Source organism: Rattus rattus, chromosome 15 (assembly GCF_011064425.1).
Source record: "Rattus rattus isolate New Zealand chromosome 15, Rrattus_CSIRO_v1, whole genome shotgun sequence".
NCBI lineage: Eukaryota > Metazoa > Chordata > Mammalia > Rodentia > Muridae > Rattus > Rattus rattus.
Window position 1 is genome coordinate 40,413,768 of NC_046168.1, and position 72,089 is coordinate 40,485,856.

Here is a 72,089-nt window from a genome sequence, read left to right on the forward strand (position 1 = left end):
AAATCATACTGTAGTTTCACATCCTCACATCTAGATTCCCCTATCTATGAAATAAATATAATGCCTATCTTATAGTATACATGAAATGAGTTAATGTATGTAGACTATGTAAATAGAATTTGCATATCAGTGTATGCAATTATCGTTGACTTTGGGCTTTGTAGTCTTATTTATTATTATGGCATAGACAATGAGCTGGCCTTCAGAAATACAGAGATGGCTATATAAAGATCCTTGGTCCATTTCTACTTACCTGGAAGTTACATTCCAAATGGAGAAATTAGGCCAGGAAGTGTGATTCGGGGCTAGTGAGCAGACATTCGAGAGCCACATGGAGAATGAAAAAGTACATTTTAGGTAAAGGCTAAAAGGGTGGGGATGTGGGGTCACAAAGAGAATGGGCCTGATAGCAGCCTCTGTCTCAGGAGGCCAACTGGCTTGAAAGAGAAGGGACACTCTACCTGTCACATGACAGTTAAAGGATTCTGCCAGCTACTGCAATGAAAGTAAACTGTATTTACAGTCACCAGAAGCAGCAAATGCATTCATAATGTTTATTTATGGCTTCAGGCAGACTGCAACTCATTGAGAAGTCAGCTCTGACGGCTCTTCTTTCAGGAGGCTGGTGGGAACGCTAAGGGACAAACAATCCTCCATGCTGGGTAGGAGCAGAGTGCTGTAAATACAGTCTGGTGTCTGCTCTCCTGGAACACTGTTCCTTTTTGTGAACAGGACAGAGCAAAGATTTCTGGGAGCAAAACAAGAAATAGGATTTTCCTGCCCTGTATGGAGCAGTTGTTTAAAATTCTTGGAGATCGGCCTAGACTTCCAAACAAAGATGCCATTCAGAATTAAAGTCTGGGAGTTTCTTCATTAAGATCTTGTTCAAGATAAAGGTGACATGAGCTTGGGGCTTCGCTTGTCTTGTGGTAGGGTGGGTGGTAATGTGTTTTATATGTGGTTCAACTCACAATTCCTTCTCACCTCTGAGAATGACGTCAGCAAATGACAAACTAGTCACCGTGCCTTTGCTAATAATAAATCATTGAACAATAGATCACAAAGTGAGGCAAGTAGTGGATAATTGTTCAGAGAGACAGCAGAATTCATCACACAGTGGCTTGTGTGGAAGGGACATCTGGATATCTGAAATAATGTGCTACCGACAGAATTCCAACTAAAAAGACCAAGAAATGCTCAAACACTGTGTCTAAAGCAATGACTAATTTATCCTCCAAGCCCTTTTTCTAGCTAATCTTATTTTTTGTTTCTCTGGCTTGAAAGGACACAGAAGAATTCTCTCCCCTGCTTCAGCCGAGCTCCTTCTTCTGCTGAGTCTTATCAGCAAATGTTTTCCAAGTGATTGTGGAAGTGTTAAATTCCTGCCTAGGCCTAATCCAGTCTTTCTGTCATTGGTTGGTATTGTCCTTTAAGATTTGAGACCTTTATGTGTGATGTATAAGCCTGAGTCAAGTTTGCTCTTCAATTCTTGGAATCATTTCTGAGGCATCACCATGGAGTAGGCAAGCCTTGTGGAAGCTGAGTCTCAGCATTTATTACTCTGAATAGGTTTGACTCTCCTTGAATTTAAATACTTAAAAGAAAAATATCTCTTACCTCTAAAATAATACAAATATTTAATTAAGATAATGTGATTGCCTCATGTTGGTTTCTGTTCAGTTTGTAGTAAAGTATCCCATAGTTGTCAACTATTCATATCCTGATTTGATTGGAAGTCAGGCAAAGGGAGGGGCCATTTTTACAAGAGGTGATAGCAGAGGGATGCAGACTGGTTTCTTTAACTCACACTCTCTCAAAGACTTAATATTGGCTGTTGACCAGTTATGCTAATGGCTTTTACAGAAACAATATATCTGTTCCTCCCTTCAATGTCTAGTATTCAGTGTTTCTAGGACACATTATAGAAGGTAGAACAGTGGCTCATCAATGAGGCAACTGCCCAGGTCTGCGTAGCGTGTGAATATCTACTTTATGTGGAAAAAGGGACTTCAAAAATCTTAATATGATTCACTTTCCCTGGATTACTTGGTAAATCCCTGTTTAGCAGAATGGACCTTTAGTGGAAGAAAGAGTCAGGGCAAGATAGGAAAGAGGAAAGATTCAGTATTCTAAAGAAACTGGGATTGACCATGAAGGCAGAGGGAAGTGGCTGTGAGCCAAAAAATGCTGGCAGCCTCTGTAGTCTGTGTAAGGCCCTCAGCCAGTAACTGACAGGGAACTGGGAACCTCAGCCTAACAGCTGCATGGATCTGGAACCTGCCAACAACCTGTGTGAGCAAGGACTGTGCTCCAGAATATGATCCACAGAAGACAAAGCCTTAATTTCATTCACTCACTTTCCAAATGTTCACGAAGCAACTATAATTAGGAAGGTTCCAATCCAAGGTCACAGACAACACCCACTTTGAGCTCTCAAAGTATTTATAGAAAGATGATGGGAGAATCGGGAAAAGGGTTCAGACTCTCAAAACAACGTGTTCTTCCTTAATTCTCTGAACTACTCAACCTCTCCTCTTGCCTACTATTTCAAAACAGTTAGTCACAGTGGAGGTGTGTAATGTTTTGCCAACTCATTGGCATGGATCTAGTGCAAGCAAACTAGAGAAAGACTGTTTTCCCATTCTTGGTCTCTGTGCAGAGAGAGCTCATGGCTCTGACTCCCTTCCAGTGGGGCTTTAGTCATTTCATAAGCAACCCCCCAATTGAGTCTGCTGCTCCCCAGTAACATAGTGACATCATTTTCCCTCAGAGGTGTGCCTCAGAATTTTCTGGAAGAACAGACTACTGGACTAATCTCAGAAGGTCTGATTTAGTCGATGTGGGTTGTAGACTGAGAAGGCATTTCTTACAAAATCCCAGATAATGCCTGCAGTCCACAGCATGCACTCTGAATGTATTTGGCATATTGTTTCTGAGTTATTGATAAATAAGGCTGGTGGAGCCACGACAGTTAGAAGGAGACAGAGCTCAGAGAAAATATGCCACATGCTTAAATAATTGGTATTGCACTTTTGGATGTCTGAGCCCTGAGAGTCCTATCCTCAGATCCTGTCTATATTTAAAAAAATATTTTATGTGTTTAATTCTTTTTAATGTATGTATGTGTGTGTACCTTCATGAGTATTGACACCAAGTGCATGTAGGAGCCCATTGAGGTCTGAAGAGGCCATCAGATCTCTTGGAACTAGTGTTACAAGTAGTTCCAAACTGTCGTGTGGGTCCTAGGAACTCTTAACCGATGAACCATCTCTCCAGCCACCACCTGTGCCCGCCCCTAATGTCTTCCTTATATTCCTATGACAACCCTGAATGCCCTGCAACTTGCTACAAACGCAGGCCAGTGAGAAAGATGATATATATGGGGATTGAAAAGATGGCTCTATGATTAGAGCATTGGGTTCTCTTCCAGAAGACTTGAGTGGATTCCTAGCATCCACTTGGTGGCTCACAAACCACCTATACTCAAGCTCTAGGAGAATCAACACTCTCCTTTGGCCTCCTAAGCTCTAGACAGACACATGGTTCACAGGCAAGATACCTATATACATTAAAATAAATTTAGGAAAGAAGGAGAGAGAGGGAGAAACAGATAGACAGACAGACAGGCAGGCAGGCAGACAGACAGACAGACAGACAGACAGGATTTTGGGGCATAAGCGGTACTTCCTCAGACTCTAAGTCCAGACAGAGTGGCCTGATGTCTTTGCCATAGCGTCCTCATAGCCAAAGCACATTTTCAAAGCACTGAAATTTCTCCTTATGCAACTTGGCAGGAGCACAGAGCATGTGTCCAGCTGAGGGACAAGCAAAGGGATTACACAATGTGCTCTAGGGACACTGGGAACCTCACATGATTTTGCAGCCTCTCCCCACGCCCGGCCTCGGTCAATCTCCCTTCACCAAATTCTGTTGTCCTTTATTTCCCAGCTGCCATCCTGCTGAGGATTTAAGGTCACAAAGCATTCTGGGATTTATTAACAGACAACTGCTAAGGACTCAGTGCCCAGTCTCCAGGCACTGTCCTTTCAAGGATCTCTGATTTGAGTGACCAAAGCCAGAATTCCACACGAGTAACCTTGAACTTCTATGCCGAGTCCTTGTGAATGTTTCGTCTATGTGACTGACTATATTGACTTAAGTTTATAAGATTCAGAGAGGTAAAAATGTAATTTTGTCTATTGTTTGGAAAACTCCAGCTGAAATTCCAATGTGTTTTTCCTCCTCTGTCAGAGCTAAGGGTCCTAAGTGAAAACCCTGCTTACACCTACTTGCCAGCACATCTGTTAGAACCTACTTCTATAGAAGACCAGCGTAAACGACTTACACGTTCTGAGGTTCAGTCCATTATCATCAGGACAGGAAGCATGGCAGCATCCAGGCAGGCATGGCACAGAGAGGGATGAGAGTTCTACATCTTGTTTCAAAGGCAAACAGGAAAAGACTGACTTCCAGGAAGCTTTCTTTTGAGGAAGGTCTCAAAGCCCACCCTAACTAACACATTTCCCCCAACAAGACCACACCTACTCCAAGGCCACACCTCCTAATAGGGCCACACCCTGTGACCATCATTCAAACACATGAGTCTATGAAGGCCATTCTTTTTTAAACCATCAAACTATGATTAATAAATATCTGAAAATAAGAACAGAAATATGTTAATAATGTTTAATGTAATTAATTGAAAAGCAGACGTATCATTTTTTATTCCCATGCTGCAAAATTGGCAATAGAATAACTCATCTGTTTAGTTGAGTTGCTAATTAAACTATGTATGTATGAATATACATACTCTGTTTTGACATATCATTTTAGCATCATTCCTTTTATAGAGCCTGTAGCAAATCTTTAGCATATTAGGGAAGCTTCCTGTGGAGCTCCACAAAGCAACATCATAATGATTTTATTATATAGTATTTGAAGCCTAGAGTTGAAAAAAAGAAGAGTCAAAAAGATAATTGACAAAGCTGTTTAGTAGCAATAATATTTAAATGTAAAACATTTATGTGTATAGACACAAAAGCAACTCAAGCCTCAACTATAAATAAATAGCAAGAACTATTATTTAAGTCCAGTAACAATAATTTACAAAGTTTGAATTTTCAAGAATTAAAATATTTTGCTCAAGAAAGAATGAAGAAATCAAGACAAAACTAGTGCAGGGGTCTCTGTAACCTTCAGAGGGATGATTTCCCAGGAGACAAGAAGGAAGTTCAGCTCAACACAGCTCAGGAGCCATCATGTTGGTTCAAACTTCTGGAGTCTGACTCTGAGTGGTTTATTTTAGGCAGATTTAAGGACAGTACAATTTGTCGAAAACTATTCTGGTAACCACTCAGTCCTAATTGCACAACAAAGCATATATAAATCTCCTTGGGGGACAAAGTAAGCTAAATACAGATCAGACCTGACTACATAAAAAGTCTGTGTAAAGTCCATAAAGATGAGTTCTATAGATTGAGAGAAACAAATGTACCATAAAGGGCTAGGTCCAGTGCCAACAAAGCCTCTAGGCATGCAGCATAGGAATCAGTGTGCTCTAGCCTTCTGGCAGATAACAGGTATTCCATTTCTTTCCTTGAAGGTACAGCCCTGTATGTTTACCATGTCAGGTTCCTCCAATGCTTATCTAGGAACACAATGACCTCCGTTTGTGCCCCCCACAACCTCAAAGACCTGGAAATCTCTCCAGAAACTATCTCTTGGAGCCAGGCATGATGGATGACACAGCTTACGTGACTGTAATCTTGGCACTTGAGAGGCTGAGGCAGGAGGACTGCAGCAAGTTTGAAGTCAACCTGTGTTATTTAAGGCCAGAGAGGGCTGCCCAGAATGGACCTTGCCTCAGAAACTGAAAAAGGAAAAAGATAAAATGTGTTCTGTAAAAGTCTCCAATGACATCTTGGTTTCATTGTTTTTTAAGAGGAGGTAGATCATTCGAGCACTATTCCATTTTATATAACTTGAACATAACTATAAGCCCTTGGAGCTTTCACTAATTTTAAACCAATTTGTATTTAAACTTTAGTAATCTGAAGCCTTTGGTTACCTGGATACTTTCTAACAGATGAAAAGTTACAATACTAGAAGTTGTTCTGTCAGCTTCTAGCTGTGAACTTCACTCATACCATGGACTCTGTGGAATGGTCACCAGCCATGTTTGACCTGGAGATATACACAAATCCCTAGTACACAGTACACAGCCCCAGTCCACCTGTGTTTATGATGTCATCAAAACTACCCTAGTATAACATGAATGTCATAAAGCAAGCACAAAACAGCCAAGAGACATGTAGATGGTATTACCATCATGAGTGATATGTCTTTGCTGTCACACTTCAAATCCCCTGTTCAGTATGCTGTATATAGAAGCCATGGTGGTAAGGACATGAAGTGTCTCCAGAGGCCATGTGCAGAAGGCATAGATGCCACTGATGGAAGCACTGGGAGATGGTAGAGGCTTTAGGAAGCAGGGCTGGTTGAAGGAAGTTGGTGTCTGGAAATGTGTTCTGGAAGGCTGTCTTGTTTCTGCCCCTCCCTCCGTCTGCTTTCTGGCTGTTGTAAGGCGAGCAGCTTTGAGCCTCAAATACTCTGCTTTGTTATAGGCCCTGAATCATCAGAGTAAATTCACACCATGGACTAAAACCTCTGAAGCTGAGGCAGAAGAAATCTCTCTTCTTTTAAGTTGATTTTTTGGAGATTTTGTCACAGTAACAGAGACCTAACAGGGCAATACTAGGTTCAGTTGGTTTTGAGATTTGATTTTAATGGGACTTTTATCACAAAAGTAAAAAAATAAAAAAAAGGATTGTCTTACTCCACACAACATATAAATTTTCATGAAAACACATCCATTTAGTCCCTAGAAGTCCATCTTCTCCCCTCATACAAAACACAATAATCCTATCCTAATAACCTCAATACACTACTGCGTCACCTCTAAGAACTAAAGTGCCAAGCTGCATGTAAGTGTCACCTAAGTAAAATTGGGTGGGCTCCATGGGAGCTTGGGGGTGACAGTGGTGGTGGTGGTGGTGGTGGCCACAACCAGTGTACACATTTAATCCTAGCACTTGGGAGGCAGAGGCAGAGCCAAGGGGTTGATTTTGAGGCCAACCTAGTCTACTTAGTGAGTTCCAGGACAGCCAATGCTGTTACACAGAGAAACCCTGTCTTGAAAAATCAAATAACCAAAAAGTCTCCATGTGAAACAAAATTCCTAACAATCTGTGACCAAGTGAAACCAAGCAAGTTACACACAGTAAGACAGTGGTGGGCCTCACCCACCTTGCCTGTTACATCCAGTAGTACAGTGTCTTAGTTGGTGCTTACATTGCTGTAAAGAGTCATCATGACCAAGACAACTCTAATAAAGGGCAACATTTTAATTGGGGCTGGCTTATTGGTTCAGAGGTTCAGTCTATTATCATAATGGGAAGCATGGAGGTGTCCAGGCAAGTATAGTGCTGGAGGAGTTGAGAGTTCCACATCTTCATCCAAAGAAAGCCAGGAGCAGACTGTCTCCAGGCAGCTAGGAACAGGATCTCAAAGCCCACCCCCACAGTGACACACTTCTTCCAACAAGGCCACACCTACTCCAACAAGACCACACCTCCTAATACTTCTACTCCCTGGGCCAAGAATATTCAAACCACCACAGACAGTGACAACCTGACCTACCTTGCTTGTAATACTCCAGCTTCAAAGGCTAACATTCAAATATGGGAGCCATATGGGAGCCATACTCCCATAGTAAACACCACACTGGTGTTTACTATTCTAAACATTCTGTTTATAACTTTCAAGTATGTGAATTTGCAGTTTCAAAGTTAACTTTTTTGGCTTAAAGTGTTGATGTTTGAATGTAGTGTTTTCTCAGCCTTTGCCTCTGTCTTAGGGTTTTATTTCTGTGAACAGACTCCATGACCAAGCCAACTCTTATAAAAATAACATTTATTTGTGGCTGGCTTACAGGTTCAGAGGTTCAGTCCATTATCATCAAGGCAGGTACATGGTAGTTTCCAGGCAGACATGGTACAGGAGGAGCTGAGAGTTCTACATCTCCATCTGAAGGCTGCTAGCAGAATACTGGCTTCCAGGCATCTAGGATGAGGATCTAAAAGCCCCCACACACAGTGTCACACCTACTCCAACAGGGACACATCTTCTAATAGTGCTACTCCCTGGCCCGAGAATACACAAACCATCATAGCCTCTATCTCTGTTCTTTCTTGTACTTGCCCAAATCTGCTGGTGATGCTTTCCTCTGTTTCTAACTGATTGATTGATGTGGTTGGTCATTTCCAGAATTTAGCTTGGCTTTTTGTTGGTCTCAAGTTCCTTGTTGAATTCTCTTTCTTTTTGTTGGCTTTTTTCATCAATATTACTGATTTTTCTCATCCACTTTGTTGACGTCTCTGCCTTCTTTGTCTGGGTCATGGATTGATTTCTTTACTTGGTTCATTCAGTTGCATTTATTTGACTTCACTGATCATTTTTGCTAGTGAATTTCTCAGATCTTCAGCTGGTGTTTTACCCATCTCAATGTCTTTGAATTCTGTAACTGAGGGTTTGTGATCATTGGGACATCATTTCCGGTTTTGACAGGAAAGGTCCTCTCCATCTGGCTGGCTTACCTCACAACAGTTTGAGAGTGCAAACCCACATGGGGGAAGGCGAGAACTGATGTCTGTAGCTGGAATCATTCTGCCTGACTTTCTTCTGTTTTCATGCTTTGCCCTTCTGTTTCCCTGGACATTGCAGGTGTCCTAGCATTCCTCTTGTGGCTATCCAAAGTCTCTCTTGTCTTTCTCTCTATGCAGTGGAATCTGCTTCTTCCTATCCTCACCACTTCCTCATCAGGTCCACAGAGGCAGCTTCAGATCCATCAGCTTACCCCAATATTTGCTTTCAGATGATTTTTTTTTTTTTTTTGGTGATGGAGCCTTTCTTTGTGGTTATACTAGGGTTCTCTAGAGAAACAAAGAGAACTAGTGGAGAACACACAACACACACACACACACACACACACACACACACACAGAATTTATTAGAGTGACTTACAGGCTGTGATCTGACTATTCCAACGATGGCTATCTCTCAACATAAGGAAGAATCTAGTCCAAAGCGGAATGTCTCAGTGGTCTTCAATATAAGCTGGAATCCCAAGGAAGTAGGCTCTAATGCCAGGGAAGAAATGTACCTGCCAGAGGGAACAAGAACTTCCTTCTTCCATACCCTTTATATATGCTCCCACCAGAAGTTGAGGCACAGATTTAAGGTGGGTCTTCACACCTCAAATGATCCAGTGAAGAAAGAGTCCTCACAGGTGTAGCCAGCAACTTCAGTTCTGGGTAATTTCAGATGTAGTCAAGTTGAGAACAAAGAGTAGCCATCACAGTGGCTAAGCCATTATCTAACTTGAAGCAACAGACTGTGTGTTTGCCCTTTTGGAAACATTTGCTGTGTTGGTACAGCATTGCCAGCTAATGTGTGCTCACCAATGAGGTCAGAACATTTGTGACCATTGCTGTTTGGTCCCGTGTTTATTTGCCATAACTCTTTCCAACCAACTTGCTTTGGAGCATGATGAAATTGAGCAGAAGAGCTTTTGAGGTCATGTCTCATCCTTTCAACATGACCCATGTAATTGGGTTCTGCTCTAGGTGGCAATGCAATGGGACCTAGTGAGCACTGAAGCCAAGCTGTCCTGTGTTCTCCCTGTGTAGTCAAGGTTCTCCAAAGGGAAAAAAAACCAATAGGAGTGTGTGTGAGAGAGCAGGGGCGGTGTTAAAGAATTGGCTCACGAGGCTGAGAGTTCTGCAAGTTCAAATTCTGCAGGGCAGGGCAAGACATATCTTCAAGGAAGAGTTCAGATTACGGTGTTGAGTTTAAGGGCAGTCTAGAGATAGAATGCCTCCATTGCTGGTTCTTTTTTCTCTCTCTTAAAGCTTTGAGTTTGTTAAATGAGGCATACCTACATTATGTGGATAATTAGCCATTACACTCTCTTATTCCAGTGAGCCGTCCCTGCAGTTTTGAATGTTGTCTGAGCTGTCCAAGCACCACCTATGAGGTAAACCCAGGAGTGCCTGTGTGGGTAGTTTGATTGCACAGACCTATTCTGGTAGGGTTTCCATTGCTGTGAAGAGGCACCATAACCAGGGCACCTCTTAAAAAGTACATTTGACTGGGGATGACTTTAAGGTTCTGAGGTTCAACCCATTGTCATCATGGTGGGAAGCATGGCATCATCCAGGCAGGCATGGTGCTGCAGAACCTGAGATTTCTACATCTTGATCTATAGGCCTCTCAAGAAGACTGGCATTTTCATGCATCTAGGAGGAAGCTCTCTCAAAGCCCACTTACACAATGACACACTTCCTTCAACAAGGCCCCACCTACTCTAACAAAGGCCATACCTCCTAATGGTACCACTCCCTGGACCAAGCATATTGTTACCACACCCATGAATGGAGACATAATTCTTCTCTGAGCACTGATACTTTCCCCAAAGACTAGACAGATGTGAGACCTCACACAGCTTATGTTCCAGTAAGAGAGAGTTTAAAAGTCTACAGAACAAAATCAGCTATGTGCCACAGAAGAGGAAGAAATCACAAGGAAAGAGGGGAGCCATTAAGCCAGGCCTTTAAGAGCACACACATTATTGGCAAATTCTGACTTAATATATTTCTACTTTCAAAGAAATAATAAAAAATAATTGTTATGATTTCACTCTTTCATTCAGAGACAGTCCTGTGCTGTCTTGATTTTTCTTATTTTTCACTTTTTAGCTTGTGTGTGTGTGTGTGTGTGTGTGTGTGTGTGTCAGAGAGGGCATTAGATCCCCTGAAACTGAAGTTACAGACAGTTGCACGTTGGCACATGGGTGCTGGGAAGCAAACCTGGGTCCTCCGAAAGCACAGCAAGCATTCTTAACTGCCTTGGCAGCTCTTTAGCCCCAATTATTTAATTATTTTCTTAAAAGATACCAACAAGAATTCTTGTATAAAATGTAGTTATATGCCCTGAATTTTAATGTATCTAACAGAAGAATATAAAATTGAAAAGTCCTAGAAAATGAGAATAAGTTATTACAACATTTTCTGGTCTTGAGTTGGAAGCACAAAATTATTTCATGAATTAAAAAAACAGCAGCATTGATTCCATATGTGGGAGCTCCAAATTAACTGGAAATATAACCAAAACAATTGGCAACAGGTCCTTTTTTTTGACACTTTGAGGTTGGTTTTAATGTATACATCATGATACATATTCACAAGGTTTATGTCATACCAAACTGGGACACTACACACACGAGGTGACAAGTACCTTAATAATCCCTTTTCCCTCTCTTACACTTTAAAGACATGCTTATTTCTAGCCACTCATAGCTCCAGCCACTCTGAACAAATAAATTCTCTGATTGTTTTTAAAGATTTATTTATTTTATTTATATGAGTACACTGTAGCTGTTTTCAGACACACCAGAAGAGGGCATCGAATCCCATTACAGATGGTTGTGAGCCACCCATGTGGTTGCTGGGATTTGAACTCAGGACCTCTGGAAGAGCAACTGGTGCTCTTAACCACTGAGCCATCTCTCCAGCCCCAAATACATTCTCTCATCAATGACTTCCCTTAGAAGAATCCCACTTTTGCCTTGAAAGCATTTATTCTCTATTAGCTTATAATTAACTTGACTTCTTAAGGTTTCAAGCAGAAATTATCCGAGACAAATCAGATCTGATACAGCCAAGCCTGTAACCAGAGGCACAGTGAGTATGCAAACAAATGGCAGGTCTCAGCATGGGGAGCCCTGGACACTACGAGTTGGTAACATGGACAGTCCTGTGTGTAGCTCAGCATCTGGTTTGAGTTCTGCGGCACTTGGCTTTTAGTTAAAAATAGATGGAACACTGCCGAGTCTCTCCCTGAGAGTCTAATGTGGAGAGAGTCACTCAGATGGAGGAAACAGCGAGCAGTCTTGACACAACACCTGTTTTATTTTATTGGCACATTTAAGCATGGCGTCTAGTACTGTGGGACCTGTTAGTAGCCAAACAATATAAAATACAAGGCTCCTTTTTCTTTTCATAGGACACTAACAACTCTTGTTCCATCCTGACTTTTTTATGAAAATGACATATATGTGTTGTTCTGTTTCTAAAACAAATACTGGTCAAGGTCATATAAAGCTACAGAGGAAGTTCCAATTGCCAAATGTGAGGTGGGAAAGGCTGAGTTGTGATGATGAGTTCATCCCCTTTTCTATAAGCTCGTGTGCACCCAAAAACTTAGTCTAGGATGGCAGGAACTAGAGCTTTGGTTCTTATTACTAGAACCCTTTACTGTAGGTGGGAAATTATCTTAGCTAATTTTCCATTGCTATGATGAAATGCCACGACTGAGACAATATATAGAAGAAACTGTTTACTGGGGGCTTGCTTCTATTTTCAGATGGTGGGACCATGACTGGCAAGGTAGGGAGACTTGCAGCAGGTAAGCAAACGTGGGAGTGGAGCAGTAGCTGAGAGCATACTTATTGACACAACAACCAAAAGGTCGAGAGAGAGAGACAGAGCCAACTGGAATAGTGTTCTTTTCAAACCTCAAAATCCACTTCCAGAGACATTCCTCCTCCAATAAGGCCACACCTCCTAATCCTTCCCAAACAGTTCCACCAACTTGGGACCAAGCATTCAAATATATGAGCCCATGGGAACCAATTCTCATCCAACCACCACAGTGGTCTTCCTTTTTATCATAACTTTCCCTTGTTTCACCATGGCCTACTTCCTTGGTAGAAGTTGCCAGGAGGCTTTAAATTCCACAATATTACACTACATGGATAGGGTCAACAGACTGATTTATTCTGGTGCTGCTGTGACAAGCAGTGTAACTCTTCATCTTTCTGAACTCTTATTTCACCCTCACTACCATCTTTAAAATGCTGTCACGGGTTGCTAAAGAGGTAAGGATTAGAGTCAAGCACAATAGAGATGTTGTAAGGGTTACTTTTGTATGTCAGAATTACTAAGGAAGCTGTTAGAGATGGTGAAACACCCAAGGTCTTCCTGAGAGTGCTCCTATAAAACGTTAACATTTGGATTGGTAAACAGAATAAAGAAGTTCTCTCCTCAGTGCAGATGGGCATCATCCAGTCTGTCAAGTGCCTGAATTTTCTCTCTGCTTATGTTAACCCATCATTTTCTCTTGCCCACCAGTACTGACATTCTTTTTTCTTTTCTCTTTTTTTTTTAAGATTTATTTTTCACTTTATTTGTCACTTTCTTCAGACACACCAGAAGAGGGCATCAGATCCTGTCACAGATGGTTGGGAGCCACCATGTGGTTGCTGGGAAGTGAAGGTTCAGGACCTTTAGAAGAACAGCCAGTGCTCTTAACTGCTGAGTCATCTCTCTAGCCATACTAACATTCTTGATTCATAGGTCTTAAGTCTTAGGGAGGAAATGTCAGTTCCTCTGTTTCTCAGGCCTTTGCCTCACACTGAGTTATCCTGCACTATGGGTCTTCCTGAATCTCTAAACTGCAGCCTCCATAATCAGGTGAGCCAATCTCTGGATCAAACCCCACTCCCCTCCAAATCTGTGTGTGTGTGTGTGTGTGTGTGTGTGTGTGTGTGTGTGTGTGTGTGTGTGTGAGAGAGAGAGAGAGAGAGAGAGAGAGAGAGAGAGAGAGAGAGAGCATGAATATATCTTAATGGTCTTGTTTATCTAATACAGATTTCTTAAGCAGATAAAGGTAGAAGTCATTCTTTTTCTCTTTTCTTTTTTCCTCACCTACAATACAAACTAAATCCAAGAGGAAAAAAATCAGCAAGATGCTAGCAAGTGAAATGCCACAGTTTATCACAAGGATTATACACAATGACTAACATACATAACTCAGCAGAATTGTATGTGTATTTATACACATGATATACATGATAGATATGTATATAATAATATTTATATATTTATATATAAAACAAGAATAGTTTGAAAATAGATCACAAGTTGGAGGAGGGGAGGAGCTGAGGAGGGTAAGTGTGGATCAGAATTAGGAAACTACCATATTCACATATGAAATTCTCAAAAAAACAAACAAACCAGTAATAGAACCAGTGCTATAAATAAGATCATCTCAATAGATGAAAAAATGATAAATATTCTCTAATGATTAAAAACCCTTAATATATCAGGACTAAGAGATTGCTTTGATATATTAAGGCTCACAAGAGAAACTACAAAAACATTCAGTGGTGTTAGACTGGCATCTTTTCCACTATTTACACTTCTGTTCAGGAGAGTACTAATTAGTCTAGGCAGACTAACTAGGCCAGAAAAACAAATAAAAGGCTCTAAATTAGGAAGAGAAAAGCAGACAGTTCTTTGCACAAATGATGTGACCCTATAGATATAAGCATTAAAGATTTCCTGTAGCTAAAGTGATGATGAATTCCTTAAAGTCACAGGACACAAATAAAACCTACAAAACTCAATCACATTCTGTCTGCTGACAGTGAGTAATCTGTGATGAAATTTACAGAACAATTTCATTCATGGTAGTGTCAAAAGGAATGTGGCCTGATGTAATGATACATCTGCTGTATCTTCCAGGGCTTGGGAGGCTGAGGAAGGAAGAGTCCAAGTTTGAGACCACTGTAAGCTGCATAAGATCCTGTCTCTTACACACACACACACACACACACACACACACACACACACACACACACACACTGTGCTACCACAGAGGTTAGTTGACAACTCAGGAGAAAAATTCGTCTTTACAGCAAATAGGGTAGAGAAAACTGGATGTCTCTATAAAACTGGGCCCTTACTAAACATAATACACAAATATAATTAACTTAAAATGGATCAAAGAAAGACCTAATTTGTAAACTATTAGAAGCATACACTGGATTGGATTTGGTGATGGTTTCTTACATGTGATAGAAAGGGCACAGGAAATTTAAAAAATGGTAAAATTACACTTTTTATACATTTTAACATTTTATGCATCAAAAAATGATACTGACCAGGTAGTTTTTTAAAAGAGAAAGTCACACAATAGCATATACTTGCAAATCAGATATCTGATAGGAATTGATATTCAAAATATGTAGAGAATGCTTAGAACTCAACAACAGGAAAACAAAAGATCCAATAAAATTGGACAAAGGACTTGAACTATCAAAAGATGGACAAATAGGCAATAAAAATATAAAGATATGCTCGGTGGCTCAAAAAGTCATGTGGGGAATGTTACTTAAAATGCTAAGCTATATGTACCACACCATACCGGGTAAGGTGCCCACTATCAAAACGAACAACAACAAACTCAGCAAGTGGCATGCACTGGTGAGGAGGAGAATACTTCCAAATGTAAAGAGGTCCAGAACAGAAAACAATAGGGCCACCATAAGAGCAAGTAAGAGTATGGCAGTTCCTAAAGACAACATAGAATTACCGTATGCATTAGCAAGCTGCTTTTTGCTGTCAAAACAACTGAAGAAATTAACTTACAAGAGAAATGCTTCATTCAACATTTCTCATTATTCTGGAAGATCCAATCCAAGGTCAGGTGCTCACATTGCTTTGAGCCTCTGGTGGGTGTTTTCAATGGTGGAAAGCAAATTGTTTACCTCATAACCAGGAAATAACCAGGGAACAAAAAAGAAGAGGCAAGAGTCCCAATGGCCTAAAGATTCACCCAGGCCTTATCTCTGGAAGGACCCATCACCTACATGGTGGTTTGCATGAGAAATGCTCCCCCTCCACCAGTCTTTGGCACTGAACACTTGGTTCCCAGTGGTGCTATTTGGGGAAACCTAAGGGGTTCAGTCTTGCTGAAAGAAGAATGTCACTGGGGTCAGGCTTTGAGGTTAAAAGTCTCTAACCATTTCTAGATGACCCTTTCTGCTTTGTACCTGTGGTTTATGATGTGAGTTCGTAGCTTCCTGCCACCGTGCCCTCTGCCTGCTGCCTGCTGCCTGAATTGTAGACTCCAATCCTCTAGAACCACAAGCCAAAATAAAGTTTCTTCTATAAGTTGCCTTGGTCATAGTGTTTTATCACAGCAGCAGCAAACTAATACACCCTCTGTGATGTCTATTCCCAGTTGTCAACTTGACTATCTGGAATGAATTATAATCCAGGGACGGAGGGCATACCTGTGACCCAGACCTTGAGGCCAGAAGACATGCACTGCCTTAGTCCAGACCTTGAGCACATCTTCTGCTGGAGCCATACAGTCTGTGGAGGCCTTCATAAGGACAATGGAAGAAGGGAGGGTTCTTCACCCCCTTGCATTACTTGCCAGCACATCTATTGGGACATACTTCTTTAGGACTTCAGGTTATACGGAAGACCAGATGAACCACCCAGGCTTGTGGGACTGGTAGACTTTTGGACTTTCCATTTACAACTGGCCATTGTTGGGTTAGTTGGACTGCAGCCTGTATATTCATTCCATAAGTTCTGTGACTCTAAATAAACCTGACAGGTAAAGAACCTCTCAATAGAACTACCTTCAGAAACAAGCCTTTAACTCATGGAACTGGGAAGAACAGTTATAGAAACCATAGCACCATGTCATCTAGGGAGTCCAATTCTGGATGTAATTGAAAGGCTCAAAGAGGCTCACAAAGAGATGCTTTACTCTTGGGAGAACAACATCGCTATTCACGGTAGGTAACGGATTGACTATCCTAATCACCCATGTACAAACGACAAAACAAATCATGAAACAATCTGCAATGCAATATCATTTAGTATTAAAAGGGAAAGGTGTTCTGGTATGTTCTAAAACATATCTGAATCTTGGGACATTACAAGCCAATCACAAATAGACAAATCTGTATGATTCTGGTTATAGACAAGAGCTGAGATAGTTCACGCGAATCCCACAGTGGACTAATAGCTTCTAGGATTTATAGTGTAAATAGACAACAACACTACTAAAACATGGAAAATAGACATAAATAGACATTTCACTGGGAAGGAAGGATCTGCAAATGAAAACTAGCATGAAAAGGCATTCAGTATCACTAGCCATAATAAAAATAGAAGTTAAAATCACAGTGACGTGTCATTACATGCCTATCAGAATGGCTAGAATAAAGAATAGTAAAAAAAAAAAAATACTAAATGGATGTGGAAATTGGACCAGCTGTTGGCAGAAATATAAAATGATCCAACCACACTGAAAAATATTTTGATCATTTTCTAAAAATTTTAAATGTATGACCTAGCGGTTGGTTGTACTCTTGGGCCTTGATTCAGAAAGAATGGCAACGTGTGCTTGCAAAAAATAAGCATGCATAACATTCTTTCTTCTCAAGAGCCAGGAAACTGATGTGTGGCTAGTTAAATGAACTGTGGTGTATTTATACCAGGGAATTCTATGCATACACAAAACCACTTTGGATGATTCCATGAAATTACAGCATGAAGAAGGGCCAACCCCAAAACATTGTTCATCATGTACTTCCTTTTACATAACATTTTTAAATGACTGGGTTTTAGGAATGAAAGACAGATTAGTTATTGCCAAAGCCTGGGGATAGGAAGGGACTCAGGAGAGGAAAAATATTTTGGGGGAGGGGGAACAAAACCATCTTGTGCTTGGCTCAAGCTTTGCTCAGTACTGGGACTCCTGAAGACGTTGGGAGCTCTATGAGGTGCTGGGCAACCCCAGGGAAGCCAATGCTACCTTGGGATTAATTTCAGCACCTCCAGGGCAGAAAAGAGGTTGGGATTGTTGTTCTCTGCAGCATCTATCTTTAAAGGGTCTTTGAATTTCCAGATACTGCCAGAGAAAATGTATGAGGCTGTACTTAACAGCTCCTGTATGCAATTAGCATTCCAGTAATCACTAGCACTGGAAGGTAAGCAGAGCAACCAAATGTTCTCTACCTGATTATATCAGAAGTACCACATGAGTTTCTCCAACAACCCAGGTCAATTCCTCAGACACCACTAAAGGCCAAGCAGAGGAAAAGCAGCTTTCTGACCATCTGCCCTTCAGTGTTCTTAAGAAGCCCAGACATGATCTTCATGAGTCTAAAGATTTGCAATCTTGGTTTCAGCCTCAACACAACTGTGCTCCATTTTCCACAGTTGCCACCACTTTGAGGGTCTCTGGAGGTCGCTGCTGAGGATCTAGGAAATGCTCTTTCTGAAAGGCCACAGGCTACTTGACCCTGGACTTGTGAGTTTACAAAATCCCAAGTGTAGCTGTTAAAGCACATTGCTGCCCATTTATACATTGATGTTGTTTCATTTCTGCCCACATATATTTAACCTCTGTTCCCTTTGTAGAGAAGAAAGAATACATACACACACACACACACACACACACACACACACACACACACACACACACACACACACACAAAAACACACACACCTTGGCTTTTTGAAATTTCAATTGTTCCCACGGAGATCACAGTGGGTAAAGGCAAAGTAACTCAGGCCCTCTCATTCCCACCCACCATCTGGGGCGAGTATATGTGAGTCCTCTTTCCTCTCTAATCTGGCTTTGACTGAAACTGATGAGTGGTTGCCAGGTAATAGGGATCCTCTGTGAAAATCAGAGGAGGGGGCAATCCCTTATGCCCCTCCCTCTCCTTGATGAAAGATGCCCAGGGCTTAAGACATTAAAAAAATTTAAAGCCAAATTTAAAATTCTAAAATCAATGTCATGCTGCTGTTCTGTTCAGTTCTATTTACTCATTTATTCATCCACCTTTTTAATTTTTAAGTCTTACTAAGTAACTCTGGCTGGCCTGTTTCTATGCAATCATTAAACACTTGGTTCATGGCTTTCTTTAAAAACAAGATGCCCTAGGATAATACCCACATTTACATATACATACCATTTTGCTTCATGGTTTTAGAGAGTCTCAGACCAGCTAAATTGACTCAGCCAACCTGGGCACGGTAGCTGCTTGTTAGAATTAAAGTATTGGGTGGTCAAGAGAATAAATAGTCAACTAAATATGGAAAAAAATAAAGAAGTTTCTGTCTTGGGCTCCAAATGTCCAGGCATAACAAAAGATTTTAAAACATGGTATCCCGATGTAGAAGTAAAAGAGTAATTTCAGTTAAATACAGACTGAAATTTTTCAGAAAGTTAGAAGTCAGAAAGAGCCATATTCCAAATGCATGTAATGGGATCCCCGAGGAAAGGCACAGGCCCCACATGCTGCACGCTCACATGTATGCAATCGGGTTGCTGAGGAAAGGCACAGGGCCCAGACATGCTGTGTGCCCACAGCTGCTGCAGGAGGACCCAGAGGCAGCTAGCAAAGAGATTTTCCAGGGATGGGAAGAAGTGCAGCCAAGCTAGCATTGACTTCTAACTCTTTTCCCCACTGAAGTGGATAAGAGGTAAATAACAATAGTGTTCCCAGACATAAGAAGAAAGTGGAGTCTTGGGTTGTATGATCTGCACAAGGAAAGCTGGTGATACCCTCAAGGCAGAAATACTGTTTGGAGCACTACATCTCACTTCACAGGCAGTGAAGGAAGGGGATTAGATGCTCTTAAAGGTACATAACCAAGGGTTTTCAAATGTCAAAAAATGTTAAAATCCAAGGGAATCCTAACAGCAGAATTATCCTCCAGAATCAATGTCATGGAGCAAAGTAGAACTTAGAATAACTATTATGATTTGGGAATAATATTCAACAAGTCCTCGGGGAAATTCAAAAGCAGAAGAAAAATAAAAACAAAGAAGGTAAGTAGTTAGGAAAATATATTTTTGTAGACCAATAGAAACGAGTATTCTGAAAATATTCGTAAGTGATAACCAAAGCGAAGGAAAAATTAAGAAGAAAACAAAGACCAAAATATAATATAATTCAAAGGAGAGAAAATTAATCTAATTGAATCAATTCTTATGCATCTCTTTCCCACCTCACTACTAAAGAGTTAATGAGAAATCAGCCTATTCCAGGTAAACTAGAGAACATCAGAGCCCACATTGGGCCTCAAGGAGTCTGAGCTGTCAGCAGTGGTCTATGGTGATCACAGAGGGCTGTGAGAACAGACATGGCTCTGACCAAAAGTCACAAGCCAAAAACAAAGTACAAACTGATCTTAATTCTGTTTACCTCCAGTTATTTTTGTTAGGTCTTGCTTTTGTTTGGTGGTTGTTTTTTGTTTGGTGGTTGTTGTTGGGTTTTTTTTTTTTTGGTAGAAGAGTGAAAAGAATGAAAAAAGGCCTCATCATTTATGAGAGAGAGAGAGAGAGAGGAGATATTTTCCTAGAGATTCAGGCATCTCTCTAGCTGTTAAAGAGAGAACTTTTTAAATAATCACTATATTCCAAGCATGTGCTGGGAACTGCATTGCCCCATCAGGGATGGGCAGGGAATCAGGAGTTAAACTTTGTGCTTGATGTTATAGTGCTGGCAGACAGCAGAAATGCTCTGAAAACCTAGGTCTCCTGGACCCCAGGGTGTCACTTTTAACCTCTCTGCATTACTGTTTCAAGTTTATTGAATGCTGTGGCTCTGTGTCTACAGCAGGCAACCCTTCACACACCGCTTTGCCTTTCTGAGAAACAAGATGCTCAATGGGGAAAGCACAGGAAGATCTTTAAATGCATAGTTGTGGCTCCTTGTTCACTAACAGTTAAATAGTTTACCCCAGTAGATTAAAAAAAATCTGTAGGAGTTGGAGAGATGGCCCAGAAGTAAAAGCACTGATTGCTCTTCCAGAAACCTGGACCAGCACCTACATGAATGCTCACAATCAGATGTCATTCAGGATCCAGGGTATCTGATGCCTTCTTCTGACCTCCATAGATACCAGGACACATATGGTATACATGCACACCACACATATAAACTAATAAATAGATCTAAATATTTTTTAAATAAACACACACACACACACACACACACACACACACACACACACACTATAGTGTGTAGGCTAAACAATTGCAACATGAAGAAACTAGACTAGAAACCAAAGGAGAGCGTCTCCACCATGAGATGGATGACTTAAGTGATAAAGAATGAGCTTAAGGAATAGCTAACCTTTACCCTTAGCTCCCTTGAAATGGTCGCTAAGCCTTTGGAATGCCCCATGGCAGAAAGTCTTTGTTTACCTAGGTATCTTTGGTAGCAGTGGACAGCCATGTGGTTTCAGCTCAACTTCTGGAGGGACTGAAAATTAAAAGTCAGCCATGTAGGCCATCAACCATATCTCCACGATCAATTGACAACCACAGCTCTGAATTTGCAGGCTAAGGGCTTGCAGTGTTCAGTGCATGTTACCATACAGTTTCAGGACAGGTCAGCACACCTCCCCAGGGCAACTCACATTACATACAGCGCTTGCCTGTAATGAACACTAACCATGAGAATATGTGTCAGGATGTCTTGAGTCCCCTGAATCTCAGGGAAGTGTTTATTCTGAGTGTTTTTTCAAAGCTAATCTTACACTTGCTGTATGGTGATGTGGATTTCTCACTAAAATTCTCATAACTAATTCTGGAGAATATGACTCTCTTCAATTAATTCATAGGAAAACTGGGGACATAATCTAGCCCTCCCACAGGGCACAGCGCACGGGATGATACAACAGTGACGATGTATTTGCCGGCACTCTTGTGATCCATATATCAATAGTCTTGTTATCCTTGCTTGCATGCTACCTGTCATTAGGCATTCCGGGGAAGTTGATTATTTGTAGAAGGTAACAATTCAGTCTTGGACACTACAGACATAGCTTTGATTTCCACGCCCAGCAATTACTGAAGCTTGGGGCAGGCTATTTAATCTCTATGTTTCATGAGCCTTATCTCTTTAATAATATTTAGGTCGCATGGTTGACATAAAAATTAAATAAGACTCTGTTTAACTCACCTTGCTATTGATTCGCTGTTGCTGTCATTGATCTTTCCTATCGGTCAACTGTGTAAGCATGAAGAGAGGGTCGGGCATATTTTTCTATAAAAATCAACATTTCATTATTTCTTTTCATTTTTACTGTGGTGGAATATTAAGTAGCTACCTATATTAATAAAGTATAACTTAAAAACCCTCCACCTGATTGCCTTTAATTATGGATAGGATGGTAAATGGTGGCATTTACCTTGTTTTGTCTCTATTTCAACACATATCAAATGGTCGGTTGGTATCTGTCTGATTAAATTATTCAGTTTTTTAAAAAGTCTGACTTTTTAAAAATATTTATTATGTATACAACACAGTTTTCTGCCTGCATGTATGCATGTAGGCCAGAAGAGGGCACCAGACCCCATTATAGATGGTTGTGAGCCACCGGGTGGTTGCTGGGACTTGAACTCAGGACCCCTGGAAGAGCAGACAATGCTCTTAACCTCTGAGCCATCTCTCCAGACCAAAAGTCTGACTTTTAAATCTTTGATTTTTTTAAACTTTTTATCTAGTTTTTGTGTGTGTGGGTGTCTTGCCTGCATGTCTGTGCTCCACATGTGTGTGTGCAGAGCTCAGAGAAGCCAGAAGAGGATGCTGGATCTCCCGGGAACTGGAGTTAAAAGTTGTCTGTCAGCCAAATTGTGGGTGCTAGGAGTTGAACCCAGGTCCTCCTGAAGAGCATTCAGTGCTCTTAACCACTGAGCTATCTCTCCAGGCCCAAACCCTTAAGTCTTATAAAAAGATTTAGTACCATTTTAATCTGGTTTACAATGTTTAGTGCTGTAGTTCTGGAGAGATTTTAGTGTTTTGTCTTTTTTTTTTTAGATTTAAATAATGTATAATACTTTTATAAAATACAAAATAAGAGCTGGTGAGATGGGTAAAGGTGATTACTGACAAAATGGGTTGGATCAATGGAACCCAATGGAACACTTGATGGAAGGAGAGAACTAGTTCCTGACACCTCTGTCCTCAGATCTCCATGGGTACCTCCTTCATGAATAAAAACAAATTAAAAAGAAAATATGAAATATTTCACACTTTACAAAGAACTTATTAAAAATGTCACTCTTAATCCTAATAGTTGGTCAAGTGTTGCCAGTATTTTGGACCCCTCAAAACTTAAGATCAAAGGGCCCTCTCCTGCTTGGCCTAGCTTTTTTCCTTTTCCACCTTTCTCGATGAACAGGGTACTTTCAGCTGAAAAGTGTTTCTGACCTGGAAAAGGGAAATGGGTGTGGGCCTACAAGTAATGAACAGACATGGCCAGATCTGCTGGCCAGTGCAAACGTTGAGATGGTAATCCTGTGTTCAGGCAAAGTAACCGGGACCAGGTGACTCATCGGAGAAAACAGCCACAGTCCACAGTTACACTGAAATGCTTCCTGTGTAGACAAAGGTCACACTTACCACAGGGGAGTGGAGCGCAAGGATCTGTGTATATGTACATATCACACACGTATGTACATATCACACATATATGCACATATCACACACATATGTACACATCACACACATATGTGTACGCCTCTGAGAAAAAATGCATTCATTTCTGAGAGCCAGGATCACGTTATGGGTGGTGGAGCTGTGTTGGCAACAGAACATGGACTGATCGGACATTTTAGAGTCTTAGAGTACAGGGCTAGTGAGCAAACCCTGGACACCCCCAGGCTTTTCACAGGCAGCTAACAAAAACTATTCTCACCGAGGAGCCCAGACTGAGGGCTCTGCTTTAGGCTTTTTTTTTTTTTTTTTTTTTTTTAATAACCACCAATCAGAGGAGAGAGTCCTGTAAGTGGAAATCAAAGCATTGTACTGTGCCTTTGAGCTGTTCTCAAGTATGGGGGTTACAGAGTAAGTTTGGCCATATGTCAATAATTGTTGGACTGAGTGATAAAAATATTGTGGGGTCTCCCATGCATTCATTGTATGCCTGACAATTGTTTAATTAAAAGTGTTCCATTTGTTTGTAACAATTTTATCGACTCGTATGTAACTCAGGAGCTCTGGGCCTTTTTATCAGTCTTGATCAGCAGCTCATGTCCAGTGTCTAGAACAATCTCTCCCTGTTCCGTGACTATTTAATCCACCAGCTCGCTACACGTTTAAAGCCTTTAAACAGAGATTCTAGCTTCCTTCTGTCCAATGAACGCATGAGATTCAGTACTGAGCCCCGCTCTTGACCTAATGTAGATTGTAAGGCAAAGTGCTTATGTTGTTTGTTTTCTACTCCTCGTGACAAACCTTAGTGTAACAGTGCCCATTGGCACAGCAGTGACAAAGGGAGACAGGGTCAAGGACACTGAGGAGGAGCAGAGCACAGTAAGTACGCTTGGTTCACCCTCCCTTGTCCTCTCTCCAACCTCCTCTTCCCAGACTGCCACCACAATGTTTTGTGCACAGATCACTACCTGTATTTTTCACAAAGTATCTTGAATTTTTAAAAGAATGTTATTTTCTGGCCAGAGCCGTCTAGAACATTTGTGGTTCTCATGGATTAGGGCCCAAGTACGGCACTGAAAATTTTTCTGGAATTCATAATTATCGTCTCAAGGGAGAAAAAAATACTTCAATGCCTTCTATGCAGGTGTAAATAATATCCATTGTTCTTATTTGCTGTGTTTACTAATATGAAAAGCATGAATATAAGGCATCTCACAGCAGTCTTGGGCTGGGACCTGTCAATGAATAGAATCAGTACCCTTAAAAGAGCCAGGAAGAGGACTCTTTTGGTATCTCAAGACATGGCTAAGCAGCCTGTCTGCAAATGAAAGGCTCTCAGGAAGAATGGGCATAGCTAACACATTGGTCTTGGAATTGTAGCCTTGAGAGCCGTGAGAAATGAACTTCTGACTAACCCAGTTTGTCTCACTCTTAAGGACAGCCCAAACTGATTGAGAATAGGTAGAGATGGCTCAGGGGTTAAGAGCACTGACTGCTCTTCCAGAGGTCCTGAGTTCAATTCCCAGCAACTACATGGTGGCTCATAACCATCTGTAATGGGATCCGATGCCCTCTTCTGGTGTGTCTGAGAACAGCTACAATGTACTTATATACATGAAATAAATTAATCTTGAAAAAATAAGTTTAAAAAAATAAAATAAATAAAGGGGTTGGTGGTGGTGGGAGGAGCCAGCCAGTGGTTTTCTTCACTGACTCAGGTTCCTATTGTGAGACAATTCCACATGGCCTCTTGCCTCATGACTCTGTTCTGAACTCTCTTCAAGAACATTTGTGATAAATGGCCTTGGGTGACAAAAATCATATTCTTCCTTAAATCAAAAGACAATTTATTCTCCAGTACACAAGATAATATCTCCATCTGGAACAAAGGCCAGGTAGACCTACTTAGCCTTTTCAAAGATGTAGTTTCCCTAAACTTGGGGTTCTTTTCCTACAGCACTCTACTGCCACTCTGCAGGTATGGCTGGCTCTCTCTGTATTGTCTTACAGGAAATGAGGCCCCTGCCCCTGTGTGCTGTACATGATAAAGTTAATTGTCTCTAAGAGATCAGTAGATTGACAAACATCGCAGTTAGTCAACACAACTGACCAACACTGGACACAAGCTAGACCTACCACACTGAATGCCCCACCTAATAAGGCAACATATATTCTTAAGCACCCATGAAGATTCCTCTACTAGAAGCCATGTTTGACACCACAGAACAAACTCCAATATAGTTTCTTAATCATGGTATAATGAACTTAGAAATTAGCAGCAAAAGAGCCAGTGGTGGTGCACACCCTTAATCCAAGCACTTGGGAGGCAGAGTTTGAGGCCAGTGGGTTAACCAAGGAAACCAAGAGAACTCTTCCATATGATTAAAACGGAAGAACACATCCATGAAGGAGCCCTTTAAGGAGAATTTAGAGCTGTAAGTGCCTGTATTAAGAATGAAATCTAGGCAGGCATGGTGGTACACACCTTTAATCCTAGCACTAGGGAGGCAGAGACAGGTGGATCTCAGTAAGTTTGAGGCCAGCCTGGCCTACAGAGCAAGTCTAGGACACCCCACTCCCCAAAACGAAATCTCATTTACACAACCAAAACCTACCTCCCACCAATAGACTACTTCAAGAGATAGAAGAGAAAACTAAACCTACAACAGAAGAAATAGGAAAGGCAAGAGTGGAAATGAATCAAGAGTGGAAAATCAACAGTTCTGATTCTTTGAAAAGATGCAGAAGAAAGACTTTAATAGAAAGAGAAGGAGGGAGGAGGGGAGGGAGGGAAAGAAGAGGAGAGGAAAAGAGAGGAGAGGAGGGGAGGGGAAGGGAGGGGAGGGCAGGGGAGGAGGCTCAAATGGCTAAAACCAAGAGTGAGTCAGTGGCCATCACCTCCTAACCCTAGAGAGCACAAGAAAGGAGCAATGGAATTAGGTTGTCAGCTTTTCCATAGTGAAACCAAACACAGCCTTCCATTAGAGCCTTCACTAGGCTCTCTGAAGGACGGACTGAAAAAGCTAACAAAGGCATTACTGAAATCCCTGCACTTACTAGTCAGCTGCTGAACCTTCAGCTTGGAAACCCACCTACCCAAGCTGTTCCCATCTTCACAGGGGAAAATGGGTGCTAAGAGAATAGAGTCAGCATAAAAACAGTAACAATGCAGCAATTCTACACAACCCAGGCGCAAACATCTATAAAAGTGACATTATATTGATCAAAGTTAGCAGCAATTAAAACCATGACCCACTCGGGCTGGTGATGCCAACAGTGCTGAGAATTATGGAAATTCCTGCCGCCTGCACATAACATTTTGGGAATTTTGTAGCATTCAGCAGCAGATGTCCTTGTGTCAGACTTCAGTAAACTCCGGCAAGTGGCTAATTTTAGGGACCCTGAAGTATTTACTTAGGAAGACATGGCTATCTGATCATACCTTAGGGACCTACAGAGGCCATTAACACTTGGCAAGTCTTATTTTAAAAGTCGCCTATGGCTCATCGTTTGTTTGCTTGGGTGTATAGCACTGTCAAGAGGACCTGCTTTCTTTTCTTTTATGAGGAATGGTAAAAATCAACCTAAGTGTTATTTTTATGTCAGCTAGACACGAAACAGTTATCTGAAAGGAGGGAACATCAATCAAGAAAATGCCTCTATAAGATCTGGCTGTAGGGCATCTTAATTAGTGATTAATAGTGGAAGGCCTAGCCCACTGCAGGTGGTGCCAACCCTGGGTTGGTGGTCAGAGCACCCAATAGCATGTCATAACGAGCAAGCCAATGAGCAGCACCTCTCCATGGCCTTTGTATGAATTGCTGCCTCTGGGTTCCAGCTCTGCCTGAGTTTTTGTCCTACCTTCAATGATGGATTACAATGTGGACGTGTAAGCCAAACAAAACCCTTTCTCCCCAACTTGCTTTTGGTCATAGTGCTTCCTCACAGCAATTCCCTGCTTTCTTCCCATGATGAGATCTTCAGACAGTGCAGATGTGACAATCTCCAGTCAGTCATGTGAAGACTTGTAAGAAGGCAAAGTGGTACCAAGTGACAGGAACACTGGCATAAAGGCAATCCCTACTTGTACAATTCCTTTCTTCCCTCCTTCCCAGTCTTGGGTACTTAAACTTCTGCCCTAGTTCCAACTATGCTCCATCTTGTTGCTCTCTTGTGTGATTCTTATTCTGAGTGTCAGGTATCCTCACACCTGTTTGGAAAAACCGCCCTTGTTGCAGGGGAAGAGCCTGAGCTCTCCTAAGACATGGTACCTGACACTCTCAGATCTGTGGGGCCCAGCCTTCAACTTATGCCATGTGATACAGGATTTTTGCCTTGAAAAACACCTGTGATTGTCATGTAGGATTTAATAAGTGATGATGCTGAGTCACCTGTCATCTTTCCAGGGACAGCTATTCCCAGAAGGTGCAGCGGATGCGATTTGCATTTTTAAAAAAGTTCATTAAATATTCACTACAGATAAACCAATAAAAAGCAAGTATGGGAAAGAGGATCGGAGTAAGGATCTCTAGGTAGGATAGTGGGGGAAAAAGATAAAAACTTGAAAGTATGGGCTGGAGAGATGGCTCAATGGTTAAGAGCCCTGACTGCTCTTTGAGAGGTCCTGAGTTCAAATCCCAGCAACTACATAGTGGCTCACAACCATCTGTAATGAGATCTGATGCCCTCTTCTGGTGTCTAAAGACAGCTACAACGTACTTATAGATAATAAATCACTAAAAAACCCAAAACCTTGCAAGTGAAGAGAACAGCCCTTTTTAGGAGGAAAGACAGACGTCTCTTCCTGGGATAGAATGAAGTGTCAAAGGGACAGCTGAGATGCATATGTAAGTGATGGGGGGTGATGGTGGGGATGTGGGGGGGGGTGGTGGTGGTGGTGAAGGGGTTTGCTTGTGCAGTGACTCCCATTTGCTCAGTAAAATCAGAAACATTGCTAACCAGGGGCAGAGTTAGTGTTGTGATTGAAGGCCTTTGTTACAGGGTTTCCAAATTGTATTCGATCTTGTCTACCACATCACTCACCTTTGATCAGACAATCAGGGTAGCACAGATTGTAGGCTGTGGCTTTGTGAACATACCAGAACAGAAAGACATGACAATTAAACAAATCCATTGTGGGAGGGGTCACCAGGAGGATAAAGTGAAAGTTTAAAAAAAATCGATTAAAAAAATGTATTTAAAAAAAACTGATGCATTAAGGGGGCAATAAGGGTGCCTGGGTATTCCACACCATAAGGACACATTTGTACTTTAGGCTGTAGGCAGTTATTACATGTTATTCAGAGCTTACATGTGCACACTGTAATGGGCTGTTCTTTCTGCACTGCTCGCTGTCCCCCAGAGTCAATGGTCTTGGAGGAGGACACATGATACTAGCCAAGACCAAACTGTTTCACCAAGCGTCTCAGCCTGGAGTCCAGACACTGAGGGGAAAGAACAGGAAAGGTATGGAGGAAGGAGGCACCTTAAGGTCCTGGCTAATCACCTCATCAGAGATGCAGTCAGCTTTGAAATGATCAACTGCCTTATGTCAGCCCTCCCTGTAACATCTGCTGCCTTGGAGAAGAACTTGCAGTTCTTTTAAGGTCTTAACTCACACTTCCTTCTCCACACTGCCAGCTCTGAGTAAAATACAACTTTCAACAGTCAACTTTTAGTGTTTTCTATTGGCGTTTATGGTGATGATACAAGCCCTAGTATTTCTGTTAAACAGTGATAGAGCAATATGCCACCTAAAACGAAGTGATGAGAGAAAACTGGGAACTTCAAAGTGGCTCAGCTTTCCTCAGTTTCCCTAGCTGGCTACACGGAATGTCAAATTCCTTGAAGATCACCAATCAGATACTCTAGCCTCAGGGTTCTTCACTCCAGTGCCAGTGTTTTTCTTATTACTCTGCAAAAACAATTCATGTGGGTCATATCCTAGGATGTATTATAGTTTATATCATTTGTTTATCCCAGGCTATCCCTAAAGTAGCAGTGCTCCTAGCCTGCTCACATATTATGGTTTAAAGTTTATTTCTGAATGATAGCTTCAGTGTGCCCTTAGTCAGCAATTTTTTATTCTTGTGTAATATTTTACTCCTGATACCTCAGATTTTATCCATATCCATTTTGAGGTGCAACCTCAGGAGGCTGGAATGTGGTTTGACAGAGTTGTGGGAAAGAAAAAGAAACATTTAAATATTTCACTACAAGTCATTTTAATTCTAACACTTATGTCAACATTTACAGCATAAATCACTCATGTTATAAAAGAATCATTCCTTCATCTAGAATGTGATTGAAATTAGATATTGGTAAACAGGCAATGTAAATACCTCAGTGTTTGCCTCTGATAGTTTGCAATGACCAAGACATGATACTATAGCCTCATCAAGTGCAACTTTGTACATGTCTGATGCATATATGTTGTGTACATGTTGTGGACTAAGAGGACATCTTCAGGCACTGGTCCTCACCTCCTAACTTGAGATAATCTTGTTTGCTGTTGAATGCATCAAGCTAGCTGGCCCATGGTCAAATTTTCTTCCTGTACTAAAAATGTACAGCAGCAATGGGATAAATCTTAGTTAACAGTATATTCAGATGCACTGTGTATAGCAGTAAAAAGCTCCAGTGATGTTCCCTTTCTAAAGACACACTGTCCTTCTGGGGAGGTGGGATCTGACTCTAATCTGGCACCATGTCTAGTTCATTTTACAAAATTAACCTTTACAAAGATCTACATCAGCATCTAGAAGAGTCACCAATCAATGATCAAGAAAACTGTTATTTGCTTTTCTTTCTTTTTGACTGGGTAATTTCCTTAAGCTACATTATTATGGGCTAACTGGAAAACAAAAAATAAAAGTGAAGGTGAATACTGTTGTTTTCATGCTCAGGCACCAGTTGAAGGTATCTAGAACAAAGCCTGAGAAAGGAACTATTCTTTTAAAAGGCATCTGATGACTAATAGCAAGGTTATACTTACTTCCTAAGCAGCAAGAGTTAAACTGCAGAACCCTGATACCAGCATTACTTAAATGGGAAAATAGTTGTTTATCTTAAATCCCAGTGTCTAATTAAAAAAAAGCCTCTCATGATATACTAGAAATCATCCAGTCATTTATTTTTGTTATATACCAGAGATATAATGAACATATTAAAAAGAAAAAATGTTTTTATACCAACATGTTTTTATTGTTTCTGTTTCTAGACTCCTCCATTTAGAAAATAGGAACCACGGTTTCATTAAGCTGTGGCTCCTTTTCCTTTAACCTAAGCTTAGTTTAAGGAAAACTTCCCTCGTACAATTATGTAACTAACTTTAATCAATACATAGTAATTATCCAAGCCTCAATACAGTAGCTAACTTTTTGAAAATGACTTAACACAAACTATTAACAACTACCTTCTTTGAAAATTTCTCTATGCAAGTATCAGAACAGATTTACTTCTCTTTTAATTTTCATTTCCTATTTTTTGGGTATGCCTTAGAAAAGTAAAATTACATATAAACATTGTCAACTACTTTATTTGTAAAGTCAAGATAATGGATTATCTCCTCTAAGTATTTAATTTTTGCAATGACTAATTTTTAAAACTCAAAATTGCTACCCATAAAATTTAAAAATTGCACTGTAAGATTTTTTTTATGGATGACAACAACTTAAAGGGTAAAATGAATGTATGGAACTTCACGTAGTAAGTATAAAATGGCATGGCTCCATAAATACAAAAATAGCCATATCCTGTCTAACTTTGAGACGTCTCAAATGCAGCTGGACAATTAGAGTCTAAAGCAGGTGTGCTGGACCAGGACTTACTCCAGCCTACGGTGGTCACCCGGCAGAACTGCTGACACAAAACACTCACGTGCCAGAAATGAAGCATCACAAATGGAAAGGCAGTCTCTTAACAGTGCACACTGCTGTGCCCTAAGTTCAATTATATCCAGAAGCACAAAGTGTTAACATGTCACTTAAGATAACTCAACATCTTTGGTTTTCAAAGAAATATAATACTTCAAAAAATAAAATTCATCAATTTGCATTAACAAGTCATACACATGCCAAATGAAGTTTTACTTAACAGCTGAACGTCAAGATCCCAATTGTGTAGAGCTATCTTCAGAGAACTTGAAATGTAACATGCTTAGGTCAGGTTAGATATCATCAATGTCTTCATCATCATCTCCAATATCATCAAACTGGATTTCATCGTCATCCCCAGGACCAAATGTGTCCGTTTCATTGATTTTGGCATGTTCTGGAAGTTCTCCATATGCCTTCAGACTTCTTGCTTCATCTGCATTATACTTTAAGATTACGTCAGCCTTGTTATCTTGATAGTCTCGTAGACCAATCAATATAATGTCTGAGGTATTTATCCAAACCTTTTTTCTCAACTTCCCTCTTATGTGGCACAGCCTCCTCACACCGTCAAAGCACATGGCTTCCAACCGTCCGTTTCCCAGCATTTTGATCACCTGAGCATACTCTTGCCCATCCTCTTTAAACACTAACTCTCTTTTCTCAGATTCATTTTCATTTTTACCTCTGCGCCTGTTTTTGCCTCCTTTGCCTTTATTCTTTGGCATGATGAAGATGGCAACCACAGGGGTTGGGTGAGGAGTCCCTGATGACAGTGACTGTGACTGCTAGGATGGGTGGCAGGAAGTCTCTTAATAGTGGCAGATCTGAAGTGACTGAATAGCGACACTGTAAGTATAGAAGATCCACAAGCAGCAAACAGTGTTCCAGAGTCCTGGCTTCTAACAGCTGAAAAAATAAAAAGATTTTTAGTAAACATTAAGTGACTGTGGCGCATAAGCTGGGCCAGTCTGGGTTACACTGTGTTGTTTGGAATACTGGCTTCCAGGCTCTGCCTAGCCACAGACGGCTCTATCTACTGAAGCAACAGCCTTGACCGAGCTACTCCATTTTCATCGTAAGTGCCAAGGAAGAATGGTTCCACATCTTATTCACAAAAGTAAACACCATTATCTGCTAGCATACCAGGAGACACAAACTGGCATTTTGTGCCAATAAATAATGAAGACTGAAGAGATACTGAATCTTTTTTTTTTCTTTTTTTCGGAGCTGGGGACCGAACCAGGGCTACCGCTGAGCTAAATCCCCAACCCCAATATACTGAATCTTATGAAAATAAAAGACACATGAGCTTAGTAAGCACACAACAGAAACCCCCACCTGGGACTGTTAACAGAAGGTACACCCAGAGACCAAATGTAACAGCATACTGATTAACATACTGACTAATCTCTTGGTCATTGTCACACGCTTGCCCAGGAACACTGACACATCACACAGCGCCAGGCCTCCAGCTCCAGTAGTTTGCCCTGGCTGACACTGTGCCACTTCAAACTGCCTCTTGCTGGCCTGCCACCCAGAGCTGTATTTGATGTCTTTGCACTTGAGCAGCTGTGGTCTGCTGCCCTGCTCCTGTAGCAGCTCTCTGCCTTCAGGACGACTGCCCTTCTACACTCTTAACACAGCAGCCTCTTAACAAAGATTTTGCAACCCACTCATCAACAGTGATGTGCAGTGTGTGATCTGGAGTTAATATTAGTAATTAAGGAAGAAATAAAAGAACCTATAACTGCCAGTGATCAGCTTTCAAGCAAATCTGTATTTCTTGCCTCAAATATAACTAATGTGAACTTATTGTACAATCTATGGTTCTGACAAAACATGCTCATCAGAAAAACTCATGACAGATTTTTTTTTTTTACTAAAAAACAGAAATATAACCTAGGCAGTGATAGCATACACCTTTAATCCCAGCACTCAGGAGGCAGAGGCAGGTGGACTTCTGTGAGTTCAAGATCAGCTTGGCCTACATAGCTAGTTCCAGGACAGAGAAATGCTATCCAGAAAAGCCCCCCCCAACCATAAATATATAAAAATATAAATTTTTCACACACACACACACACACACACACACACACACACACACAAACACACACACAGAACTTTTGGTAAATGTACACTTTTGCTTCAAATTACTTGTGTGTTTGTGTGTGTGTAAGCAATACACGTAACACATGAAAATGTCCATGTGGAGGCCAGAGGTCAACACCAGGGATCTTCCTCAATCACTCCATGTTGTTTTGAGACAGGGTCTCTCACTGAACCTAAAGCTCATGGATTCAGCCAGAGCAGCTGGAGAGTCAGCCCCAGGGACCCCTTCCTGTCTTGGCCTCCTGGGCACTAGGCACCCTGGGTGGAGCCAGAGTGCTGGGCCCTTATGCTCGCAAAGCACTCTACCAACTACCCATCTCCCAGCCTCCTTCATTCAGTTCTTTAGGGGACTCTACTGGTCTTTCTATGTAGCTGAGGCTTGCCTGGAACTGGTGATCCCCCTGACTCATCCTCTTTAGTACTAGCTTATAGGAATGAGTTCAAGTTTTATTTTACTCTCCATACTGGTTTCAAACTGATCTAGCACAATTTATCCAAAAAGAACATTCGAAACATAACCCTAATAAACCACAGTGGTATTCTATTTTTAGTCTGTTTCTTGACTAGTCTGTCACCTTGTCATGATATTTGAATGCAGCTTTATGGTATACTTTGATCTATATAATCCATGTCCTCAGACTTTTTCTCCCAGCTCTGCACCACTATATGCATTTTAAAAGCAGCTTACGGATTTCCACAAACAGAAAATACACAGTAGAATACTGACTAGAATTATATACAATCCACAGGCCAATCTGATAGAATTAACATTTAATTGAGTCTTAAGATGTCATATTGATCCCTTTAAGTTGGTATATTTAAAATTTCTCATTGTGTTTTGTTTGCAGAATTTACTTCTGGATATCTGTTTTTTTTTTTTTTTCTTCTTTTTTTCGGAGCTAGGCAAGCGCTCTACCGCTGATTTTTTTTAACTACCAAAAAGTCATTTAAATATCTTAGTATTCTGATACTGACATAGAGATACAGCTGGTATTTTTGCATACTGACCTTGCCCAGTGATTTTATGAATCTCAAAATTACTATCAGTAGTGGACTTTTGGGGGGGGCAGTTTGGGTTTTATAAATATACATTTCCAAACAACTTTCTCACTGGCTTTTCAAAGTCTGAGCTTTATTTCTTCTTGCCATGCTGTCTTGGTAAATTTTCTGTCATTTGCTTTTAAAAATTCCAAGCAAGAGTGCTAAAGAGATGGCTCAGTGGTTAAGAGAACTGATTGTTCTTCCAAAGGTCCTGAATTCAATTCCCATCAACCATATGGTGACTCAAAAATCAAGTGTAATGGGATCTGGTGCCCTCTTCTGGTGTGTCTAAAGACAGCGATAAATAAAAAAGAAATAAAAATTTCCAAACAAGTTTTTCTGTTTTCTTTTAATAGTTCACTATTTTTGAAGAACAAATTGTATATTACTAATTCCCTGAAATGTATTGTCTGAGTTTATGGCCTAGTACATACTATAGTGTGTAAATAGCCTCCTATAAGCATCTGTTCTTAGAATTATCTGGTCAGTAGCTACTTTTTAGCAATCCAACTGCTTGATGGAGATGGAACCCACGTACAACTAGTGAAATGTGTGTGTGATGCCACTGGTACCTTCTCTGCTACTCCAGTCAGTATCCCACTACTCCCTTCCTTCCTTGCAGTCTAGTTAGATACTAGGCACAGTACTCAGCAATGTTGTTCTGTTCTGTTCTACTGGCAATAAAATACATTTACAACCATGGTTGTTCACATAAGTCTGCCCATTTCATGTCTCCTTTCCCCTACTTAGGATTTCTAGAGTATCATCAGGAGAGACAGTATTTTAAAAAGCATTATCATTGTAGCAATCAAGTTCCGAAGCTACTTGATTTCCTAATACCTTGTCATTCCAGGTCATCAGCAATGACAGTTGAGCAACACTGCCCATTTCCCCCTGTATTCCTCAAATATTACACAACACAGTTTAGGGTCTGATGCTATTTCAAAGATTCTGCTTTGATTTCTCGGGCAAGTTACAGTATCAAATCACTGTGCCAATCAGGGGTTCACTGGGGGAAAGATGGTGCAGTCAAGTTGGGTAATACGGAGAGGAACTATTTATAAACATGAAATATCAAAGCCCACCGTAGAGAACAGTGCAATTCTCTAGGACTATACACAACAGTTTCATAGTTAGTGAAAGAGGGAACAAGACTAAGATGCTTAGACAAGAAATTCTGACACCCTTGTTGACACTTTTGGTTTTTTTTTTTGGCACAACTGCTGTATTATGAGGCCTCACTACCAGTCTCTCAGTCAGGGCTCCCCCTCCCCGCACTCCTTGCACACCCCTGTCCCCCCCAGATGTTTGAGGCCTTTGCATACCTATATGATTTTGCATATCATTATAAGCCATTTACCATTCTACAAAGGTAACTAAATCTTGGTAGAAAATACATCTGATCCATAGCTAATGGTTTAAACTTTTTCATATTTATATACACAATATGTAGCTCTCCAGGCCCTACAAATATGAGGCTAACACTATGTTATTCGTAGTTCACTGTGACTAAATGTCTTAGTATCATGTTGTTGGAAAGGGACTACAGTAGGAAAACAACTTGTTCTTTCCCTCGGGTTTTTTCATAGATCATGCTATCTTTAATAAAAACATTTGATGGTTTAGTATTTTCTTGTACATATTCTTTTCACTTAGCAAAAGCCATGTAAATTAGGAATATGAACTTACTGTCTCTGTCATAGCACCCTGTATATTATTCCTACCATCACATGCCTGGATGCCTGCCTTTATGTTATGAAAACTTCTCTCTTCTCTTCTCCTCTCTGTCAACTGTGTGTGTGTCTTGGGGCAGAAATGTTTGTTTCTTTTTTTTTTTTTCGGAGCTGAGAACCGAACCCAGGGCCTTGCACTTATTAGGCAAGTGCTCTACCACTGAGCTAAATCCCCAACCCTGAAATGTTTGTTTCTTATGTCTCCATTTGGCAGTAGGAAGGACTCTGTGATAGTTGAATAGAGAACTGTGTTTTAACTTTGACCCTTAGTATTTGGAGCAATTGCTTGTATGTAATTTATTCCCCCAACTACTATGGAGGAACCTAAGGGACAAAGACCAGAGTCTTATTCAATTTTTGAAGCTGATAGCCCTAGCCATATTCTTCCTGGGCCCAAGAAGAGTCAAGCAAGCAAATCTTGAGAAAACAAGGGCATTATACTCTTCAGCAATATGGAGGGGTCAGTAAATAGGAAAAAATGCCCAACCTAACTCTTGATCAAAGAGACACAAGTGTATAAAGGTATTTCTTTCAACCTATACAATTAGCCTAAGTTAAGTCAGTAAGATCCAGTGTGAGTTGGGGAAACTGGTTTTTGATCATTTCTGCTGGAAATGGAATTTGGTGGGTATGAAGAAGCAAAACGTGAACATACTTGATACTACAATTCTGCATTTGGTATACATCAAGTAATGTGAGATACAGTTTTCATGAACCTCTTGTCTTCCTCTTTCATACAGATGTGCCAAGTCTGCAAGACCCTGACTGCCCTTTCCTGGGGCTTTGTTATTTTTTGAGCTGTTAAATTTGAAACTATGGTATCATCTTGCTTCAGACTGACAGCAGGCTTACTTCAAGCTTGTAGTAAAAGCAGAGGGTTATGGAAAGTCAGTGGGCAACACACCTTAGTTGCAACACAAACCTACTCTGTGCACAGCAGCCATCTAAGCCACTTTGACCCCTCTTATGGGACTTGACGGCAAGAAAACTCAACAAAAATATGCGAGCCCAACGACCCTACTACGAAAGAACAAAATAAATAAATAAATAAATAAAAAATAAAAAAAAAATAAAAATTAAATTTCAACTTTCCACAAGCACTTAAGCTGGGTCTATTGAAATTAAATCGTTAAGTAGCACAGTATACAGGCACATGTCTATAACTCCTGTACATGGGTATTACAGCAGTCCTTCAAAGATCACTCTTAACTGGGCTCTTCTGAATGGTAATGCATTATCTACTACATTTATCTTAGCTGTCCCTAACCCAGGCCCCTTTTGAGGCTAAAAGACATTGCTTATTATTCACTCTTTCCATACCAATGTTATTGGATGAATAGGACATTTCATGCAAACCACCAGTTAAGGTCAAGAACTAAGATACTTTTCAGCTGCTTCCTACCCAGAATATATACTTACAACTATCTGCAGCTGTCAATGCAGGTTGCTTTCCAAGACAGAGCACTCTAAATAAATTTATACAATTCTTATTCATTTTTCTCTAACATTCCATGACATCTCTTTAATATTATGTGTCAAATACAGGAACACGAACAAAGTTCTCTATCTTATCGAAGTGTTAGAAAATGGAGGAAGGTACCACAGTAATAACATTTAGCATGGTGTCTAGAAAATAGAGGTGATTACAGAATGATACCTTACACTTCTCCAAGAAACTGCTTTCTCCTAAAAGGATGCTGTACTCTCTTCTGTGTCCACAGCATCTTTCTGCCTCAGCTACCACTCCATTGTTCTCCTAAGCATCCCTACCTATACTCGTCACAGCTCTGCACTGACTCACAACCTCTCCCATGTCACCAGTCACCTTGCATCAGCAGACACACTGCCATCTGACACAGTATTTTTGCTGATGACCTTTTTTTTTTTTTTTACAGATTACTCTTACTCCCATATTCATATAGCTCTATCTAATCTTATTGTAGCCAGAATGTTCTTTTTAACAACAGAACTCTAATTAGGTCCTTTTGTGGTTCATTATCTTTGATGGTTCTCAACTGCCTTAGGAAAAAGCCTAAACACCCCAACACAACTCTCTAGAAGCAACTGTTAATGTTCTTTACCCATTACATAACCATACTTCATTCTCCCTTTTGTTATTCTAGTATCTTTAGCAAGTTTTGCTCCAATGTTTCAGCTGTGTTAAGTCTGCAGCTCTCGGAAGCAGAACAATGCAGCTTCTGTGCCTGGCTAGAACTCTGGTAAGTGAACAGCACCACCTAGTGGTCACAATGCTGTTGGGGCAATGAGGGTTTCTGAACTACAAAGGCAGCATGTTTCTCACTACCTTAATTTCCATCTTGTTACACAAACCTTTCAAATGTGGATTTATATCAGGCTTATAACCCTAAATCTTAACTCTGCCATCCCGAGGAACTTCTACATAGATGAGCAATGTGGTCTGACTATTACACTCTCTGATGACTTAACATGTAGTTAGTTAAGTGACTGAATGCCTGGCTTCTAGAGATTTTTTCCATAGTTTCCATCTCAACCATTACTGGTAGCTTCTGAAAACCAGTGGCTTCTGGTCTTCTGCTTTCTTCTTGAGACAAATGTGATCTGTGCAACTGAGCAATGACAGGGTTCCTTGTGACTTTGTTCGCTACACTCAGTATCAGGTAGGTTGTCACACTCACACATCAAATTTTGAACTTCAAATTTATTGTAGGAAAACTATAACCTGTAAAAGTACTCAGAGACTTAGGAATTCAGACTCCAAGTGTCTGTCTGCCTGTCTAGCTCTTGAACTAGAAAGTATGAAAAAGGGCTGGGTTGATGGCTCAGCTGACATGCATGCTGCACAAGCATGAGGATCTGAGTTCGGCGCCCCAAAACTCACAAAGGTAAGTGGCTTGTCCCTGCAATCTGAGAACTAGGGAAAGGCAGGAGGACCTGTAGGGCTTGCTAGCCAGCCTATCAAGTTGAATCTGTGAGGTCCTGGAAAACCTGTCTCAAAAAACCAAAGAGAAGAGCAATAGGAGAGGGCCCATCTATCAACTGCTATCCTCCATATTTCTGCATAGGTGATGAATATTGGGTCTATCTGACATTCACTTAAGTATGAGGTATCTGACAAATTCTTACTAAAGAACAATTCCTTAAACTCACGTAACGTGTTCATGTCATGTGTTTTATATCCTGTAACAACCACCAACTCAGTGGCTCAAATAGAAAATGTATTCTGACAGCTGAAGTGAAGGCATTGGCTCACTCTGTCTGAGGCTCTGCAGAGCTTGTCCTAGCTCTTCATGACTATGGACAAGCTTTGGTTTTCCTTGACTTCTTCATACATCTCTCCATTGCCTTTATGTTCTTCGGTGTGTCTCTAGTCTTCTCTTCTATCAAATATCTTCTATTCGTTGTATTTAGTGCTTCCTCTAAATTTAGGATAGTCTCTTCTAGAGATTAATTTAACTGCAACTGCAAAAATTCTTCCAAACTTATTAACAGGGATGGGATGGGAATGAGATCTTGGAACTGAGTCTGAAGGGATACAATTCACCCCACTATAAATAGGCAAGACATTTCAAATATAAAGTGTACATTTTTCAAATAAAAATTCAATGACAGTAAAGACACTGCTTTGTATTTTTATAAATCTAGATTCATAGAACACCCTGCATGCTCACCTCCTTCAGTCTGCTATGCTGTTTGGTTGGAATGCATCATGAAAAATCCAGCCTTCAACAACTACAACCCCCTGAAAGATTTTTCAGATGACTCTGAGAATCACAGCTTCAAAGTAAATACTCTAAAGTGTATAGAGTATGGTATAAAATCGTCAAGGTGAAACTTCCAGGCCACATATACTACATAATATACATATTACCTTCCTCTTTATTACGTTAAGCTTACCCCAAAGTGGAACATACATGTCTAGCACTGCTGTACTTTGAAATTTTGCCTGTTTGGTGATATTTAATTGTAATATTAAAAGTGATACCGCAGGCTAGAGAGATGGCTCAGTGGTTAAGAGCACTGACTGCCCTTCCAAAGGTCCTGAGTTCAATTCCCAGCAACCACCTGGTGGCTCACAACCATCTGTAATGGGATGTGATGCCCTCTTCTGGTGTGTCTGAGAACAGCTACGGTGTGTATATATATATGTATGTATGTATGTATATATAAAGTAAACAATTCTTAAAAAATAAAAAGTGATACCACACTGATTCTTTTCTTACTAGTTTTAGTTTTTTAATTTTTCCCTCCCCCCTTTCCTCCCTCCCAAACCTTCCACATTGCACTGAGATTTTAATCTTATTTCTTTATGGAGAAAGGGTGGTTCCCAAACCCCCACCCCCACCCTCCATACTCCCTTGTAGCTCTGGAGATTCAATCCTAGGACTTGGACAAGTTCTACTGGTGAGCTACAATACCAGCTCCAAGATAAGAGCAAGATCACCTGTCCAAGATGAGTCAAAAAACAAAACCTCCATTTTTCACTGCCAAATTCAGTTTTATTTTCACTCACCTACAAAATTTCTGGCCTGGCTCTCAGGAAGGTGTAGTCTTCCCAGTCTGGAAGAAATTAAAAGAATGTGACCTTAAGCCCCCTTCCCATTTGCCCCAGCAGAAGCTTTAAGTGCCTCAAGGCAGCTGAGTGAACTTCCGGCTCTCGTTTTATCCGCCCCACCCAACCCTTACTCAGGGCCTTGCCTCACTCCTACCTGCCTGCTACTTCGTTCTCACAAAAACCTCTCTACTAATCCTCGGCAATCTAGAGCCCACTTTGTCTCTTTCACTAAAAAACAAACCAAAAAGCTCCCCAACACCGCCCCCCAAAAAAAACAAAACCGGAACACCTGATTCCTGTTACGCACGTGGGAAGCGTAAAATGAATGCCTTACAAGAAACGCCATGTTGATCAGAAGCAAATTAGTTACTTTGCTACTGTTGGGTCCTTAACTCCCTAATCAGTAAAACAGACATACTATCACTTACTGTATGAAGAGTAGAAGGAGCTTGCTAAGAGGTACTCAATGGATGTTTGTTTTAGTCTAACCGAAACTTATCTTGTGCTTACCACGTGCCGGCCACTCTTCTAGACGCCTTTTCCAGATAAAGAACTCAGGAAATAATCCGTATTTATTTTAGGCAGTACTATTTAGAGTATAGCAGAGTTTTAGCATCCAGGCCGAGGTCAGCTGGCCGGAAGGTAAAGAGCAGGGATTAGAAATTCTAGTCTTCTACTCATCTCTGAGAACATGCGCTTTTTGCGTAAGCTGCCTCCTCCAAATACGACTGTACTCTGTGCGACAACCTCCTGTAAACTAGAAATCTCTCTACCACCGGGGATTAGCCCTCCATAGCCCTAAAATGAGCTCTTGGGAGTCCCTAGGTGATTCCCCAAACTTGGTACTCACAGTGACAAATGCAGCAGAACCCCTCTACCGTCTCAGCCGGGCGAGCAGCGAGACCACGCGCCCTTCCTAGGCAACGGCCGGCCACGCCCCTTCCCGTCGAGTTCCCGCACTGCCCCCTCCCCTCGCCCAAGGAGGGCCGCCCACGCAACGCCGAGGCCTCACGCTCTTCCACGTCCTCACTACAACGCCTCGCCCACCGGATTTCACATCCGGGTCACTGGGTCCTGTCCCGGTCCCGCCCCTTCCGTTAGATCTCGCCGTACTTCCGGTCAGCGAGGCCTCTTCCTCCGCTGGTTTGCCGGGTCTCCTACCACTGCCCCTCAGGTTTTCCTAGAGCGGCTCGGTTACCTCATTGCGTCTTTCCGGAAGCCTGCGCTCGTTCCTCGTCGCACGCTTCACTAAGGCTCGCGGGCCGGTAGGGGCTGGGCCTGCCGCGCGTGTTGAGGCCCCGCAGCTCCGTTGAGGCCGCCGCGCTGTCAGGATGCCGCGGCCGAGGTCGGCGACTTGCTGGGCGGCCGCCGCAGGCCGTTGGAGTTGCAGACTGCTTGCTCTACTGTTGCTACTGCTACTGCCGGGTCCGAGCGGCGGCTCCGAGATCACTTTTGAGCTGCCGGACAATGCCAAGCAGTGCTTCTACGAGGACATCACTCAGGGCACCAAGTGTACCCTAGAGTTCCAGGTACCACGGGCCCCAGCCACCGTGATCCGCTAACCCAAGAGTCACCTCAGTAGCCTATGCAGGACATTTAGCTTTTCTTTTCAGAGCTCAAAGAACTGAAATTTCAGAAATGCTTCCTGTGGCTGTCACATTCTCCAGTGCCACTCATTGAATGGAAGCCGCATTAAATAAATTAATTTAAGAAATTCTTTTTTAAAAAAGCTGTTTTCTGCGCACAAATACCCAGTATCAGCTCCCTATTCCTGTAATCCATAACTCCAATTTAATCGGTTTGACATAACACACGGTCGTTTCCGGTCTTTTGTGGCGGTTGGGTTGGATTTAGGATTTTTGTTTTTGTTTTTAACACTAGGACTCTTTCCTTACTGCAGAGGTGATTGGAAATGCTCTGTTAAGAGGCTATTTCTTTTTTAAAGACGGTCTGTCAAGGGTGTTGTAAAACATTATGATAAACAAGAGGACCTTTCTTAGTTCGCAGACAATGTAAAATAGGAACTTTATTCATTAGGAGCCTAAAGCAGTCTACCGGTTTGTTGTTGTTGTTGTTGTTGTTGTTGTTGTTAATAGTTTCATTTAACATTTCAGCAGCTCTTTAATGCTAGGTCACCTGTAACTGGAGCTACAGGAGATTTAACACCTCTGACCTCTGCAGGCGCCTGCACCTACATGCACGTATCATCTCCCAGACACACCCATAAAACATAATTGAAAATAATAAAAATCGTTTCTTATTAGACACGACAATAGCTTAGTATTCATACTATACTTAGTATTATACTCGGTTAGTATTTGAGGCGAAGGAGAAAAGCGAAAGGTAAAATCAACAAGGCTTGATAATAATTTGTGTATTGTGAGGAGAGAAATCTAAAGATCAAAAAAGGAATTAAGGATATATGTGTGTATCAATTCCCAATATATACAATTACAAAGGAATTATAAGCTGTAATCAGAATATTCTTTATTTAAATTTAATATATGTTTGTTGAATTTCTATATCTGTAGCTACAATACTTGGTGCTATAAAACATTTAAAATTTTTTAAAATATTTACATTGCATGTGCAAGGCCCTAGTCTTAATCCGAAGTACACATTCATTCATTCATTCATATTTGTACTTAATACATGTATGTAATCATATATGGCATAATACAGCTCTCTAAGTACAAAATTATATCTCATGTACTTATTAAAATGATCTTGTAATACAACTCTATTAGTCATCATCTCAAGTGACAAAAGGTCATATAAATCATAGAAATGTCTTTGAAGTCTGAGCTTTAATGTCTTCGTTTTATTGATGTACACTTTCAATACTGTGTTAGTCAAAATACTTAAAACTTGTACTGTCCACTGTCATAGTTTGGGTTGCCAAAACTATTTTCTCTCCTGATCTCCCCATCTTTTAAGTTCCAGGTTAAAGCTCAGAGCTATATCAAGCAGCACAGTGATCTGAACGGTCGATGTAATGAAGTTTCCTCTCTCCTGTTAGGAGAGAACCTCCTCACTTTTTGTAAAGCTTTAGTTGAGCTGAAATCTTTATGTTTGTTTCATCCACTGGTGAAAATCAAGATCTGTGATATTGTGATAGGAAGACTTCTGAATATAGCTTTATTGTTGTTTTAGCAGTAACTGGGTTAAATTTTTCTGTGTTAGTTACTGTGATCTCTCTGTAAATCTTTTACAGGTGATTACTGGTGGTCACTACGATGTAGATTGTCGATTGGAAGATCCTGATGGTAAAGTGTTATACAAGGAGATGAAGAAACAGTATGATAGTTTCACCTTCACAGCCTCCAAAAATGGGACATACAAATTTTGCTTCAGCAATGAGTTTTCTACTTTCACACACAAAACGGTGTATTTCGATTTCCAAGTTGGAGAAGACCCACCTTTGTTTCCCAGTGAGAACCGAGTCAGTGCCCTTACCCAGGTAAACAAAAAAGAACAGAAGAACATTGGTTAAAGGAGGGAGGGGCACATAATTTAATGCAGTGTATTCAGTCCTAGATGAGCATTGAATTTTGATGCTATTTCTAAGAAATATAAATTCTTCCAGATTAGGCATTTGGCAGAGAACTTGAGTCATAGGTTGGAAGTCATGGCTAGCTTTCCATTGCTGTGACAGAGACCTAAAGATGATCAACTTAGCAGGAGGAAATGTTTCAGAGGTTTCAGGCTCTGGTCAGGTAGCCTGTGGAGAAGTAGAACAGCCATGGCCAAGAATGCTCATTAAAGGAAGGTTGCTCATCTTCACACCAGCAAAGGGAGAAGAAGGGCCAGGATCCTTCCTGGTATATCCTTAATGGCCATGCCCCCATGACATGACCCCCTGCCGTAGGCATGGTCTGTACTTCTTTGCCTATTTTATTGGATTTTTATATCTATCACACTTCTAACCCTATTCCTCCCTAATCCCTTCTAACTCCCTGACATAGGTAGGAGAGAAAGAAGGTTAGACAGGAAAGGGGACATAGACCTCTGTAGAGTACTTCCTGCTGATTAGGGGTGTCGAGTTCCTTGGAGCAAGGCTAATCTTAGTAGTCAGCAGTCCAGCAAACAGCAATAGCAAAAGCAGCAGCCACTCCAGGCCCTCTTGGGGCTCTTATGTTTATACCCCCTTAAGAGTCTCCAGAATTCTAAATGTAAATCTTCTGCAGGTTGCAAAAATCTCACCCCTCCTAGTGCAGCAGACAACCATAGTGGCTGTGGATAAACTGAAGCAGCCCCATATCCCACACCTTGGATTAAAACAAAAACATTCACGTAATACAACTGGATTTTTAAAGAAACCAAAATTCTCAGCACATTTCCCCCTTTTAGTCCAAAAATGGCTTTTTCTCTAATATCAATCATCTATATACAGTAAGAACAATTATGAGAACTATCTAATAACAATTATATGTACAATGTCCAGTCCTTTGGTATTTCACAACTATGGAGAAAGTACTCTACTATCTATCCTGTCTAGGTGAGTCCAAAGTTCTGTACCTAAATCACTGTCTTATTATAACGTACATTTATCAACCTAAAAACATCTTTTTAGATCTTAAAACATTCCTTAGACCCTAAACAACTTAAGCTTTTATGTCTTTAATTTCTAATAAGAAAAACTGTTAAGACAGTAGTTAGCTAGTCTCCAGCCCCATCAGAGACCTGAAAAGGATAAGTATTATCTAAGTAAACAGGAAGTACAGAGCAAGAAGCTTCCAAAACTAGAAATGACAGAGACTGCTGGCTACCAGGTCAGTCGCTCCAGGTTCCTCTGTATTGGTCGGATTTCTAATCTTCAGCCAACAGGCCCAGAATATCTGACAGACTTATCTGTGAAGCAGGAATTTTGAAGGACTGTCCTCCCTTGTCTCTGCAAAGTTGAGCAGTTGACTTTCCAGTGTCCTGCTTGTCCACAATTTGGACAGCATATTGTCAAGCAGTTGAAGTAGGGGCAGCTTTTTACCCAGTGGCCACCTTTGCCACAATAAAGTAAACTCTGGGAGGAGGTTCTTCGGTGCCCATCAAGTAGATTGGGGTGCTGCCAGGAGCTGCTGTGTTTCTGTCAGAAAAGCCTTTTATTATTAAAACACCTTAAATGCCATACTCTGCAGGTCTCTGAAGTGTTTGAGGACCATGTATCTATTTAACATACCTCTGAATAGATAAACGTTGCTTGTTTTAGCTATTTACTTTCTGCTTAACTTTGAGGCTAAATAAAGCTTATTTCTGCTGTAATTAACTAAACTAGTAACTTATAAGACTACAAGTAAGATTATTTATAGGTGACTAACTACTAACTTGCATTCCTTAATTATCCTTAACAGTTTTACACTTGTAGTTTTCAAGGACTCGGACTTTACATCAAATTTTTAAATGATTTGCATGCAGTACAATATCCTAACCAAGCTGGCACTAGGCATATATATTTATGCTCACATGTATGTATGCAAAACACTCATGCATACATACATATAAAAAATTGAAGGATAGGGACTGGAGAGGTGGCTCAGCAGTTAAGAACACTGACTGCTCTTCCAGAGGTCCTGAGTTCAATTCCCAGCAACCACATGGTGGCTCACAACCATCTGTAATCAAATTTGATGCCCTCTTCTGGTGTGTGTGAAGACAGCTATGGTGTACTCATACAATAAATAAATCTTTAAAAAAAAAAAGCAGAAGACTATGAACAGCGTTAAACTAACTGAACATACTTCCTTTTAGATGGAATCTGCTTGTGTTTCCATTCATGAAGCTCTGAAGTCTGTCATTGACTATCAGACACATTTCCGACTACGGGAAGCTCAAGGCCGAAGCCGAGCAGAGGATCTAAATACAAGAGTGGCCTACTGGTCGGTGGGAGAAGCCCTCATTCTTCTGGTGGTTAGCATAGGGCAGGTGTTTCTCCTGAAAAGTTTTTTCTCAGATAAAAGAACCACCACAACTCGCGTTGGATCATAACTACACTTTGAGATGCACCATTGCCACCGTAATATTACTGTCCTCAATTTTAGGTACTGAAGAACTTAACATTGGCAACATTCTAAAACCCTGCTCATACTTGTTGAGAAAGCTGTACAGTGCATATCCCCATGGGGAGAGGACATCTTTTTTATTTGTAAAGGTGGAAAACTGGACCTTAATGCAGCTATTCATATGAAATATCTAACACCAATGATCTACTTTTTCTTGGTTTATATTTACTCTTCATACACTAAACTTTGGTATTCTGATTCCTTTTAACCATTTAAAAGTACTTTTCTTAATAGGTAGTTGATACTTAAAAAAAAATCTTAGATTTATTGTCTGTGTGTATTACAGAGGAAGAAAACTGCCTTTTAATTGTTTATAGTGAATAAAGTTGTGTTTTTAAGAAACCAAATGTGATTAACTGTAGCCAAGCCCTATTCTGCACTGCTTAATTTTATGGTGGAAAGTAATCTACCATAGAACTTTCAGTTAATATTGATACACTTTTCATTGCTATATCATGATATAATTTATTTCTTGCTAGTTTGAAAAATGTACAGGTTTTGTTTTTTTTTTTTCCCATTCTATGATTTATAACTAGCTACATTATCTGTTTAGAAGTGTTACCACATAGAAAATAGCATAATAGACTTAAAAATCAGACTGTTGTAACTGTTAGGATAAAGAATAATATGAGACACTGCGGTATGGTAAATGAAATAGAAATATTTTTAGTGAACATTTTGTCTGAAATTGCATTTTGGGGATTTTATCAAGAAGAGAGGACCTGAGTCATGTGTGCATTCTGTTGAACTAGTTCTTGGTCCAATCATTCCCAGCTTAGGTCAGCAGTTACAATCTAGTGTCACATAAGTGCCATATGTCTTCTCCTCATGATGTGATGCACTGAGGAGTTCATTTTTATCTGTCTTCATTTTGTCTTGTTTCTACAGTCTACACCTAAATTTAGAATACTGTGAATGTTTCCTATTTGGAGAGGTATAGAATTGGTTTGTACTGTTTGTGTCTTGTACCTTCTGTGGATTAAGCTGATTAAAATGAGATTTTGATCTAAGTATTCAGAATACAGTACATGATGATGGAAATTTGTATAGGCAAGAAGGCTTTTTTAAAAGTTAAAAAACACAGCAGTTGCTTTTCAGCCATGCCTTTTAACCACAGGTGATGAGAACTAAATGAGTCAGTCTCCTGTTGTAGAGACTTTCCTATGACACTATAGGATAATGACTGACTAGCAATTTTAGTCACTTAACCATTACTGACTAGAACTTAACTAAGCCATCTTAAAATGCGCTTAGGCACGTGCACACACTTCTGCATGCAAGAGCAAAATAAATTCAAGTTGTCTTGCTTACTAATTTCAGATGTCACAGTGTACGAGTGAACACGTTTTCAACCTTTTAGGATTCTTGAAGACCAGATCACCTACTCCTTAGACATTTACAGATTAAGAAGAGAAGTTTAAGATTTTTCAGACTTATCCATTTGAGTTCTTGTATTGAAGTCCTATGGCTTTTTAAATGTTCCATCTACTTAGTCCGTCATGAATGTTTTAGCACCAATGTTAATGTGATTGCTAAGCACAGGCATATGTAAAATGCCATGTCTGCTTGCTAGTGGACTCTTTGGATACTTACACTGTAATTAAATGGAGTCAGGTATAGATTTTGCCAGGCTTGGCATAAATGATGCCCACATTTAATCTGTGCCTCTCAAAATGTCATGATAGTAAACTATTACTATATATCATTTTTAATGAGACTATTGATTCAAACTTGAAATCACCAGTTACCCAGTGTCAGAAGTAATATGAATTTAGTTTCGTCTCTCAGTAGCTGGCTAAATTTTGACAGCTATCTGTCCAACTGGTATGATTATATAAGAAAATAGATACCCATATATAAATGTTATATGATATTTTTCTTCCTCCTATGACATAATTCATAACTTGTCTTTTTTTCTGTAATTCTTACATAAGTTGTTGCAGGAGTTTGAATTTCCCAAATATTTTTGTTTGGTCATATGACTCAATACATATTTGAATATCATAATTGTATATATTTTTAAAGTAGAATAAATAATGGAAAGCAACTTGATACATGAATTTATACTAAAATTCCACCTGGATAAAGATATGTTTTACAATATTGCTTTGCTAATAATCTAAACATTCTTTTATCTATCAAACATGGTTTGTGGCTTACAACTTTTCCTCTGGGCTCGATAATCGCCTTTGAAAATACAGTAGACTGAAGTGATTTATTGAAAGGTTTCATTTATATCTCTGAACTATCCATTTTTTTGTTTGAATTTCTAAATGTAAAATTTATGTTTAAATAGGATAAAGTTGACTGTGACTTTTGTTTTCAAAAATTAGGCAAATATATAAATAATTCAAAGGGTTTTTGTTTACTTTGACAAAGAATTTTTCTCTGAATTAAAGATGGTTTCACAGGATTGCACCAATCAGTTCCATGTAAAATAAAAAGAAAGAAAAACTTCAGCAAACTGACTTCTCTTGTTTCTATCAGGATTTAATTCTTTCTTAAATTCCTTTAAAAAACACAACTCATCCTACTGTTTTAGGGTTATCCCTGTTGATAACGTGTTAAAATACTTTGTGGGTGTGATGGGGAGACTGAGGAGACAATGCTTTGGAGTTGGTATATAGAAACTAGCCAGGTATGTTAGCATACGCCTTTAATCCTAGCACTGGAGGCAGGAGCAAGCAGATCTCTGTGACACCATTAGGAAGAAAAGTGGAGAGGGTATGAGAGAAAAAGAGGAGGGAAGGAAGGAAAGAAAGAGAAAGGCACAGCTCAGTACTATTTTTCATTTCATAAAGATGTATGAGAAGGAACTCACCAAAACAGATTGTAAACGGTCAAACCACTGTCTCCATTTCTGTCTTTACAGTTTTTAGTGAAAATGTTCATGGAAGACAGTGATAGATAAGTTGCTCCAAAAGATTTCTAGTCAATTAACTTAGGTTTAAAGCTTCGTAGTGTTGACTCGCCTCCAGCCGTTCATGGAGTAATCAGAGGAGACAGTCTGATTCCTGGGTAGAACTCTACAAAATGGGAAATAGCACTATGTACGGACTGGCATTTATTGAATACTTACACTGAACTGGGCTGGACTGAAAGCATTATGTGTTGACAAGTATCCTCTACAATTGCCCTATGAACTAAGCATTTTATTTCTATTTTTAAATAAGACAGTGTAATTTAAATAAAAATGACCCTTGTAGGGAATGGTACTATTATGAGGTGTGCCCTTGTTGAAGTAGACATGGCCTTGGAATAAATGTGTCATTTTTAGGTTTCAGATGCTCAAGCCATGCCCAGTGTGGCATTCTCTTTCTGTCATGTACTGATTTGGATGTAGAACTTCAGCTCCTTCTCTAGCACCATTTCTTCCTGTATGCTGCCATGCTCCCCACAATGATGATAATAAACCAAGCTCTGAAACTAAGCCAGCCCCAATTAAATGTTTTCCTTTATAAGAATTGCTGTGATCATAGTCTTTTCATACCAATAGAAACCCTAACTAAGGCACAGAGGCTAGGAAATGAACTCATTTCTCACAGTAATTAGACTTTGAATGTGACCCTTGGAGGGCAGACTCCAAAGTTCTGATGTGAGTATAGATCAGTGGTTTGGCTTTGGAATCCTTGAGTTAATCAAGATTATGTGGCCTTACATAAGTGGTTTTATTATGTACTGATTGCATCGGTATTTATTCCCTCCCAAAGCAATAATATTTAATGTTGCTATTTATGGCCAGGTGTGGTCACACACCTTTAATCTCAGGCAGAGGCAGGCAAGTTTGAGACCAGCCTGGTCTTCAATGTGAGTTTCAGAAGAGCCAGGGCTACCTTAGAAAGACACTGTCTCAACACATTTTTTATTTATAAAGTGTTTCATGTTCTTTTTATCCACCGCAGTTCTGGTCTCTTGGTTCTGTTTCTAAAGTTTTTATTGTGGCATGAATAGAGTCTGACTCTGATATAGTATGAGACATGAAAGTGTGTGAATGTCATCAACATAATTACCTAAAAACGTTTGAAAAATTCAGATAGTCTGACTTTCAAGAACAACACTACTGAAGCGGTGAACTCACAGAGGTGCTATAGAACGAAGAGTGCACATGGCAAATGTTTACTCCTTAAGGAGTTGGACTTCGTTTCCCCACAGTGGATGCCCACGGTCTATGACTTTGCCAATAACTAAGTGGTTGGTTTCATTTCTTGTTCAGGGATATATGGGGTGTACCAGCCCTTGTTACTACAAAACTCAAACTTTTTTTAGTTTTGCTGAAAATAAAAACAATATTCGATCTCCTGGGTGACTTCATTTTGTAGTATACAATTTTGGGAAGAAAATACAGATAGGTGTTTTCCCTGAATAAGTATGCAAACAAGACCTCAGTTTAATTTGCATTTTTTCTGATATGAAGCTCTTTTGAGGTTAGCCTTTGGTGGGGGGTAGAGGGAAGGAAAGAAGATTGCCCATTTTTTAATTGAATTTTTAGGGGGTGCCATTTTCAGGTAAATGCAGATTTTTTTCTTCCTATTTATGGGCTGACATTTCTTTCTCTTGAGTGTGTCCTTGGCTGAAGAAACATTTCAGTCTGGTTTCCTTTACTTATTCTTACTTTAACTGCTTGTACGTGTGTACACTCAGTGCTTGTTAGGAAAAAAGAAAAGGTTCAGCAACCTTAATTTCCAACTAAATAAACCAAGGGAGGGAAAGTTAGATATAAAGCAGAAATGAATCAGCTAGAAAACAAAAACTGTAAAATCCAATAAAATTAAAAGATGGTTTTAGTGAAAAAGTTGACAAATTTTCAGGCAAGTAAATCAGGAAGAAACAAAATGGATATATATTACCCGGCTGGAGAGTTGGCTCTGAGGTTAAGAGCACTGACTGCTCTTCCAGGGGTCCTGAGTTCAATTCCCAGCAACCACATGGTGACTCACAACCATCTGTAATTGGATCCGATGCCCTCTTCTGGTGTGTCTGAAGATAGCAACAGTGTACTCATTACTAAAATAAATCTTTAAATAAATTACCAGAAAGGGAAGTCATGTGACTTCTACTACACTTCTACTCATATAAAGCTATTGAGGAATTAGTAAGAAAGTAAACTTGTGACAGTAAGTTAATATAAAGGAAATAGAATTTTAATTATTTGTACTTATTTTCAGAGATATTAATAAGTCCTAATTTAACTCCATGGTAGTAAAATAAATGAATTGTTTAGCTTTCTCAAGGGTTATGTTATGGCCAGAAGAGTCCGTTTTGGTAAATTTATTACCCGTGGTGGTTGTTAGGCAGAATGTTTTATAAATAACCAAATGAAACTGGCAGGGAGTGGTCAAGTTCATTATTCCTGCTGAGTTTTTACTTATTTCTTTGATTATTGAAGGAAAAGTATTCAGATTGCCTTCTGTAGTCATTGCGGCTTGTATATCACTCTGTGAAGTCTATCAAGTTTTGCTTCATTTATTTTGAAGCTCTGTTTGATGAACACATTTCAGGCTGTTGACTGACTTCTTTATTCTGACATACCCTTTATCTGTGATATTAACAGAGTCAGTCCAGTTGTCTGGCTAGTCTTAGCATGGCATATAAAATACCTTTATTGAATTTTAACAGATCAAGTTTAATCAAAGCATGTTTTACATTTACTTAACTTCATTTTAACTAATAATAAAAAATACATTTATGATATACGTATCTTGTTTCCAAAGTCAATTTTTTTGGAAGCTATTTAAAAAGTTTCTCTTCTGTCTAGCTGAAGTTAAGATTTCAGTATTGATTCCTTTGTAAAGGTCTAGGCTTCTGTCTGCTGTCACTCTCCTTTTTTGTCTGAATCACTCCCTTAAATACAATCCTAGGCCCTTCATATACAGCATGCTTCTCTCGTTTACTTTCCTGGCTTTAGTCTTTGAATTTGATCCTGGATTTGGTAATGTTTGCACTATTTTGATTCATCTGCCCCTCCCTCTAATTCGTGTGTGTGTGTGTGTGCGCGCGCGCGTGTGTGTGTGTGTGTGTGTGTGTGTGTGTGTGTTTTATAAATGTTCCTGGCTTCCCAGGGCTCAGTACTCTGCCAGCATAGCTTAGTGGTCAGCCAGTGATAGGTCAAAAGCTGTGTTTAAATACTTCAGACTTGCAAAAACTACTCTGGTGGATATGTGTATGGGCTAAGAAACGCATCCAGACCTCAGACCGTTTAAACCCTCTCTTTGCCCTCCGCTAGTCTAGATCTTGTCTTTCCATATGTAGTGGCCTTCCATTCAGCCAGTGATCGAGGGAGGACTTGAACACTCAGATCTCTTCTACATAAACATAAACTGTTGTCTGGCCAGGAATGTAGTGAGACCTTGAGTTCTCTTGTGTTGTGTGTGTGTGTGTGTGTGTGTGTGTGTGTGTGTGTGTGTGTGTGTGCAGGCTTCCTTCCTGTTGTGAAGAAATATGGGAGTTTACTGAGATCTTCAGTGGCTCTCATTTCCAACATCTCCCTATTAAGTCCTCTACCAATTAAAGCATTGATCTGATGCTTGCCTTGTGTCAGATGAGTCTAGATTGACATAGCCTTGGGTTGTCCTCATTTCTTCTTATGTTTATAACTGTTTAACTGACAGTTACCACTATGTACTGCTATCCATATCAGGTTAGCTCGGCTTCCAACAGAATACTTCCTGATGTTTATTGGCAGCCCACACTAGTGATGCTAGAGTGTTGAAGAACAATTTTGATCAGTTTTCTGTATGATGGTATCTTAACTGTGCCATCACTAAACGTCGAATTTACTTGTGGCATTTGTTCTTAATCTTAACACTAATAAATTAGCCAATTTCACAGATGCTGGCAAAAGACACAGAAGTCTTGGATCTGAGACAAAAGGCTTTATTTCATGGGAAAGCAAGCAGCGTCATCACTCATTACCTGAATTCTCACTACTGGTTCTCTTGCTCACAAAGTCCTCATAAGTGATAGGAGAGCCAGTGGGTGCCATACCTGCAGTGAGCCAGAGGAACCTACCAATCTCCTTACAGCAAGCACTAAGCTAGTTTTTGTTTGTCCTGGAGGGAAACATTCACATCCTATCTCAAGGGTACTCACAGAAATGTTACCTCAAGAAAATAGCAGCCAGGGTCTGGTATGTTGACAGCCCAGGTGAGACACGTGGAGTGCTAAAGGCCCAAAGAGGACCATGTTTCTCTTGAATAACTTATTGGGATTAAACTCCCATCCTCCACATTTTATAGATGTCCTGTGATTGGCACTGATAGCTTCTTCTCATATCCAATATTGTTTGTGTCTTCTCGTCTCTTATGCCCACTGGTCCTTTATTAATCTTATCCATCTTTTTCCAAGTAACTGGAGTTTGCTCTTAGTGAGCCTGTTTGTTTGGTTTTTTTTTTCTCCTTTAAGTTCTGGTTTTATTTACATTTTTGTTCCTTAATTGAATCCATGCCCCAATTATTTTCATGGTGAGTGTGAGGGATTAGGAAGTTAGTTCTCAGACTCAGTTTTCCTTTTTTACTCCTTTTAAAAAGGATGTGCATATGACCAATTTATCATCTTCTTGGAGCAACACACACTTGTGTTGTGAAGACCAATGCAACATTTGAAGCAAATTTAAAAGAGTGAGAAAGTTTGAGTCAGTTTATCCTGGACATTGATGACTTCCAGCTCATCGGGACACTTGATATGTGTTGAATAGGCAAATAGATAGTTGTTAAATCTGTCAGTAGTTCTCACTGATTTGAATATTTTGGAGGAGTGGCAAGTGAAGCAAGACTCATTGATACAGAGGGAAATTTTATGGTCGATAGAGTGGTAAACCTTGCAACTGCCTACATTCAGCACCCGTCTCAGCAAGAGCTTGTGGAAGTTGGTGCAGTTAGTGACAAAGGATGGCATTGCCTTTCTCTTTCATAATGGCTCCAATGATCCATCCCTGCTTGATGATGGCCTAGCCCAACAAACAGTCAGACCCACAAATGCAGACTGGCTGTTATTCTAAATAATCAAATGACAACAAAGATTGATAAAAGTGCTTGTTCCTGCATTAGGGGAAAAGCTGGGAACATGCAACTCCAATAAGGCTGGCTCTCCATTGGGAACAAAAGCAAAGGTTTGCAACAGGTCACCACAATACAATTTCAGATCACTCCTCAGGGTTTAGAGATGACGTTCCTACTGATACATCATCACAAGCATGTTTCTTTGAATTTCCAAAATGGCCAGGAGAACCAGAATACTGACCCAAACTAATCTCAGTTTGTATAGTTAGATTGATGGGATAATTATTGTATACAAGTAGTACACATATGTAGTTTATATTTTTTCTATGGCAGAAATGGAGAAAGGGAGACAGGCACGAATGCATGCACACACTGATTTGCAGAACTGACAGAGGAAGAAGACGAAGGCAAGAAGAGTCCTAGGCAGCCACAGGTCAAGATGAGATCAGCCACTACAACACAGCAGTATGAGTTGTGACTACCTACAAGATCCCACTGTGAGTGGTCCATTGGCTGCATGCAGAAGAAAGTACCTTGGAGCTCTGAGACCAGCAGACTTCCAAGCCCAGTTTGGTATCTGTTGTTCCCTGGATATGGTCAAATTCCTTTCCTTGTCAGCAAGCAAAAATTTGTCAGAATTAGCTGGGTGTAGTGACACATATCTAGAGCTAAGGGGGTCTCTGTAAATTGGAGGCCAGCTTGGTCTAAGTGTCAAATAAGCACGTGGCTGAGGTGTCTAACATATCAAAGTGGACCTGGCTGCTGGTTCTCCCAGCATTTCTCAGTACTTACCTGTTAACAGAGTATGGTTGGCATACCCAACCCTCTACCTGGAATACTTCTAGTCCAGGGGTTTGGCTGCTTTTGCCCTGTAGGCTCTTCCCTATATAGTCTACTCATTTTGTTTACCCCCCCCCTTTTTTTTACCGTTTGCCCTCTTGACTGCTACACCCGACCCCCCCCAATTAAATTAATTCTTTAATTTCAGAATTAAAAGGGAGAGGAGAGAAGATGCAACTAGACTTTTGAAGTATGACTTGCATTGGAGCCTGAGGTAAAAATCAAGTTGGGGGCTCTGGAAGCTTCATATTTTTACTTGATTTTTGCTGGTGGTTGTTTTAGTTGGTTTTTGTTGGTCTTTGGACTGTAAGGAACAGACAGAAGTAGAATTCCTTTCCTGGTTTCTCCTTGTCTGGAATTTGAGACGAATTTCCAAGGGGGAAAAAAAAGCAGAAATTTCAAAGGAAGAAAACAAAAACCAGGGAGCCTAGCCAGCATTTGCCTGGGCGGCAGTTCCCCACGGCGTTTCCCCTCCTCCGCCCTTGGCCATCTGCTTCCTCCTGGGGACAGTACACCCCACCCTGTAGCTGGTGGCCCAGTCTGGCGAGACCCGGGGACCCGCAGAGCACGCAGAGCACGACTTCCGAAAGCGAAGTCCACCGCCCTGAGGGCTCCATGGCCAGTCCTGGACTCTGCAGGCTCAGTGGGCGTGGCGTGCGGAGCCACACTGGCTTTAGGACACGATCTACGACAGTAACATCCTAACTTTTAAAGTTCTGTGGCAAGCCGCTTGTCAACAAGGGCTCGCTCAGTGGGAGAGCAAGACCAAAGAGCCTCGTGGCCGCGCAGCACCGCTTCCCAGGTAAGTTGCCGGCGGGCTGGGGAGAAGCGTGCAGCCCTGGTCTGCCCGCAGTGTCCGCGGTGTCTGCCGGGCACGCATGGTGCCTCTCCATCCCAGCAATGCCTCCTTCTGAAGGGAAAAACCCAAGCACCTGTTTGCCAATAGTGTGTTTCATTTTGACTAGCAAACTTGATATGGGGGTTGGGGGAGGAGGAAGAAGAGGAGGGGGGGAAGAGGAGGAGGAGAAGGAGGAGAAGGAGGAGGGAGAGAGAGAGAGAGAGAGAGTCAAGTCTAGCTTCCGCCACTATATAGCTCAGCCAGGCCTCAAACTTCAGAATGCTGGGAACATAATTTTGAAAGACCCCCCAGAACCATGAGCAAATAGGATTTTTTTAAGAGTTCTCTGCCGGCTTCAGCCAGACTCACAGAGGCAGTACAGGAAGTTTTGTGGATTTTATTTCTTCTTTCTGCTTTTCCCGGGCTAATCTGAATGGAAGTCATTTGGGCCAGTAGTTGTGAGCTGGTTTCAGTATTGCATTACTTAGGACCACTAAAATTTTCTAGAGCAGTAAACTTTTTATAAGCATTTAGAAAGTATAATCCTAACTCAACATTTTTGTCAGGCGATAATGGTGCAAGCCTTTAATCCCAGCACTCAGGAGGTCAAAGCAGGTGGATCTTTGAGTTCTAGGCAAGCCTGATCTACAGAGTTCCAGGACAGCCAGGGCTACCCAGGGAAACTCTGTCTCGAAAGAAAACAAACAACAATAACAACAAAAAAGCCCTCACCTAACACCTTAAGGAGTGTGATGGACATAACTAAAATTAACTCCATTTTATGCCATTTATATATCAAATATATTTGTATTCTTCTATATAATATATAATTGTAAATTAGAATATTTAATATATAGTACATAAATATCAAATAGAATGATGAGTTGTAGCTGAGGCAAAATCAGTGTTACTGTGTGGGGACTTAATGTACAAACCATGTTTATATTGTTCAATAACATTGCATCTGCTCCTCATTTGGTGGATTTTTTATTCATTCATTTAACAACTTTGTAATGTTAAATGCCACCTTTAAGTGATACCTGCAGGACAAACGTCCCCATTTCTCCTTTTTAAACGTTGTAATTTTATTTATGTACAGAAAACTTAGTGTACATTTAACCCAGTTTAGTGGCGAGTTCTTTAGCCTTTGCCTTTTCCAGCTTGGCAATGCGAGCCACAGACTTAGGACCCAGAACATTGCTTCCCCAGCGGGTCTCATCATATCTGTCATTATAATTGGTCCTAATAGCGTCCACCCGCTTAGCCAGAGCACCCTTGTCTTCCGAGTTAGACTGTGTGAAGATAACAGTTGTACATGTCTTCCTGTGGACCAGGCGCTCCAGCCTGGCCTTTCCCTTGATGATGCAGTAGGGCACCTCCATCTTTCGACAAAGGGCAGGCAGCTCAATGGGGTCTACACCACCAGCTGAGCCTTCTTGTTCTCCACCAACGTGGTGACTGTATTGACCCCTGCTCAGAGGACAGGTGGTCTCTTAGTTGGGACGTCCCCTTTGCCAGCAGTTTTCTTCTCAGCGCGGGCCAGCAGCCTTTGCTTCTTCTGCTTTGTCTCTGGCCTGTACTTGTGGGCAAGCTTAAGCAGCTGAGTCGCTGTTTGCCTGCCCAGCCTCTGGGGAAACTAGTTAATGGCAGGAGGTACTGTGAGCTGCTTATAGAGGATGGCTCTTTGCCACTGAAGCCTGATGTAGTGGGGCCATTTGACGAAGCCCGTGAGATCTCTTTTGGGCTGGATGTCCTGCACAATGCCGAAGTTCTTGGGCCTTTCAGTTTTGGCCACCTTTTTAGCCTCTTGTTTCTTGACGGCGGCTGGGGCCGGGGCCACCTTCTTCCCCTTGGCATCCTTCCTTCCTTTGGGCATCTTGCTGGGCGGGAGGAGAGAAAGCATGTCCCCATTTCTTGGCTCGTATTAAATTAACTCTTTGGAAGACTTGCCTCTGGGCCTCCCTTCCTACTTCTCCTATTTTTTTCTCCCCCTTCCTTTCCCCTTGTTTGCTCTGGGTGTCAGCAGGGGCAGTCTTATGAAATCTGGTGTCTGTGCACAGTTCTCAGTTCTCATCCTTCCTGGCCAGCCAGTAACTCTTGACTTAATGTGTTCCTGCCCAGCGATCTTTCTTCTTCATTTGATTTACAGCTGACGGCTTTCTCCTGTGCTCCCACCCACTGCTGTCTTAGGCTTCTCAACCACTGAAGGGTAAGGTGTCACAGAGCCCGGTGTGAGGTGAGTTCTTCTTAATGTAAGTATTATCAGTGAATTCATCTGGTAACTGCATTTCTTTATCTTTGTTAGTCCCAATAACCACACAGAGAAACCAAGATTTATTTCAAGTTGCACCTCAATATCTGTGCAGTATTGATTTATATTAACCACCTAAGCTAATCTGGCTACCTCTCAGCCATGATACTTGCATATTATTATTGATCTTTGGGCTTCAGAATTTTTTTCCTATGGTGATTTCTCAGACCCCTTCCTTTTCATGGCTCATCTGAATCTCTCTCTCTCTCTCTCTCTCTCTCTCTCTCTCTCTCTCTCTCTCTCTCTCTCTCTCTCTCTCTTTCTCTCTCTCTCTCTTTCTCTGTGTGTGTGTGTGTGTGCCTGTCTGTCTCTGTCTGTCTCTCTCTGTGTGTATGTGCCTGTCTGTCTCTGTCTGTTTGTCTCTCTCTGTGTGTATGTGTCTGTCTGTCTCTGTCTCTCTGTGTGTATATGTCTGTTTGTCTCTGTCTGTCTGTCTCTGTGTGTATGTGTCTGTCTGTCTCTGTCTCCGTGTGTGTGTCTGTCCTTCTCTGTCTGTCTCTCTGCTTTTCTCTCTCTTCTTCCCCTGGCTGGTGAAAATTTCTACCCTAATCTTTCTTCTCCCCAACCACTAGGTGTTCATTTTTATTGATAAGACAGAGAATAAGTGTTAAGAACTGTCTATACAAACTTGAGACAGGAGATTCTAGACATAAGCTTTACACTGCCATGTCTGATTGAAACAAGATGTGAGGGCAGATAAACTAGTATTTGAATAACACAAGGATGATCTTTACACAGTGCACAAAAACATGAAGCCCATAGCCCAAGTCTTGGTCATCTTTGTTTGCTAGAGATACTTTCTCCCAAGAGGATTTCTACCTGGAGCCATTGGTACCTGAGATGACAGCTTCTGAACTGTAATCTCCAGTTTTACTTCTTTTTAGATTTGCAAGCATGCATTCAGGTCTTTTGACATATCCAACTAGCAAGCTGATGGATATTTTAATTTACCATGTGCAAACAGAACTATTGATATTACTGACAATACAGTCAGTCCTCCTCTCCCTTTCTGCTTTCTTTTAATAACTGTCCACATCTCAGTAAAAATTGCTGCCACTCATGTGAAGTCACAATCCAGGAACTGTTATTTTCTGCTAGTACTGGGGATGGAGCCTTGTGTATGTAACCCACCTCCAGGCCACGTTTCCAGCCCTAGGAATCATTCTTGCCTTGAGTTTTTTGGTTGTTGTTGTTGTTGCTGCTGCTGCTGCTGCTGCTGCTGCTGCTGCTGCTGCTGCTGCTGCTGCTGCTGCTGCTGCTGCTGCTGCTCTTGCTTGAGACTGGGACTGTCCTGGAATTCACTGTGTAGACCAAGCTGGCCTCAAACTCACAAAGATTCATCCTCTGTCTCCTGAGTGTTGGGGTTAAACATATGCACCACCACACCAGGCTTAACTTCTTTTAAGTTGAGTCCCCACCCTTAAGCCAAAAAAAAAAAAAAAAAAGGACTGGAACTGATTGCCTTCTTCCTCTCAAGCTAAACTGCAGGAGATTATATAGTCTCTGTCTCCACCCTGGCTTCTCTGCAGCCCTCATCCAGAGAGCGGTGATCCCCTCCAGAGAGCAGAGATTTTTCTTTTTTGTTTTAAAGATTTACTTATCTATGTTATGTGTGGGAGTACACTGTCTCTGTTTTCAGACACACCAGAAGAGGGCATCTGATCCCATTACAAATGGTTGTGAGCCACTGTGTGGTTGCTGGGAATTGAACTCAGGACCGCTGGAAGAGCAGTCAGTGCTCTTAACCTCTGAGCCATCTCTCCAGCCCTATTTTTTTTAACATGTCAGACCTTTTACTCTCTTCAAAACCATCTGGTAGCTTCTCATTAGAATGATAAAAATAAAAAAATGTTTAAAGCCCTAGAATGTGGACCCTGCTCTCTCTTCTCTTTGCCTTCCCTCTCTGCTACAATGACAGTTATTCCTGCAGACTCCACTCCTCCACTCCACCACTCCCCGATTTTCCTTCTTACATGCAGTTGAAGGGAGTACTGTCCTGTTATAACAAGAGCCCTTTGCCACTGCCCTGTGAGGTACTGAAGCTACCCTAGTACAGCAGCCCTCCTCTGATGCACTAGATCATTCCAATGGGTTCCTGAAAGAGTGGGGACTCTTAAACCATATGAAAATAAGGATTTCTTCATATTTACCAATTAAGCATAGTAAGAAATTAATAACTGATAAAATAGAACCACAGTACCAACATAGTATCATAAAATTGCGAAAATAAGGGTTCCCTGAATACATGCACCACACTTTTCTGACAGTTACCTGATATTCTACATAATGACTGCTGGGCAAGTAGCATAGACAGTGTGGATACAAGAGACAGAAAAGTGACTCAGGCCCAGGTGGGACACTGCTCAGAGCAGCAAGAAACTACAAACAAGAATTATACATCCCTGGCTTTTTCCATTTAATAATTTCAGATTGTGGTTAACCCAAGTAACTGAAACTGAAAGAAAACAGCCATGAATAAGCATGGACTGCTATGTTCCTTGAAACAGTGATATCTTTGTGGGGGAGGGGGAGCTGGGGGTTTGAGACTTGAGAGGTCTCTGTGTGGCCCAGGCTGCTTGTAGACCAGGCTGGCCTTAAACTCATAGATCGACCTGCCTCTGCCTCCCAAGTCCTGGGATTAAAGTTGTGCACCACCACCACCTGGTTAAAATTGTGATACCTTTAAAACATCTGTTGCTAATGTTAATGTTAAAGATGTATAGTTATCTTTACCTTGCCTTAAAATTCTATTTTTTAAAATAAAGCATCTTCCTTGTTTTGAGTTTTTTTTTTAAATACACGTCTTCTAAATATAGAAAATGAAAGAAAAGAGCTAGAAATGATATCACATGCCCATAACTCCCTAACTTTCAATTTGGTAGAATAGGCCATGATTTGGCAGGGAGTGGAAGGGAGTCTGCGAGATTCCCAAGATAAAAAAGTATATGCCCAGATGAAAAGCAACTTTGCATTTCTGTTCTTGTTCTCTGACAGAGGCAGTTTTTCAAGTCATTGAACATTTACTCTCTCTGAGACCTTTTCTTTATGCTGTGACAATGCTTATGTTTGGATGACAGAGAAGTGTTTATAGTTGTAGGGGGGGACTAGAGAAGCTCTGGGAGCTCAATTTGTTGTGCGATTAGTAAATCCATGCCGTTGTAAAATTTGCTTATATGTAAAAGGAAGATAAAATATAGTGAATTATGAATGGGCATTGAATTAATGTGACCTGCATTTTAAAAGACAAAAGTAAAAGGAAGATAAAATATAGTGAAATATGACTGGGCATTGAATTAATGTGACCTGCATTTTAAAAGACAAAACCTAGAAAATATTTTCATATATTAAACCCCCTTTTCTTCATATAGCATATAAAATACACATAATTATGTGTTTATATATGTGAAGAGTTTTTATGTGTATTCATATATGTGTGTGTGTGTGTGTGTGTATGTGTGTGTGTCCTTCTATACATAGCATCCACAAATAATCAATGCTAACTTTTCAGTTTAGTTCTTTCCTGTCCATTTTATCTGTATTTTGTATTTCAAAGCTGGGGTCATCCTATATATGCTATTTTACATCAACTAACTGTTTACAAGAGTATTTTGTCCTGTAACTAAATTTATTATAAACATTGTTAATGCTTTGATAGGATTCTGTCATAGGAATATATAGCATTTCCACTGCAATTTTCCAGAGTTGGGGTCTTTTTCTTTCTTCAGTGTTAAGGACTGGGTCCCAAATTTTGCATGTGCTAGACAAGCGCTCTGTCACTTACCGGTTCCCCTAGCACTGTTTTAACATTTGAGATAGAGTATTGATTCTTTGCCCAAGTTATGATGTTACTCTGCAGAGCAGGCAGCCTTGAACCTATGGTATTCCTCCCAAGTAGCTTGGGTTGTAGCTGTGACCCATCGTGACCAATCTGTGGCATGTTAGTCATTTGCTTCTACATTAATTACTTTACCAAATACCTGACAAAAAGCAACCTAAGGAAAGAATGTTTATTTTGGCTCACAGTTCAGAGGACTTCAGTTCATCATGGTCAGGAAGGCATAGAGTCAAGAGCCTGAGGTAGTGGGTCACATTTGGCCTACAGTCAGAAAGCCTGGAGAGATGATGCTCAGCTTTCTTTCTTCATTTTCTCTTTTTCTTTTCTCTTTTTCATTCAGAGTGCCAAGTCACCCATTCAGGATGGTTCTTCCCTCCTCGGTTACACCTCTCTGGAAACTCCCTATATGCCCAGAGGTGTGTTTCCTCAGTGAATCCAAACCCTGTGGGCAGTGAAAATTAATCATGATCTCTAATAGAATATTGGCTGGCCAATGTACAAGATCTCTCATACCGAGGAAATGTACTCACATTATTCATACTGCAAACAGCCAATAAAAATGTCTTCATAGGTCTTGAAATTAAGAAAGAAACTAAGCCAGCCATATAAGTGAACGGGGCCCATGAAGACACACAGGCTGAAGTATTGAAAGAATAAGGGAAAGAGACATAAGATGATGGTGGAGCACTAGGAGTCACATTGGGCATTATTTGTCATATTAATAAGTTTGGACTCTAAGTACAATGGGCTGCTTCAGGGTTGCAGGTTGGATTAACCTGATGAGGCGTATGTGTTTCGTTCAGTCTGGCTGCTGGTTGGAGTCCTAAATATTAGGACAGAGTGAAACATACATGCTAACGGAGAGATGTGCATCCAAAATGAAAATAAGGTAGAGAAAGTGTCATGATTTGGGAGGTTTTGTGGAGGTTGAAGAGCCAGCGTTTGGTGGTAGAAAGGCAAGGCAGAATAGCCTTAGAGGAATCTGGAGGGTGAATTCACCCAGTGATGACTTAGAAGCAACACAGGAAAAGAGGAGATGTTAAGGATACTTCAAGTCTAAATGATGGTATTGTTTACAGTGATGGAGAAGTCTGGGAAAATGGGGTAGGAGCTACTTCCCAAGTCAGCACAGATGACAAGAGTGCTGAGATGACAGCAAGACACTATAGGAACAGAGGAGTATTACTCAACTCAACCTGGAAGTGGTATATTTTATGAAAACATAACCCCTAAACAGTATCTTGAAATATAAAAGATTATCTCTGCTGATAATGGGAATATATATTCTAAACAGACAAAATACAGAGTTAAGACCCATCATGGTGTGCTGGTTAGATTTAACTGTCACCTTAAGAAATTGTGTACATTGGGTTGACTCATTGACATGTTGGCATGTCTACAGGGGATTGTCTTGGTCATTAATTAATATAGGGAGACCCAGCCATTGTGAGTGGCACCATTTCTAGGCTTTTGGCCCTGGGTTCTATAAAGGTAGAGAGTATTAGCTAAGAACTAAGCAAGCAAGGATACATTCATTGTCTCTTTGCTCTTGAGTATGGATCTGATAAGACTAGATGCTTGACTTCTTGCCTTGATTTTCCCAAATGATGGTGCCTTAGTTACTGTTCTATTCCTGTGAAGAGACACCATGACCAAGGCAATTTATAAAAGGAAACATTTACTTGAAGGTTACTCCACAGCAGGGGCCAGGGAGGTGGAGGAGTGTAACAGCAGTGAGGCAGGCATAGTGCTGGAGCAGTAGTGGAGAGCTTACATCCTGACCCACATGCAAAGAAAGTAAGAGTGGTCCTGGTCTGGGCTTTAGAAACCCTCAAGTTCACCGCAGTGGCATGCCTCCTCCAGCAAGGCCATATCTCCTAATCCTTACCAAATAGTTCCAACAACCGGGAACCAAACATTCAAATATATGAGCTTGTGGCAGCCATTCTCATTCAAACCACCACAGATAGGTTGTAATTTGGAACTATAAGCCAAATAACCCCTTTTTCTTTTTATATCACCTTTTGTCAGAATACTTTTATCACAGCAACAGAAATGAAACTAGAACAGATGGTACGACAGAGTGACAACAGTTGGGTGTTGTCTCTGAACGCTAATGTAATAGGGGAGATAGTACAGAGGGAAAAAATAAGAGATGAGGTCATGAAGGGCTGGTATATTATTCAAATAAAATGGAGGTTTTCCCCCACTAGGGTACAGGGTATTTGCTGGGTGATCTTTAAGCAACTGAAAAATAGCATCAGGTTTCCATTGCAGAAAAATCCATCTAAAAATAACCTGGAAGGGAAGAGATGTGGGGTCAATGAGACCAGTTGGATCATGGGATTTATTATATCTGAGCAGGAATGCTAGTCTTTACCTCATATAGACAAGACCATGGAAAGAATAGGAAGAATTTGAAAGGGTTTAAGAGACATATTTGCAAGAATTGAAGATTAATGGGGAGAAGCTATGGGGAGGATCAGGGGAAATTGAGGGTGATTTTCAGAGTTTTTGCCTTGGTAAATCAATAGTGTACCATTATCATCAACAGAGTATCTGAGGCAGAGCAAACTAAAGAGGAAAAAACTGATAAACGTATCTGTTAACCCATCTGCCCGTCCATTTTGCACTTACTGAAGGTGTATTATGGGTCAGGGATATTGACCAGTAAGAACAGTACAGGTCAGCTGTTGTGGAAATGCTATCTATGGTCTCTGTGACTGGCGTTTGTTCTTGTGGTCTTACCTCCTTGCAAATTAAACAGAGCGGTGTTCACAACTGCATGTGTCGAACACAGGCCTGGAGGAGGGGGTGACTTTTGGAAATAAGAACACTAAGTTCACTTTTTAACAGTCATCTCAAGTAGAGATGAGCTCATTGACCTTTGAAAAGGTCTCCCAAGGTAGGAACGGTAGCAGATGCCTATAATTCCCGCACTTAGGAGACTGAAGGAGAAGGAAACCAGGCTGGGCCACATAGCAAGACCCAATAATCTCCTGAAGTTATGATATGCCTTCAGCCATGTTTCTTACACTCTCATAACTGTTGATCAATCCTCCCAGGCTGCAGAAATATTCATGATGTTTCTTAACACCAAAGCATTGCTACTATTTCTGTGTATATATGTGTATTGTATGTGTACACGTGGGAGCACATGGGTATGGTTGTATACGCATATATAAACACATGCATTATGGAAACCAGGAGTCATGGAAGCCAGGGAGGCCTTAGGATGGCCACCCGCCTTGATTTTTGAGGCAGGGTCTTTCTCAGGGACTTGAGGCTAGCCAGTTCCACTTGGCCGGTTAGCAGTCCCCAGAAGACCTTGGCTCTCTTCTTCCCCAGCACTGGAAAGCCAAAGCAGTAGGAACTTGAACCAGCTGGTTATATCACAGTCAAGAAGCAGAGACTGATGGATGAATTCTCAGTTCATTTTCTCCTTTTTATGTAATCCAGGATCCCAATTCAAGGAACCACACCACAATTAACCAACCAAAATAATCCCTCACAGAAATGGCCAGAGACTAAAGGAGGTGATTCCTGCTGGAATTCTTGGCTCCTAGGTGATTCTCAATCCTAGGAAAGTTGCACTCACCATTAGTTTCGCTTCTTGTCAACTTCACACCAAACACAACATTATTAAGCCATAACCTTTTGCTCTTTGTCTCCATAGGTTCATAACTATTACTAAAAAAATGGATTCAGTACAACATCAGGTCTCAAAGTCATTCAGTCCTACACTTTAGAAGTCAAAATTCTCTTAATTGTGAGTTCAGATAAAAATTTTAAAAATGAATTACATATTTCTAACATATAATAGGACAAAGTAAATATGTTTTAAGATTTTTTAATTTTTTTCAAAGTTTTATTTATTTTATGTATGGGGATACACTGTCGCTGTCTTCAGACACACCAGAAGAGGGCATCAAATCTCATTATAGATGGTTGTGAGCCACCGTGTGGTTGCTGGGAATTGAACTCAGGACCTCTGGAAGAGCAGTCAGTGCTCTTAACCACTGAACCATCTCTCCAGCCCAAGATTTATTTTTAATTGTGTGCATGTGGGTATGTTCTCATGAGTACTGGTATTCTTGGAAGACAAATTTGTCAGAGCCCCTGGAGCTGGAATTATAAGAGATGGGTGAACCACATATCTTGAGTGCTGGGAACTGAACCTAGGCCCTCTAGCAAGAACAATATGTTGTGGTAACTCTGAGCTCTCTCTCCAGCTCCACTCCAGAGTTAGCATTATTTCAAAAGAGAAGAATCTAAGCATAGCAAGAAATAGTCAGATGAAAGCCAAACCAAACTCGAGCAGGGCAAACACCAAATCCTGCAGCTGAATGTCTGGTACAGGGGTGCTGTTGCCACTGCTGGCACGATTAAATTGTCCAGGCTCTAAAAGGCATGGGTAGCCTGACTCTTTCAGCTCTGTCAGTAGAGCACAGCCTTGCTCTTATTAGGGCCTCTCCACTCCATGCCCACAGGTTTCTATGGCAGGCACCCCACAGTTCTGCCATTACCAACATCCTGGGGTCTCCACTGAAACTTAGATTTTTGTCTTCACTGTTTCACACAATGGTCTCTCAAGGCTCCCTTGCAGGAACTCTAATCCTGCCACACATTGTCTATCCTCCATTGCTCTCTGAAATCATGGAACAAGAATCCACGATCCCTCGATTTTGCACCTTTCATGTCTCCAAAAATAGTACCATAGGGATGTTCTGCTGACACTTTGAGATGTAGCCTGTCCACCTTGGACTGCAGTTTTGTGTGTGTGGATATTTGCACTTGAATGTAGGAGCCATAGAAGCCAGAAAAGAGCATTGGACCCTTTTGAGCTGAAGTTATAGGTAATTGTGAACAACCAACGTGGATGCTGGGAAGTAAACCTGACTCCTCAGTAAGTCCAATAAATTACTGAGCCATCTCTCCAGGGCCCTGAACATAATAGGGTTTGGTTTCGGCTGTTTTTGTTTTGTTAGTTCATTAGTGCTTGATCTTGATTGTTTTTCTCAAGATAGGGTTTCTTTGTGTAGCCTTGGCTATCCTGGAACTCACTCTGTAGACCAGACTAGCATCCAACTCAGAGATCTGCCTATCTCTACCTCCTATAGAGTGTTAGGATTAGTGTGTGCCATAAACTCTCAGAGAATATTACTTTTAGGGCTCTTCTGCTCTCTTACAACTGTTCACTTGTACCGCACATGTGTAGACTTGTGCCCTATAAATGTCTAGTGCAAAATGATCTTGACATAGTAGGGTCTCTGATTCCTACTTGTCTCTGAGAATTATGCTTTCCTGGTGCTCACAGCTAAGAGCTGCTCCCTGCTGCAGGCACCCTCCTCAGTGAGCTCCTATCACCTGGTGCTCTGCATAAAGCATGAATGCAGTGGCTCCTAGCTGTCTGTCTGTCCATCCTGGTTTCGTGTCCTTCAAACCCAGCAAGTCTAGATGCAGAATAACTTCCAGCAAAGCCTGTAAACAACAGTAAAGCATTTATTAATAGCAAAACATTGGACAAGACACTGGATTTTATGAATTTCTACCACAAGATGGTGCAGTTCAGATATGAAAGAAAAAAGGGTTCTCTGGCTCAATTATCACAGACATACTAGGATTTTAAATGCCTTAAATTTCAAAAGTACTCATTTAAATATTTAACTTTTAACTGTGTTGAGTCTGCAGGCAGACTTTTATCAGATTATTACTGATTATTATTTTACTCTACCATTTGAGGGAATCTCCTCCAAGATAGTCAAAATGTTTTTGAAAGATGAACATTAACTTTTAACCTATTGTTGAAAAACTCTTAGGTGAGCATTCTACCTAGCTAAGCTACTTCTCCAGGCTTCCAAAGGAGATTGTGATAGAGTTCCTTCTGGAACATCAGGACCAATATGACATAAATGGAGGCTCAGGAGAAGATACATTTTAAAGAGTTGGCTTGCAGGACTGAAAGGGTTGAGGACTGAAGGACAGACCAGGCTGAGAATTCAGTGTGTCCTGGGGCTGGGGCTGCATCTCAGTGGGAAAGTGCTTGGCTGAGCAGTGTCAGAATAACAACAATAGACAAAAATAACAGCAAAGAGTTGATAACATTCTTAAGTCCTTCTGCTGGCAGAATCCTTCCTCTGGACATCCAGCTGATGGGACATGGCCCATCTACATTATGAAGATTAATCTCATTCACTCATAGGTTACTGGTGTAAATGTTAATCACCTTCATAGATTGGTATTTAGTCACACTCTGGACCTCCAAGGCCTATCAACACATGCAACACATGAAATTAACTGTCATAAAGAGCTGGATGGAGAGACTAAGTTTAGCAGGAAAGGGACGGTCATACTGATGTTTCCATCTTTAGTCATGGGTGGGACTCGATGGCTTGCAGCTGGAACATCCCAGAGGGAATGTCAGGGAAATTTCTGCAGATAAAGAGAGGCTCTGCTGCTCTGGCCTGCTCTCCTTCCTCAAACTCTGGGCAGAAGAGTGAGCCTGAGGCTTATCAAGTTTGGGGCTAGAGAGAAATAATAACATGCAGACCTAGTATTTCTCCCCAGAAAGGTCTCCATTCCTATCTTAATAGTAATAGTGAAGAAGAGACCTTCTGCAGATATCCACCACTACCCCTGACACACACACACACACACACACACACACACAGAGATTTTGTTTTCATGGTTCCACTCAGAAAGGTTTAATGAGAGAAGAAGGGTAGAAGAGGGGAGAAGTAAAGGCCAGCCATGAGCATGTGGAGGGAAGGGGGATGGGGAGTGGTGAGAGAAGGGACAAAGAAGAGGGCAAGAGAGCAGAGAAGAGAGCCAGATTTTTTTTTTTTGTTTTGTTTTGTTTTTTAAAATTTCATATATGTGGGTACATTGTCACTGTCTTCAGACACCAGAAGAGGGCATCGGATCCCATGACAGATGGTTGTGAGCCACCATGTGGTTGCTGGGAATTGAACTCACGACCTCTGGAAGAGCAGTGAGTGCTCTTAACCGCTGAGCCATCTCTCCAGCCCGAGAGCCAGATTTTTTAATATTGTTTTTTTCTGTCTTATTTTTGAACTCAGCTAAATGGTAGAGTTCTGTGCACCTCCACTGTGCCAAAACTACTTGTCTCAGCGATACTTCTCTGTGTTCTCCGTATTTCTCAGTGCTTCTCCCCCTTGGTCAATCCCGAAGACAGTTAGTCTCTTAAACTATTACTCCCTTGGCATCTGGGGCAGCACAGGTCCCCAACACTCGGACTCTGACTCCTTCCCTCACTCTTTCTGTTCCTGAGTCTCCCTTGATCTGAACATTGACAACATCTTCTGAGGTTATTTAAATTCCATCCATGCGGATTACTTTTCTTCTGCAGCTGGTCTAACTCTTCTAATTCCAGAATTTCAGATCACAGAAGAATGAATGGAAATCACGTCATTCTTGGTTAGCTTCACTGGAGAAAGCTGCAGATCTTAGCTTCTCATCCAAACTGAGATGTTTGGTATCTTTCCTTGGGTGGATGCATATTCTCTAACGTCCCTGGGACTGCCTGGAGAAAGAGGCTTTTGTGTATCCTAATTTCTTCCAGTCCCACAGTGACGCTGTGAATCCTGAACGCTAACATTTCTGACCTGTTGGTGCTGACTCAGTAGAGGCAGTCAGTAGAGCCAGAGTAGAGTTAGTCATCTTTGGGATATTTGCATCCTATTTCCATTTGTGTTCGCTACCAAAAGGTTTCTCTTGTCTCTGGCAGCCTTTATGAAGCTCAAAAAAGTCTGATAATTTGGTTTCTTAGTTGGCTGTCATTTCTTTTTAGATTTGTTTGTTTGTTTTGGTTTTTTTTTTTTTCAGTTTGAACAAAAGTTTTTTCTTTTAAATGCTTTGGTTAAACAAATAAAATTCTGCTTTGTAATTTTCCTTTTTAGATTGAAAAGAAACATTGATTCTCAAATAAAGCTCCCTCGTCTGCCCCATCAGTCCGTCATGGGTGTTGGGAAGTCTAAACTAGATAAGTGCCCTCTTTCTTGGCATAAAAGAGACAGTGTGGATGGCGATCAAGGCTGCCATGAGTCAGACTCCAAGAACTCTGAGAATGCGTCCTCGCCTGCTTTTGTGGTGCATAGCAATGGAGTAGAGCAGCCAATAGGGGAGCAGGACAGACCCGAGGCAAAGGGGGAGGGGCATGAGGAGCAAGCTGAAGAAGAGTTCCTCAAATTTGTGATACTGCACGCAGAAGATGACACCAACGAGGCCCTCCGAGTCCAGAATCTACTGCAAAACGACTTTGGTATCAGGCCTGGGATAGTTTTCGCCGAGATGCCATGCGGAAGACTGCACTTGCAGAATCTAGACGATGCGGTAAATGGGTCCGCCTGGACGATCTTGTTACTGACTGAGAACTTCTTAAGAGACACCTGGTGCAACTTCCAGTTCTACACTTCCCTGATGAATTCTGTGAACAGGCAACACAAGTACAATTCCGTCATACCTATGCGGCCCCTGAACAGTCCTCTTCCCAGGGAAAGGACTCCGTTGGCGCTGCAAACCATCAATGCCTTAGAGGAAGAAAGCCAAGGCTTTTCCACACAAGTGGAGAGGATTTTCCGGGAATCTGTGTATGAGAGGCAACAAAGTGTATGGAAGGAGACACGAAGTGTGACACAGAGACAGTTCATTGCCTGAAATGGAGCATGCACCCGGCTCCTGTTTTGTAAACAAAATGGCTCACCTTCACTTAAGAGAGTGGTTTCTAAGAAATGCTTAGATGTGAGTCTGCTTCCAAGAAATCTGTGGCTCGTAAGAAAGGTACATTTCTGCAGCCTTAGGATTGTGCTACTTTCAAATGATAAACTCAAGACTGTCAGAGTTTCTGGCACTTTTCTTATAGTTTTCACAGTTCATGAATATTCTTAACTCATTTCTTGTGTTGAACCAGACATTTTCAAAATACGATATTGAAAATTCTCAAAAGACATGATGAAAATGGCTCTGGCTGGAGCAGGTCTGACCACCTCCCTTCCTGCTTCTCTCATGAATTTTAAATACCACAAAGCATCCTAGCGCTGTCACACAGAAACATGGGTGGCCAGAATGGGACATGTGCAGTATAGGAGTAGTAAATAGGAGATCAGATATAGACTTCGGGCTGGGCACAAGTGGCACTCGCCTTTAGTCCCAGCACTCAGGAGGCAGAGGCAGGAAGATCTCTCCTGCTCATTCGCCAGCCTGGCCTATAGAGTGAGTTCCAGGATATCCAGAGCTACATAGAGAAACAATATCTTGAAAAAAAAATTAGAATTAGTCAAAACAGTCAGGTTTTGGGAAATAATCCAGCCATGTGTGGTTTTATTTCTGCTGGAATTCGGAACTAGATCCTACCACAAATTGGCAGTCCTTTCGAGAATGTGATAGAGGGACTCTGGGGAGATGGGTCCCCATCTTGTTAGGTGTCTTCTGCGACCAGGGCTTTAATTCTTGTGAATTTAAAGCTTGTGAAAAATATGCAACTCATCAGCTCTTGGCTTTTAAAATCAATAACCTCTCACAT

General features: G+C 41.0%; 3 protein-coding genes across 4 annotated transcripts in view; 2 read left to right on the top strand and 1 right to left on the bottom strand.

Moving 5' to 3' along the window:
• Nucleotides 1-29,585: 29,585 nt before the first annotated feature.
• On the bottom strand, nucleotides 29,586-41,707 carry LOC116884913 (eukaryotic translation initiation factor 1A). Of its 2 annotated transcripts, XM_032886136.1 has the most exons (3): nucleotides 41,525-41,707; nucleotides 40,633-40,679; nucleotides 29,586-32,163 (listed from the first exon to the last, which is right to left on the bottom strand). In XM_032886136.1, exon 3 carries the CDS (start codon nucleotides 31,980-31,982, stop codon nucleotides 31,548-31,550), a length of 435 nt encoding a protein of 144 aa, XP_032742027.1. In that variant the 5' UTR covers nucleotides 31,983-32,163; nucleotides 40,633-40,679; nucleotides 41,525-41,707; the 3' UTR covers nucleotides 29,586-31,547. The 2 variants fall into 2 exon arrangements, with proteins under 2 accessions (XP_032742027.1, XP_032742028.1); XM_032886137.1 differs by lacking the exon at nucleotides 40,633-40,679 and having other exon boundaries at nucleotides 41,525-41,685.
• Nucleotides 41,708-41,757: 50 nt separating this feature from the next.
• Nucleotides 41,758-49,191, top strand: Tmed7 (transmembrane p24 trafficking protein 7). Its single transcript, XM_032886135.1, has 3 exons — nucleotides 41,758-42,203; nucleotides 43,889-44,134; nucleotides 46,417-49,191. Exons 1-3 carry the CDS (start codon nucleotides 42,006-42,008, stop codon nucleotides 46,651-46,653), a joined length of 681 nt encoding a protein of 226 aa, XP_032742026.1. The 5' UTR covers nucleotides 41,758-42,005; the 3' UTR covers nucleotides 46,654-49,191.
• Nucleotides 49,192-70,525: 21,334 nt separating this feature from the next.
• Ticam2 (toll like receptor adaptor molecule 2) overlaps nucleotides 70,526-72,089 on the top strand; it is a 1,634-nt gene continuing 70 nt past the window's right edge. Inside the window, exon 1 of the mRNA XM_032886134.1 lies at nucleotides 70,526-72,089. This exon is cut by the window's right edge and continues 70 nt beyond it. Coding sequence (XP_032742025.1) covers nucleotides 70,526-71,224 — 699 coding nt within the window. The 3' untranslated portion in view covers nucleotides 71,225-72,089.

Coding starts and splice junctions, on each gene's coding strand:
- LOC116884913 (XM_032886136.1), bottom strand. CDS start 31,982: ATGCCAAAGAATAAAGGCAAAGGAGGCAAAAACAGGCGCAGAGGTAAA.
- Tmed7 (XM_032886135.1), top strand. CDS start 42,006: ATGCCGCGGCCGAGGTCGGCGACTTGCTGGGCGGCCGCCGCAGGCCGT. Junction 42,204..43,888: donor AGTGTACCCTAGAGTTCCAG/GTACCACGGGCC, acceptor AATCTTTTACAG/GTGATTACTGGTGGTCACTA. Junction 44,135..46,416: donor GAGTCAGTGCCCTTACCCAG/GTAAACAAAAAA, acceptor ACTTCCTTTTAG/ATGGAATCTGCTTGTGTTTC.